This window comes from Gorilla gorilla, chromosome 17 (assembly GCF_029281585.2).
Source record: "Gorilla gorilla gorilla isolate KB3781 chromosome 17, NHGRI_mGorGor1-v2.1_pri, whole genome shotgun sequence".
NCBI lineage: Eukaryota > Metazoa > Chordata > Mammalia > Primates > Hominidae > Gorilla > Gorilla gorilla.
The window spans coordinates 51,407,670-51,479,457 of record NC_073241.2 but is presented as its reverse complement, the minus strand read 5'-3'; the positions used below and the strand labels follow the sequence as shown (position 1 = coordinate 51,479,457).

At 44.8% G+C, this 71,788-nt stretch overlaps 1 protein-coding gene, 1 long non-coding RNA gene and 1 other non-coding gene across 4 annotated transcripts; 2 read left to right on the top strand and 1 right to left on the bottom strand.

Annotated features, from left to right (window-relative positions):
• Nucleotides 1-23,480: 23,480 nt before the first annotated feature.
• GATA6 (GATA binding protein 6) lies at nucleotides 23,481-56,033 on the bottom strand. Of its 2 annotated transcripts, none has more exons than XM_004059233.5 (7): nucleotides 55,930-56,033; nucleotides 53,340-54,508; nucleotides 48,516-48,682; nucleotides 43,971-44,096; nucleotides 42,699-42,786; nucleotides 42,500-42,603; nucleotides 23,481-24,887 (listed from the first exon to the last, which is right to left on the bottom strand). In XM_004059233.5, the coding sequence occupies exons 2-7, from the start codon at nucleotides 54,469-54,471 to the stop codon at nucleotides 24,720-24,722; spliced, it is 1,785 nt and encodes a 594-aa protein (XP_004059281.2). In that variant the 5' UTR covers nucleotides 54,472-54,508; nucleotides 55,930-56,033; the 3' UTR covers nucleotides 23,481-24,719. The 2 variants fall into 2 exon arrangements, with proteins under 2 accessions (XP_004059281.2, XP_018869856.2); XM_019014311.4 differs by lacking the exon at nucleotides 55,930-56,033 and adding an exon at nucleotides 55,258-55,477.
• On the top strand, nucleotides 45,416-45,517 carry LOC115931539 (U6 spliceosomal RNA). Its single transcript, XR_004068009.1, has one exon. It is a non-coding gene; the product is annotated as a U6 spliceosomal RNA (small nuclear RNA).
• LOC129528218 (uncharacterized) lies at nucleotides 48,921-52,321 on the top strand. Its single transcript, XR_008673444.2, has 3 exons — nucleotides 48,921-49,163; nucleotides 50,004-50,169; nucleotides 51,271-52,321. It is a non-coding gene; the product is annotated as an uncharacterized lncRNA (long non-coding RNA).
• Nucleotides 56,034-71,788: the final 15,755 nt, after the last annotated feature.

The window sequence follows — 71,788 nt, the reverse complement described above, 5'->3', positions numbered from 1 at the left end:
TTTTTTACATTTTCTTCAGACCTTTTTTTTCACCTCATTGCTGTCAGTGTGCCTTTTCAAACTTTTTTAGCATTCTTTTTATATCCACTTTTTCCACTTAAAATGTCTCTAAGGCTGTGGTAGTTTCATTAGTGGAGACATCCTTCCTGTGTAAATCCAAGTATCTCAGAAGGCAAGAGGATGGGAGAAGTTGTCTTCCTTTTTAAACACCCACCAATAGTCTAGACTGCTTTCACATGGAAGGGGTGCTAATTAGTAATTTTTCACATTTGCTAATGAATAAGTCACCTCGGGGAAAATTGCTAGAGGTGTAGAACACAGGTCACTTGTGGGGCCCAGAAGTGAGTTATTGGCTTGGAATGGAAGCTGTGAAAGTTGAAGACGCTAAACAGCTACTTGGACCATTTGCCTCAAATTCTGATCACCCATCTTGTCAGCAAAGGCCACAGCTCACTGAGGTTACTGTGGTTTCACCAGGTTTCCTCACTATTTGGAAAAGACCTGAGCTTGCCATTGCTAAGCTAAGTTGAACTATTTCACTTGGCCTAATTTTTCTGGTTATTTTATTTCTTAAAACTTAGCACCAGCTGAGCTTGGTTGCTCACGCCTATAATCCTAGCAACTTGAGAGACTAAAGCTGGCAGATAACTTGAGGCCAGGAGTTCAAGATCAGCCTGAGTGACACAGCAAGACCTCATCTCTTAAAAAAAAAAAAAAAAAAAAACAATTAGCCGGCTGTGGTGGTGTGCACCTGTAATCCCAGCTGCTCTGGAGGCTGTAGTGAGCCTAGAAAGTCAAGACTGCAGACGGCAGTGAGTAATGATCACACCATTGCACTCCAGCCTAGGCAACACACCCAAAATCTAAAAAATAAGTAAAATGAAAAACTTAGCACTTATTTTTATTATGGATAAAAACAAGAAGGTGCTTGGCAGAAACAGCACAGCCCAGAGGAAAAAATGGCCCTATTGGTTTCCACCACCCTGATCCCGAATCCCCTGTGACACACAGGGTTAGTGTTCTCTCTTTATGGCTAACAAGTTTTGCTGACCTAGTAGTATTTAGGCAGGACAAGTAAGGCCTCAGGCTTAGGAAGCCAGATGCCTGGGGATTTGTAAGGGAGAGCCCTGGGAGCCTTCCCACGTTGCCCACCTGCACAGAGCTGTGTGCCCTTAAGCAAGTCACTTCACTCACTGAATCCTTCTTTCTGCATTAACTGGAGGATGATTGACACCCAGCCTGTCTTCCTAATACCATCACCCATCCATTGACCAGACACTGTCTTTAGAATCAAATGAGATAGCAGAAAAGGTTTTTTTTAAAGCCTTTGACCTATGCTACAGAATAGTATTAAATAAACCAAACACACACACACACACACACACACACACTTAAGAGGGAGTGGAGGGCGTTTCAGGCATATTAACTGCCCCAGGGACTGACAATGAGGACATAAAGTCCCTATAAGCCAAGGTCCAGGGCTGTCCTGTGTTAGCAGAGCCCTTGAAAGAGCTACCACAGATCCCAACCATCTATTTAAGAACAAAGGGGAAAACGCAACCCAGAAAACCAGAGAGAAGAGAAAAAATAAATAAATAAGAAACCAGGAGTACTGGTGCTTCTGAGGGCAGGTGGAAAGCACAGCCTTAGCCCTGGGGCTTTGATGACATCAGCACTGGCCAGAAAGGAGCTCAGCACATCTCCCTGCCCCTCCCACGGGTTCCAACCCCACAGTTGCTCACCGCCAGCAGGGCCGGCACCTGAGTCACCCACTTGTCAACGCCCTGGGTTTCCCTTGGACTCCTCGCCCGCCGGGGCTGCCAGATGATGAGATCATAGCACTTGACAAAACCCTCTCTTTCAAAAGCACTTTTATCCAAATGATTTTTTTAAAAAAGAATTTAACAGGCATTATCTTACTAGCTGTCCCATCTTCGGCAAGGCCCACGGCCTGAATACATTAAGGTGTATTCAGGTTTGAATACACCTTATTTTTTAGGGCAGTCTTAGGTTCATAGCAAAATTGGGCAGAAAGTACGGAGCTCTCACAGACCCCTTGTTCCCCCAGCACGCACAGCCCCACCCACTATCCGCATCCCCACATCCTGCACCAGAGTGCTACGTTGGTTACAATCCAAAGTCCATAGTCCATGTTAGGGCTCACGCTTGGTGTTGTACATCCTATGACATATTCAGTTTTCAAGGAGAGAAACAGGCAACAAGGGTTCAGAAATGCACACCCTCTCAGTAGAGCAAGGACTCCACCCTCCCCAACCAGGACAGCCTTCTCTCCATCCTTAGTGTGATGCTTTCCTTCTTCAGCCATAAAGCAAGGGAACACTTGATAAGTATTAATGCATAGGGAAAGTTTTTTCTAAAATTTTTTCTAAAGCAGAATCATCTAAACTAGTGCTTCTCAAACTTTTACTTGAATACAAATCCCTCGAGAGTCTTGCTAAATCCAGATTTGGCTTGAAATGGGTCTGGGACAGAGCCTGAGCTGCTCCAACAAGCTCCCAGGGGATGCCCATGCTGCAGGTGATCAGACCATATTTTGAGGAGCAAGGCTCTGTTTTAAAGGAGTGGCCACAGGGAGTGGGAGCTTTCAAGTGAGTGGATTGGGCCAAATCATACCTCTGCCAATGGCTGGATCTAAAACAATGTGATGATCAAACCTACCTTGCAGGACTCAAGAGGACAATGAATGCAAAGTTCAGTTCCGAGCTGGCACTCAATGACCTGAGCGTAACTACTGTTACTCTCCTTTTTGTTACTATTAGTATTATTATTATTAAGGCAGAGTCTCACTCTGTTGCCCAGGCTGGAGTGCAGTGGTATGATCTTGGCTCACTGCAGCCTTCACCTCCCAGGTTCCAGCAATTCTCCTGCCTCAGCCTCCCCAGTGGCTGGGATTACAGGCATGTGCCACCACGCCCAGCTAATTTTTGTATTTTTAGTAGAGATGGGGTTTTGCCATGTTGGCCAGGCTGGTCTTGAACTCCTGACCTCAAGTGATCCACCCACCTTGGCCTCCCAAAGTGCTGGGATTACAGGCATGAGCCACCACACCTGGCCTGCTACTATTATTATTATCGCTCTTCTTCACTCTTCTTCTTCTTGTTTTTGTACTTGCCCAGGTGAGAGTACAGTGGCACAATCAAGGCTCACTGAAGTCTCAACCTGCCAGGCTCAAGTGATCCTCCCACTTCAACCTCCTGAAGAGCTGGGACTACAGGTGTGTGCCACCATGTCTGGCTAGTTTTTTTAAATTTTATGTGGAGACAGGATCTCCCTATATTGCCCACTCTAGTCTCAAACTCCTGACCTTAAGTGATCCTCCCACCTCAGCCTCCCAAAGTCCTGGGATTACAGGTGTGACCACCATACCCAGCTTCATTATTCTTATAGCCGATTTTGATCAGTTTTCCTTTATCCTTCTTTGTCTCAAAAAGCATATTATCAACTTTTGGATAATTTTACATTAAATTTTACATTAATTTTACATAATCTTACAAAGAACACCTCATAAAACCAGATTAGCTTGTAAGGTCTAGGCTGTGAAATTAAAAAAAAAAATAAATTAGCATATGAGTTCACTGAATCATGTAGACCAAAATTTTAAATACATCCAAAATCTTTTCTTTTACTCTGCTTTTGAGGAAAATCAAAAGACAGGGTTCTCCCCCTGCCTCTGATCTCCTCCCTCAAGGCCCTGATCTGTACTTCAGCCTTTCCTGTCTGGCCTCACGTGCATTCACTTCAATAACATCATGTTAGATCTGGACAGAACCTTCAGAGCTCCCAGCCCATCTTCCTCATTTTAATAAGATAATTGAGGCCCAGGAAGATTAGACTATTTGCCCAAAGTGATAGTTATGTTTTTTGGAGCCAGGAAAAGTTATGTTTATATCATGTTCTTTAAGAAAGGTTTGCACATAATAAAAGACAACCTTCATATACATGGGGGAGTGTGAGGGGAAGAATGATGTACAACCGCACACCCCTAAATCACGTGCAGATAGAAAGACAACCCTCTAGATTAGTGGTTTCCAGGATGTGGGATTTCACAAGCCAGAAAAAAGGAAAGAACTCTTAGTTGAAGATTTTACCAACTTCTGGCTTTGTCAAGAGAGAAATATTTTTTGTAATTACAATTCACTAGACCATCATCCCATAAAAGAAAACCTAATAGCAAAAAGAGAGAGACAGTGAATGGGCACAATCCCAGAATAAAAGGCATTCTTATAATTGTAGCTTTATGAGAAGCTGAATTGTATCTCCTTATTTTTCTTATTTTGTTACAAACCAAGCAATCAGAAGTGATCCCTTGTTCTTAACCTACTTTGCATTACATGTGCCTTTGAGAATCTGATGAAAGCAATGAAATTTTCCCCAGAAAAATGTGCAGACCTATATACATACAAAATATTATCTCACACCAATCAGAATGGTTATTATTAAAAAGTCAAAAAATAACAGACACTGGTGAGGTTGCAGAGAAAAGGAAACACTTACACACTGTTGGTGGGAGGTAAATTAGTTCAACCATTGTGGAAAACAGTATGGCAATTCCTGAAAGAGCAAAAAACAGAACTACCATTCAACCCAGTAATCCCATTACTGGGTATATACCCAGAGGAATATAAACCATTCTACCATAAAGACATATGCATGCATATGTTCACTGCAGCACTATTCACAATAGCAAAGACATGGAATCAACCTAAATGCCCATCAATGACAGATTGGATAAAGGAAGTGTGGTACATATACACCATGGAATGCTATGCAGCCATAAAGAAGAACAAAATTATGTCCTTTGCAGGGACATGGATGGAGTTGGAGGCCATTATCCTTAGCAAAATAATGTAGGAAGAGAAAATCAAATACTGCATGTTCTGACTTGCAAGTGGAAGCTAAATGATGAGAACACATGAACATAAACAGGGGAACAGCAGACAATGGGGCCTCTTTGAGGGTGGAGGGTGGGAGGGGGGAGAGGAGCAGAAAAAATAACTATTGGGTACTAGGCCTAGTACCCAAGTGACAAAATAGTCTATGCAATGAACCCCTGTGACATGAGTTTACCTATAGAACAAACCTGCACTGTACCCCTGAACCTAAAATAAAACTTTAAAAATGGAATGTAATAAAAATTTTACAACTAAGTCCACACATTGGCAGGCCCAAGGTCAAGATCACCTGCTGTTAGCTGATGACCTAGTCTCTCCCTGACTAGTGACTTCATCCTCTGGTCATCCTTAATTGTTCTGAGGTCCTGTGCAAGCTAGAAAAGACTCAGAATCTAGCTGAGCAACAGAGCAAGGCCCCATCTCTACAAAAAAAAAAAAAAAAAAACAAGTTAAAAATAAGAAAAATAAGCTAGGCATGGTGGCATGAACCTGTGTCTCAACTACTCTGCAGGCTGCGATGAGGAAAGATCACTTGAATCCAGGAGTTTCAGGCTTCAGTGAGCTATGATTGTGCCACTGTACTCCAGCCTGGGCAACAAAGCAGGACCCTGTCTCTAGGCGGGAAAAAATAAGAAGACTCAGAAGAAGGTCCCACATTCAGGACCTGAAGCTCTCGGGATTAGTCTTCTGTAAAGTGGCATGAATCTTCATAAACGAGAATAACAAGGAGCTTCTTCTCCTTTGCCCAGATCTTGACCATAGTGATACTGCCAAATCCAAAAAGATCCCCCAAAGCCCCAAGCCCAGAAGCTCATCTGGGTTCAAGACCAAAAAGCTCCACCTGGTGGTGTCAGATCATGGGAATTCTGGGCAATAAGCCTGGGAAGAGGGAGGGCTGCTCTGAAACCTGGCCAAGGGAGACGGTTCATCGGATCTCACACGGTTCCTCTCCAGGCCCCGCCAAAGAGACAGGAAAAGGTAGCCGAGATGAAAGTTGGCTCAGGTCCAGCTTAGCGAGCGATGATGTAAAAATGGGGTGGAAGGTACCTAAAAATCCTGGTCCAAAAAAAGGCTGGACCTCATCATCCAGAAAATGATGAGTTGGCAGGTACACACAAACCATGATATATGTGCATGAAACATCATCACAGTTTGCTTCTGAGTAACAAGCAAAGATGTAAGATGCTTCTTGACTTTCAGCTGCCGGCAGACACTCAGGACAGCTCAGCAAGGCTTCTCAGCAGCATCTGTCTTAAGACAATCTCAGCCAGGAGAGGCTGTAATCCCAGCATTTTGGGAGGCCGAGGCGGGCAGATCGCTTGAGCTCAGGAGTTTGAGACCAACCTGGGCAACATGGCAAAACCCCATCTCCACAAAAAAATACCAAAAAAAAAAATTAGCCGGGGTGGTGGTGCATGCCTGTAGTCCCAACCACTTGGCGGGCTGAAGTGGGAAGATCACTTGAGCCCAGGAAGTCGAGGCCGCAGGGAGCCAAGATCACACCACTGCACCCCAGCCTGGGTGACAAAGTGAGACCATCTCAGGGGGGGGGAAAAAAAAAAGACAATAAAGACAATCTCCATCTACGCCTACCTGCACCATCCAGCTACCCACCCCAGCTGTGGTTCCCAAGGTCATCATGCAGAACACAGGAAATCATTCTACAATATCCCTCTGGAAGAGGGATATTGGCCTCTCTGGAAGAGAGGCCAGAGAAAGAAGAAGGAAGATCTTCCTTGCCTTCAGTGCCTGTATATTAAAAGGAAGAAAATCAAATTTGCAACCTACCTATCCCTTCCTCACTCCCACCCCATAAAATACTGTAGAGTAGTTTATAGTATACCTTACTGTATATCTTAGCTGTGTTGCAAATGGATGCAGTTGCTCTTTCCTTAAGTCTGTACCGATGCCTGGCTCTAATATCTATAGCATTTAGGAAGAATGGGGTAGGCTAAACAGATGTTATTAATAGGAACAGGTCTCCCTGGGTGCATTAACAACCCTTTTTTTGCAGACAAAAGCTGAGGAAAATCCTTAATGGTTTCAGGGCTGGGAAAAGGCAAATGATAGGGTGTCAGGGAAGTAGGGAATCCTTCAAGTCATTAAAACCAATTCTTCTCTCAAGAATGCCAAAAAAGGTGCTAATTTGTCATATTTAAATGTAGATGAATGGTAAATTCAGACATTTGGCAGTGGATTAGATAGCCATAGGTACCTGAAAATGGCCCCTTCAGCCCCACAGGGGTTTTAAGATCCTGATAGTGCTCTATTTCTTTAACTGGGTGGTGAGGACCTGAGGATTTGTGTTCTTTTTGAGACAGGGTCTCACTCTATTGCCCAGGCTGGAGTGCAGTGGCACAATCATGGCACACAGCAGCCTTGAACTCCTGGGCTCAAGCGATTCTCCCACCTCAGCCTCCCAAGTAGCAGGGACTACAGGCGTATGCCACCATGCCCAGCTAATTTTTGTGTTTTTTGTGGAGACAAGTTTTTGCCATGTTGGTCAGGCTGCATTATTATTCCTTAAACTGTACATATGTAAGATAAATCTTCTGCTTTTTTGTATGTCTCATTAAAATAAAAATATTTAATTTTAAAAGTCTCCATTCCCATTGCCAACTCTACTCCAAGTTAGTAGGAGGAGACTTCTGGGTCGGATTTGAAAGTGTCACTCTTTTAGCCAGGCACAGTGGCTCACGCCTGTAATCCCAGCACTTTTGGAGGCAGAGGCGGGTGGATCACGATGTCAAGAGATAGAGACCATCCTGGCCAACATGGTGAAACCCTGTCTCTACTAAAAATACAAAAATTAGCCAGGCGTAGTGGCGCCCACCTGTAATCCCAGCTACTCTGGAGGCTGAGGCAGGAGAATCGCTTGAACCTGGGAGGCAGAGGTTGCACTGAGCCGAGATCATGCCACTGCACTCCAGCCTGGGACAGAGCGAGATTCCGTCTCAAACAAAAAAAAGTGCCTCTTCTTGTCTCTGTCCCTTTAGGTCTCTTCCTCTGTGTTTCTTTCCTTTGTTTGGCTTCCTGTTTCCTGACCCTGCTGGAATGTGAGCAGCAAACCTCCAAGAACACAATCTGTGAACAGCTCTCGCCTGCCACAGAACTTAGGCCCGCCTCAGCCTCCGTGTGTTCAGGAGTGAGGCTGGCCAGAGACTCCCTTCCCTCCATGGCCCGAATGGAGGGACAGACAAGATGAACAGAACAGAGCCATCCCTCCCTGGGACCCACCACCAGAGAGGTCTGGGTCGCAGACACAAAGCTGTTTGACTCCCTTTCAAGAGCCCAAGGACAGTCAACAAATGACAATCTCTTCCAGCCCTGCCCAGCACTAAAAGGGGTGACAGGGAGCAGGTTCTCCAGAAATAACCTGCTCGAGTTCTCTGTAGTGCTTGCTCTTTTTTTTTTTTTTTTTTTTTTTTTTTTTTTTTTTTTTTTTGAGACAGAGCCTCGCTCTGTTGCCCAGGCTGGAGTGCAGTGGCACGATCTCGGCTCAGTGCAACCTCTGCCTCCCAGGTTCAAGCGATTTCCGGCTAATTTTTGTATTTTTAGTAGAGACAGGGTTTCACCATGTTGGCCAGGCTGGTCTTGAACTCCTGACCTGAAGTGATCCGCCCGCCTCGGCCTCCCAAAGTGCTAGGATTACAGGCATGAGCCACAACGTGCAGCCCGCTCTTTTTCATTCTCTCTTCTCTCAACACAAATCTCAGCAATCAGTTCTAAAAGCTGCTTGGGCTTGACAGGTAAGGAAGGATCCAGTGCAGGGAAAAGGCCCCGAGTAAGGCAAAAAACAAACTCACCTTCCACTCTGGAAAAGAAGAGCAGGAACCCAAGACCCCCAGCCCTTGGTTAAAATCAGCCCTGCTGGAAACAGCTTTGTTGAGTCCACGCGAAAGTGGAGCTGAGACAAGTGGCTGTGAGCTCAGCTGGTGTGGAGGAATCCACTCAGAGGAGATGAGGCTAAGGTCACGCATGCCACCAAGTGCCAACTGCAGGTATTTGGGGAGTATCAATTAAAATAGCATGTAGAGGCCAGGCACGGTGGCTTATATCTGTAATCTCAGCATTTTGGGAGGCTGAGGTGGGAGGGTCCCTTGAGTCCAGGAGTTTGAGACCAGCCTGGGCTACATAGCAAGATCCCGTCTCTACAAAAAAATTAAAAATTAGCTGGGCATCATGGTGCACATCTGTAGTCCCAGCTACTTGGGAGGCTGAGATGGGAGGATGGTTTGCAGCAGGCAGGTCAAGGCTGCAGTGAGCCTTAATCACATCACTGCACTCCAGCCTGGATGACAGAGCAAGACCACTGTTTCACAAAGTAATAATAATAAAACAAAGAGGGGCACACGTACTCAGGACCTCCTGAGGCTATGTCATAGGCAAAAAAGTAAATAGATAAAAAGAAAAAAGAACGTAGATGGTAGTAAAGTAACCTCCAGCCAGCCACAATTGAAGGAAAGAATAAGTTAGAGAACCCATCTTCTTTGAAATGCAAAGTAGTTTAAAGGAACTGGTTAATGGTGATTAACAGCCATTGAGGGTTTGAATGAAACCCAGTGAAATGACAGAGTGAGTACTTTCTGCTCCAGCACAAATGATGTTGTAAAAAGGATGGTCAGACCCTCCCTTGGGCTTACCGCTGCTGGAGGGCAGGTGTGGGTCAGTCTCACCTCCTGAGCAACACAGCCACCTCCTCTGCTGTCTTCTCCTCTTTATTTATTCATTCATTCAAATCAGAGACGGGGTCTCTCTCTGATGCCCAGACTAGCCTTGAACTCCTGGGCTCAAACAGTCCTCCTGCCTTAGCCTCTTTGGGGTTATAGACGTGAGCCACCACACTTGGCTTGCATTTTTTTTGTTTGTTTTGTTGTGGTGGTGGTGGTGTTTTTTTTGTTTGTTGTTGTTTGTTTGTTTGTTCGTTTTGTTTTGAGACAGAGTCTCTCTCTGTTGCCAAGGTTGGAGTGCAATGGCACCATCTCGGCTCACGGCAACCTCCGCCTCCTGGGTTCAAGCAATTCTCCTGCCTCAGCTTCCCGAGTAGCTGGGATTACAGGAGCCTGCCACCACGCCTGGCTAGCTTTTTGTATTTTTAGTAGAGACAGGGTTTCACCATGCTGGCCAGTCTGGTCTTGAACTTTCAACCTCAGGCAATCCGCCCGCCTCTGCCTCCCGAAGTGTTGGGATTACAGGCATGAGCCACCACGACCGGCCTGCTTTTTTTTAATTAAAAAATATTTAATTGACAAATAAAGATTGACTAATTCAAGACGTACCACATGATGATTTGATGTACGTATACGTGGTATGATCATGGCCACAATCAAATCAGTGCCTCCGCCAGCACCCACGCTGCCGCACGCTATCTTCCGCAGCTGGAAGAGCTTTTCTCAGCTACCAATAGAGGCCTATTTTGGTTACTTATTTAGAAGTTACCATTATTTCTATCATTAGTGGTATTCTAAGTCTTTTGAAATCAAGTAGCATTTCAATTAATTTTTTTTCAAGATCCAAGATTTGAGGGCTTGGAGAGACAGTGACAGGGATTAAAACCCCAGATTAACTCACTCAAAGATGTTGACTTCAACCCTAGTAAATTCATCTCCACTCTGACTCCTCCCAAAGTTGTTCTCAACCGAAGCTTCTATTTTTAATAACTTTCATTGGTAAGATACTTGAGGGGAAAAAAAAACACAATATTTCCTGTAATGATTCATCACTTCTTCCTGAAAGGGAAGAACTGTTGATTCCTAGAGTACAGGACTGTCTGTTTTAAAAGCAAAGCACTTCACAGCCTAACCCCGTTCTGTTGGATGGGACACACTCAGATGGTAATCACATCCATCTGATGTGATTAAAAAAAAAAAGCAGTAAGTTTCTTGACGTCTCTGGAAGAGAGCCTCTTGCCTCAAACTTCCTAGTGGCATTACAGTGCTCCAGGACTCCACACACAGTCCAAGGGAAGAGAACAAAAAATACCTCATTTTTATTTCAAGTTTACTCTATTAAGCCTTATGCTTGGCAGTTCACATACATGTCATTTAACAACTCTGGGAGATATCCCATTACTCCAATTCTACAGATAAATAAACTGAGTCTCAGAGAAATTAAGAATTATGACCACGGTTGCACAGCTGACAAGTAGAAAAGCCAGGATTTAAGTCCAGGTCTGTATTATTGCAAAGCCTTGGTTCTTTCCAATATACTCTGGAGTCCTCTAAACTACAAGATAGTTAATGGAGAGGGTGGGTCTACCTATCATCACCCAGGAGCTTCTGTAGTGCAAATGTCTTTTTAATGATATACAAATTTTTAAAATATGTTTTAATCCAAAAAAAACATGTATTGAGCACTTACTAGATGAATGACATCGCAGTGATTAAAAGAAAAAAAAGCATCTAGTCAATAAACACATGATGTCAATTTCTTTTCTTTTTTTTTTCTTTTTTTTTGAGATGGAGTCTCACTCTGTCTCCCAGGCCGGAGTGCAGTGGCGCAATCTCAGCTCACTGCAACCTCCGCCTCCTGGATTCAAGTGATTCTCCTGCCTTGTCCTCCCCAGTAGCTGGAACTACAGGCATGTGCTACCACGCCCAGCTAATTTTTGTATTTTAGTAGAGATGGGGTTTCACCATGTTGGCCAGGCTGGTCTCGAACTCCTGACCTCAGGTGATCCACATGCCTCAGCTTCCCAAAGTGCTGGGATTACAGGCGTGAACCACCACACCCAGCATTGTTAATTTTTTAAAGTTAATGTTGTTTGAAACTATAGAGCCATTTCCAAAAAAGTGAAGCAATCACAAGCTGTAAATTCCTAACAAGTCTCTGCAAAGCTAGTGGTAAAACAAAAGGAGCTGAGAAGCTGTTTAAAAGCAAGAAGGGAACTTAAGGTACATCAAGTCCAAATGTCCCTATTTATAGACAGTAAACTGAGGCCCAGAAGAGCCCATGACTTGCCCAGGGTCATACAGTTCAACCATGACAGAGCTGAGCCCAGAGCCAAGCCGGTGGGAGTGGTCAGCTCCAGGACTTCAGCAGAGGCACCTTCTACATAACTTCCCCAAGAACCCTCAGAGAGGCCTCCAGCAACAACATAGAATTCCCATCCTGAGGGAGTTCTAACAGAGATCCCTATGGCCCCCGGCAAGCTTCATCATCACAATGTCCTCTTCAATTAAGCTCTCTAACTTTGGACTGAGGCCCAGTTGCTAAGGATCAGTGGCCAAGCGTGTGGAGAGCGATAGTTAATTTTATGTGTCAGCTTAGCTAGGCTCTGGTGCCTAGTTGCTTGATCAAACACCACAGCTTGGTGCAGTGGCTCAAGCCTGTAATCCCAGCACTTTGGGAGGCTGAGGTGGGAGAATGGCTTGAAGAATTAGATACCAGTCTGGGCAACCTAACAAGACTGCGTCTCAAAACAAAACAAATTAGGCCGGACGTGGTGGCTCATGCCTGTAATCCCAGCACTTTGGGACGCTGAGGTGGGCAGATCACGTCAGGCCAGGAGTCCGAGACCAGTCTGATCAACATGGTGAAACCCCGTCTCTACTAAAAATAAAAAAAAATTAGCCAGGCGTGCTAGCGCACACCTGTAGTCCCAGCTACTTGGGAGGCTGAGGCAGGGGAATCACTTGAATCTGGGAGGCAGAGGTTGCAGTGAGCCGAGATCCCACCACTGCACTCCAGCCTGGGTGACAGAGCGAGACTCTGTCTCAACAACAACAACAAAAAAATTAGCTGAGCATGGCAGCACAGGCCTGTACTTAAGAGCTACTTAAGAGGCTGAAGCAGAAGATCCCTGAGCCCAGGAATTGAAGCTACATTGAATTACGACGGTACCACTGTACTCCGGCCTGAGCAACAGAGCAAGACCTCAACTTTAAACAAAAAAAAAATCAACCACCAGTCTGGATGTCACTGTGAAGGTATTTTTTAGATGGGACTAACACTGAAATCAGTGGACTTGAAGCAGATTGTCCTCCATCATGTATGTGGGCCTCACCCAATCAGTAGAAGGTCCTAAAAGAGTAAAGATTGAAGTTTACCCCAAAAGAAATTCTTTTCCCTGCCTGGCCAATATGGTGAAACCCCATGCAAAAATCACCCAGGCATGGTGGCAGGTACCTGTAATCCCAGCTACTCGGGAGGCTGAGGCAGGAGAATCACTTGAACCCAGGAGGTGGAGGTTACAGTGAGCCGAGATCAAGCCACTGCACTCCAACCTGGGTGATAGAGTGAGACTCAGTCTCAAAAAAAAGGGGAATTATTTTCAAGACTGCATCATAAAAACCCTGCCTACATTTCCAGACTCCTGCCCTGTGGAATTCAGACTCAAGACCAACATCAGTTCTCACCTGAGTCACCAGCTTACTGGCCTGCTCTACAGATTTCAGACTTGCCAGCCCTCACAATTACATGAGCCAACTCCTTAAAACAAATCTCTCTCTGTCTCTCTGTCTCTCTCTGTCTGTCTGTCTCTCTCTCTCTCTATATATATATATATATACATGCAAGGATATATATAAAATCAAAAATCCAATATATGGATTACATATGTATATATCCTATTGGTTCTGTTTCCCTGGAGAACCCTAACACGTGGAGCATGAATGAATGGTGTGACTCTAGGCTGAAAATGGGAAGTGGAAAGCAGATAAATTAGTGAGTGCCCATCTTGTGAAAGGCACTATGCTAGCATCATATTCCAGGGTACAAACTCTGTCCCTACCCTCAAAAAGCAGAAGTTGAATAAGGCTTCAAGGCTGAAGACTGGCATACGAGGCAGATTATGTCACCCTCCTTTTTGAGATAAGAGCATTGCAGCCTTGAGAGATTCCAGAACTTGTTCAAGCCTCAGAGCTGCTGTGTGGAGGCAAGATTCAAACCCCCATTTGCATGACTCTGAAGGCACAGTGTTTCCATTTCACCACAGCCCTGATTTATCTATGATGTCTCTGGAGTCAAAAGGGGGAGAAGGCTTCAGGTAAGATGGAGAGGGCCACAATGTCAAATGCTTCTAAGAGGTCAAGGAAAGAAGGTTGGATGGTGCTGGGGACAGGGGAGAAAAGCTCCATCTGCTGCCCCAATTCAAGATATAAACAACTGAAGGCTTCCCATGCTCAGTTCCAAAATAAAGGTATCTCTGACCCATTTAGAAAGAAAAGGAGGCACCTTCTGAAATTTCTCCTGGAAGGACTCAACTGGAAATCATGCCTAGTGATATCAAAGAGTCAGAAATTTGTTTTGGATACTCAAGTGATCGGCAAAATGTAAATGGAAGAATAGGGTAAACAAAGCTACAAAGAAGGAAGTCCTGGTAAAAGTACAAAGAATAATAAGAATATAAGAAACAATGGGCCGGGTGCAGTGGCTCACACCTGTAATCCCAACACTTTGGGAGGCCCAGGCGGGTGAATCACCTGAGGTCAGGAGTTCGAGACCAGCCTGGCCAATGTGATGAACCCCCATCTCTACTAAAAATACAAAAATTAGCCAGGCGTGGTAGCGCACGCCTATAGTCCCAGCTACTCGGGAGGCTGAGGCAAGAGAATCACTTGAACCCGGGAGGCGGAGGTTGCAGTGAGCCAAGATAGCGCCAACCTGGGTGACACAGTGAGACTCCATGGCAAAAAAGAGAAAAAAAAGAATATAAGAATGAATGAACAGAATGTTGAATTATAGAAATGTTAAATATTATTAAATCTATGCCAATGTATTCCACACAGACCAATTTGTATTTGGTATGCCATTATAAATTATAAGTAACATGCAACCAGTGTTCCCTGGATGATTTTCCATGGATAAGAAGCCCTGTGTTCTTGGTATATGGGTCCTCTGAATTAACTATAGTGGGTTCACAAAGTTTATTCAAATGGAGTCATCACTCTTTCCTGCCAGCCCAGCTACTGGTCATTGCCCAGCTGATTAGAGCCAGAGGTCTTCCCTCTGCCAGATTCAACAAGCGGGAGCATGAAGAATGCAGTCTCTTATTTACAAGCTGTGAAGCCTGCAAAAACTTTGCCGAGTGTATCTGTCCATTTGGTGATAACTGATCTCCAGTGGCTCAGAAAGGGCGGTTGTTTGGGTTAGCAAGTATAGGTGTCTGTCCTGATTTTCTGCTCTCGCAATGCTTCCATTTACTTCAGCAAATGTGGCGTGGTGATTCACTGGAGACCAATGGTCATGTGGGCTACTCCCTGGAGGGAACTCAGAGGTGGTGTTTGGAGACACATGCAATCTTTGAAAACCCATACTGGCCCAAGTCTCAGTATCTTGTTAATTCCTAAACCGATTAATGAAGCATTACTCAGAGTAAAAAGAAGTTATAGCCTCTGCCAAAGTCCAAGCTTTTGCTCACAGTATTTGGTTCTTGCATTTCCTTCAGTGACCTCTCAGCCTAGCCCACAGCACCAAGGTCATGGATCCCCGAGCCTGGAAACCTGAGCTCTATACTGACCAACCACAACCCACCTTTCTGAGACTCAGTTTCCTCAGCTGGACCTCAGTCAAGTCTCTTCCATCTCTAAAGTTATATGAATCGATGATTTAAGTGAATAAATGCAGTGTGAGGTACCTAGATTTCCTTAATCAGACAACACCATGAAAAGTGTTTCCACCAACATCTGAACCACCAGCAGTACAAATAGAAACTGCATATTCTCTCATAAAACACAAGAGAATCGACCGAAAAAAATATGAGAATTTTAAATGGTTCTGGGAAAGAGGCTTACTATACTCTTAATGAACATGACAATCCATTAGAATAAACTAACGTCAAAAAGTATTGAACACCTAAGAATAAACTTAACCAGAAACATGCACAAGATCTACAGGAAGAAAAGGTTAAAATGCTTATGAGGGACACAGAAAAAAAAGTTTTAACAAACAAAAAAGACATACCTCATCTTGGACAGGAAGACAACAAAATTAAGATATTAATTCTCCCTAAGCTAATCTAAAATTTTAATACTATTCCAATAAAAATACCAACAGGATTTTTTTGAAAAGGAACAAGCTAATTCTAAAGTTTATGTGGAAAAACAAGTAAGCAAGAATAGTGATCAAATTCTTATTTAAAAAATAAGATCAATGAAAAGGAGCTGGCCTTCTAAACAGTAAAATACATGCAAAGTATAGTCATGCACCACACAACGACATTTTGGTCAAAAATGGACTGCATATATATGAAGGTGGTCCCATAAAATGATAATACTGTATTTTTACTGTACATTATCTAAGTTTGGATATGTTTAGATACATAAATACTTATCATTGTGTTACAGTTGCATACAGTATTCAGTAGAGTCATATGCTGTACAAGTTTGTAGCCTAGGAGCCATAGGCTATATCATTATAGCCTAGATATGTGGTAGGCTAAACCATCTAAATTTATGTAACCACACTCTGTGATGTTCACACAATGATGAAATTGCCTGATGTACTTCTCAGAAAGTATTCTTGTCGTTAAGTGAGGCATGCTTATATAATAATCAAAAAAAAGTATGAGATTGACACATATATAAACATATCATTGGTACAAAATAGAAAACCCAGAAATAGACCCAAATGTATATGTAAATTTATATTAAATATATATCCACATAAGAATTTATAAAAGAGTACATATACATATGAGAATTTATATAATTTTGACTTCCTATTTTCAATCAGTGGGAAGGAAATGGAATTTTCAGGAAATGATGCTGCGACAATAAGGTTGCCATTTGGACAAATGTTGAATATATACTCTACATGTTACAACAACCAACAACAAAAGTTCCAGATTTAAAAAACAATGCAAACCTCAAAAACAAAACCATAAAAATACTAGAAGAAAACACGGGATTTTTAAAAAATCATCTTAATGGTGGGGAAGGCCTTCCTAATATTATACAAAACTCCAAAGTCATAAAAGAAAAGACCAATAAATTGAATTACTTTATAAAAGAAAAGATCATCATGACTTTTTAAAAAGTATAAACAAAGTAAAACAAAAAGCCAGAATATATGTATATATATTTCAAGTATATTTCAGACAAAGGGCTGCTTTCCTTAACATGCGAAGAACTTCTCAAATCAATGAGACTGATAACCCAATAGAAAAAATAAGTAAAGAAAATGGACAGAGATGGGCAAAAAGTTCACATAAAAGGAATTACACATGGCTCCTAATCATAGGAAAAGATGTTCGACTTCACTCACAGTAAGAGAAATGCAAAACAAAACTCAGAGAATCAAGACTGACAAGATCAGAATGTTTGACACCAGACTTGTGTGACAAAGAAAAAACACTCTTGTCCATTACTCGTGGGAGTACAAATTGGGGAAACCTCTGTGAGAGCAATTTGGCAATATCTATCAAAATGAAAAGTAGATACCCTTGAGTCAGTAATGCTACTTCCAGAAATTCATTTTACAGGTATATTTGCACCTGCGTGAAATGACACAGATAAGGGATATTAATTGCAGCATTACTCAAAAAAACCAAAGGCTGGAAACAAATGTACTTAAATATGGCACTGATTAAATAATGACCTACCCAGATATGCTAAGTGAAAAAAGCAAAATGCAAAGCAATGTGTATAGTGCGCTATCCTATATGTCAAAAAACTGGAATATATTGTGTGTCCCTAGTCAATGCATACAATCTATGCAAGAAATAAGAAGTTATGGTTAGGCGCGGTGGCTCACGCCTGTAATCCCAGCACTTCGGGAGGCCTAGCCGACAGATCACTTGCGGTCAGGAGTTCAAGACCAGCCTGACCAACATGGAGAAGCCCCATCTTTACTAAAAATACAAAAATTAGCTGGGTGTAGCGGTGCATGCTTGTAGTCCCAGCTACTGCGGAGGCCGAAGCAGGAGAATCACTTGAACCTGGCAGGTGGAGGTTGCAGTGAGCCAAAATCACGCCACTGCACTCCAGTGCGACTCTAGCAAAAAAAAAAAAAAAGGGGGGGGAAGGAAGGAAGGAAGGGAAAGAAAGGAAATGAAAGAAGAAGAAGGAGGAGGAGAAAAAGAAAAGAAAAAAGAAAGAAGGAAAGGAAAGGAAGAAAGAGAAAAAGAAGGAAGTAACATCTGGGAGAGGAACTGACTGACTGAGGTAGAGGGGTGAAAAGGACAATTTTTTTTAGTGCATTCTAACTTACAACTTTGTGATTTTGTACTAGCCAAGAAATTTTAATTAATGCAAAGGCCAAAATTGCAGCTTCCAAGACAAGACCTGCAGAATCCAGTTCTCTGGGGGAGTTATGGACTCTGCGATTTTCACAAGCCCTGTGTGTGATTCTCGTGCACATGGGAGTTGGAGAACCCCTGACACAGAGCATCCTTGGCACTGCACACTTATCAAAATAATAATAGCAACAATGATGTAAGCAGTAATGAACACTTACTTAAAAAGATAAAGCCCAAGACACCACTGCCAAGATCTTGTGCAAGTTTTCCTGAAAAAAATTCTCTGGCACAGCTAAGCACAGAGATTTTACACCACAACAAGGTATTCCTTGTTCCCTCTGGTGTTCAGTTTTAACCACTGTTCATCATTTCACCAGCTTTTTTACACTTTACAAAATGCTTTACCCTAATCTTTTGAGCTAGATAAGAGCATAATAAGCTGCACTTGAAGTTACAAGAAAAGGGGAAGGGACTCACTCCAAAAATAGAATGATACCTCTAAACTTTCCAGCTAACAACTAGGCACTCTCTTGTATGTTCTAAAGAAACAACTAACTGCGAGAAATATGCATGTTTACTCAGTTTCTTCAACCTAGGCATACCTATGTTGCAAATGATACTTGTGTATTTCTGAGATGCGAGGGGAGAAAGAAAAAGCATAGCCTCTGCTCTCAGACAGTGATGGCTTCCCTCTGTGTTCTTCTATTTCTTCACCTTTATTTTATTTTATTTTATTTTATTATTTTATTTTACTTTATTTTATTTTATTTTATTTTATTTTATTTTATTTTATTTTAATTTTATTTTTTGAGACAAGAGTCTTACTCTGTTGCCCAGGCTGGAGTCCAGTGGCACGATCTCGGCTCACTGCAACCTCTGTCTCCCAGGTTCAAGTGATTCTCCTGCCCCAGCCTCCCAAGTAGCTGGGATTACAGGCATGCACCATAATGCCCGGCTAACTTTTGTATTTTTAGTAGAGACGGGGTTTCACCATGTTGGCCAGGCTGGTCTTGAACTCCTGACCTCAGGTGATCCACCCGCCTAAGCCTCCCAAAATGCTGGGATTACAGATGTGGGCCGCCGTGCCCGCCCAATTTTTTTGCCTTTAAATCAAGATGAAAAGACAACATGATGTAGTGATTAGGAGCATGTGCTCTGGAGCCACACTGCAGGGGTTCAAATCCTAGCTCTGCCACAGTGCAAACTTGGGCAAGTGACTTAACTTCTCTGTGCCTCCGTAGACACATCCCTAAGATGGGAATAGTACCACCCCACTTACTTGGTATGAGGATTGGATAAATGGGTATATGTGAAGCATTTTGCATAGAAAATGGCACATAGTGCTATATAAATATGTGTTGTTCCTATCTCAGACCAGTCTTGGAGCATTAAAGAAACAGAATTCACAAAAGTAAGGGTAAAAACCCTGGAAGAGAGTGATGAGACAGAGAGGAAAACTGTGTAGTAGCTAAAGAGAAGACACAGAAGGCAAACAACAATGAAATGTTGATTGCTTCCAAGAAATAGAAAACCAACTATAAGATACTGAAGCAATGGGCCAAGCAAAGCAAAGCTGTTTTTTCCTTGTTCTGCGGACTGCTCCAATGCCAGACTTTTCCATTTTCCGGTCTGGATTCGTATCGCTGTCTCAGTTTCATATGGGGGACGCAGACCAAACAGGTTCAGCGTTAGGGAGCAGTGGCAGCTCTTACTAAGCCCCTGGGTTCATGAATATGACTGCAACTCTCACCCTCTATGGCCTAAGGTTATGGGAGGACTTGGCCTCCAGAGACCAGATCTGAGGTGGGGAGGAGACAGGAAGAGAGGAGATTGTAAATCTACCAGCCTCCTTACTCACAGAGGGTCCCTGCGAGCCCCTCAAACTCAGCCACAGACCTGCCATCACCTTGCATACAGTCTGCCCATGGGACTGTGGGATGTAAACGCAGATAGAAGGGAACTTCTAGACCCCAACTGCCAGATCTCGCCATTTTTTGGCTACTGAGATCCAGAGAGAGCAAACAACTTGCCCCAAAGCTATAGGATATGTAGATGATTATTTTGACAGACAGACCACTGATAACTGAAATATAAGCGCCTCTCCTCATTAAACATTCTTTAATCACTATAGTCATTTTTAAAATGTTTTCTTTAAAAAAAAAAAGCCACCAAGCAAAATAAGTATCTCTTGAGCCAAAATAGTGACATCAACTGTGTAATGGTCACTTCCCTGTGACAGCTACCAGGTGGCAAGAGCAGTGAAGCACCCGTCATCATGCTGGTTCCCTAGTGCAGACTTGGAATATGCTGGAGAATATTCGGAGGAGCATGGGTGCTTGCTCTGACATGAGTCTCAGAGGTGCAGACACGCACCTGCAACGTCCTAACTTTCCTTAGAAGCAATTTGGAACTATCAACCACAATATATTTATCCAAAGTCCCTATAAACTAAGACTTTCTGGCATCCTTTATCTTGAAGTTGAACCAACTGAAAACACCCTTTGACTCCTCTTCTGCCTGTCCTACTGATGTCTATCACCTTCTCCTGCCTGATCCCAGCCCCACCAGAAGGTCATAAGCGAAGTGGCCTTCTCAGAATGCAGCTGCTGAAGGCTCAGCCACACAGAATCCATCCAGGAGCCTCAGGCAACCAGACCTGTAGGTACCACATTTTTTCCCACAGACCCTGTTCTGAAAGATTTGGTCTAGCAAGTTTATTAATACATTTCCCATTTAAAATAAAGTATATCTGACTGCCAATTAGAGCTCCCAAGCAACAGAAGATAACTAGTATTGCCACAATGACTTGCTAGTATTTCAACCTAGAAACAAAATGCATTTTAGCCAGGTGCAGTGGCTCACGCCTATAATACTAGCACTTTGGGAGGCTGAAGGGGAAGGATCACTTGAGCCCAGAAAGTTGAGGCTGCAAGTGAGCTATGATTGTGCCACTGCTCTCCAGCCTGGGTGACACAGCCAGACTTTGTCTCAAAGAAAGAAAGAAAAAAAGAAAGAAAGAAAGAAGAAAGAAAGAAAGAGAGAGAGAGGGAGGGGAGGGGAGGGGAGGGGAAGGGAAGGGAAGGGGAGAAAGAAAGAAGGAAAGAAAGAAAAAGAAAGAGAGAGAAAGAGAGAGGGAGGGAGGAAGAGAGAGCGAGAGAAAGAAAGAAAGAAAGAAAGAAAAGGAAGGAAGGAAGGGGAAGGGAAGGGAAGAAGGAAGGGAGGAAGGGAAGGGAAGGAAGGAAGGAAGGGAGAAAGAAAGAAAAATAAAAGAAAGAAAGAGAGAGAGAGGGAGGGAGGGAGAGAGAGAGAGAGAAAAAGAAAAAGAAAGAAAGAAAGAAAGAAAGAAAGAAAGAAAGAAAGAAAGAAAGAAAGAAAGAAAGAAAGCATCTTAATAAGCCAGCACTGCCTGATTCTGAAAATATTTGCTTCTGCCTGCCACCTTTCTCCCCACTACACTGTTCCAACCTGAACTCACCCTGGAATCTGGTACAGCACTGAAGACTCGCTGGGTTGCCCTCCCAGCAAAGCAGCCAATTTATCTGTGATCTGAAATTACATCAAATTTCCAAGGACTGTGAAAAACATTTCCCATGAGCAAGAAGTTAATTTATTTGCACTGGGAAATGAATGGTTCCCTTTGCTTTCCTGACCCTCCCATAAGCACCAGGAAACAACATTAAATGACCCTGAAGAGAGAACCCAGACAGAGCCTTCACTTATTTAAGATGGCCTCAAATCAGCCATGTGTGACAGAAGACATAAATTCTCCAGCCCACGATATACGGTCTGGGGATTCTTTAAGCTGAGGTGCAGCATCTATTTGAATGCATTCCCTTTTGAGAAATGATTGGGTCATGTTCGGTTGCACATGTCATACTTTGGGAGAGGAGTGCTGAAATTGTGTATTTGGAGCAAATTTAACAAACTTCTTTATGCAATCATAGGTAAGAAAGTAATCATTTAAAAACAGATAGTGGAGTTCATTGTGTTAGGACAGGCTACAAGAAGCCCCCTCTGTCTTCTGCCCACTGTAATTTGTTTCATAAAAACTAGAATTCTTTTTAGAAATGGAAGGAGCAATATTTGAGATTATCCCAGAAAAAGGGTCATTTGGAAGCCCCAAAAAGAAAAATTCATTTTCCAATCAAACCATATTAATTTTAACAACTCCCAACCCACCAAAAAGCACTCAAAGTAATGAGAACCACAAAAGGAGGGAGGAAAACAGACATCAGTTCGTGGGGATAATAATTTTCTTCTGTTGTCAGAACAGCCTTGTTCTATTATAAAACAATCAGCTCTTATGCATCCTCCCTCCATTTCTGCAACCCCCTGGATTAGAGGGAGTCTCTCATTTCACTCTTCTTGGCCTTGCTGAAGAAGCACAGGTGACCCACAGGACATCAGACTCTTACAGACCATAAACTTCTGATATTCCAGGTAGTCAGACATTATTCAAAGGATCTATGTTGCAAATCATGCCACTCTCTTTCAAAGTCAAGTTAGTACTTAATATGTGCCAGGTATTGTGCTAAGCACTTGGCATGGACTATCTCACTTAATCCTGTGATTTATATACTATTTGCCTTTATTTTATATTAGAAAGATGAGAGCTGGATAACTTGCCCAAGGTCACAGAGCTTATCCACGGCCAAGCAGGGACTTGAAGCCTAGTGATCTGCCTGCATACCCAACACTCTTAACCATTGTTCTGGCCCACCTTATGATATCAGGGTGCATGTGGGCCTTACTGAATTACCCAGAAACACACACACACACACTGGCTATGGACACTGTCCCTCTATTGAGTAGCATTCACCAGGACCAAGGAAGACATTCCTTCTCTTGAAAGATTCAGACTGAACCCCATAGAATGACTGTAATAAGTGCATGAAAAGAAGTAAAAAAATACTGTACACTCAGGGAGCCACAATTAAAGGCCATCATTCTGTATTGTGAAACAGCCTCCTGATTTCCTGAAATCTACTCAACAATGAAGAAAATACAAAGAGGCCGCTGGAATCATTTCTACCGATCTTCTGTTGGGGGTAACGTCGGCAACCTCAGGTGAGCTTTGAGACTTCAAGGCACGTTGCAAAAGGAAAAAACTGAAAGGAAATCGCTCTGTTCGTGGGCCAGAATATATTTCATTCACAAAGAAAAAAAATCTGAACTTTCTAGAATATTTTTAAGCATTGATCCCAAACAAAATGCTTATCATCTCAAATATAATACTGAGTCCTTCACACTTATAAAAACTGTCCCCAATGCACATGGAGAGTAGTAACTAACCCCATGTGTCAACTTCAAATAAGCCAAGGTATAAAAGGTACAAAACGGCTCCAAAAGGACTATGCTTTGAAAGGAAGGCCTTAAAGCATTTTGCAAACTTTACGTGCACTTGTTTTATATGAATATCTATAGTCACATACAGCATAAAAAGAAAGCTTTGAAAAGGGAAGGAACTCACTGTACAGAAGACAAAACAATACCCTTTTTATTTTTAAAACTCTGGTGAAATAGGTTTCCATAGGACATCCCATTCAAAAAAAAATTAATGTAAACCAACCTGCCTGTGGGTTAGTCACACTATACAGACTTCATCAGAGTGTTTACAGATACCTAGAGTATTTACAAATGCTATCCGTTAGGTAGTAAAGTGTTGTTGCAATTTTTCCAGCACATATTCCACAGTAAAATAAAGGGGGTATATTGGTGTTCTTGTATAAAAATTCTTAACAAATAGAGAAAGTCAATTTTCCTGAGAGAAGATTTGTTCTTGAAATATTTTTCTTTAACAATTGGAAATATAAAATGGGATGTAGTTGTAAAAGAAGCATAAGAATGTCTAAGTTAACATTTTTCTTTTAAATTATTTTAAGTACCATTAAGTTAAAATGTTTACATTCATTATAAAAAATGCTGTTAAATCTTATGCAAATGATTTAACACTGATTGCTGCAACGCAAATTGCACTTTTTAAAAAAATTATTGTATACATGGAAGAAAAATATCTTGTTTGCTACCCTGTTTACAAATTCTGACTGACTTCAGATCAGCCACACAATATGAACTTTGAGAAACGTCAGTCACAGTGTATGTTAAAGTTACAATGCAGTCTTGCAAACTGAGTAATATTTTTGATAAGAGACCTCATGAACCGACTCAGCCTCCAGAGATGTGTACCAAATGGCCTCAAGTGATCTTCTCCATGAACGCACATGAAATCTGGATGTGGAAAAGGTATGAAGAAATTCTGGAACAACCAAAATTGATCAGAAGAAGCACATGATTTTGGACAAAATGCAAAATCTTTTTTAAAAAATCTCTCTCAATATTCCTTAGCAGGCAAGGCCCGGGTCCTAGTCCTGGCTTCTGGAAGTGGAGCAGGGTCCGCCCTGGAGGCGGGCTGGCTGGAGTGGCCCAAGCGCCCAGTTGCACTGGCCCTTCCCTTCCATCTTCTCTCACTCTTTCAGCAAGCCTCTTGGGAAAAACATCTCTTTCAAAATAAAGGCACGAGAATCACGTTCTGTCAGCGCAGTCGCCACTGTCTGGACTGCTGCACAAAAGCAGACACGAGTGGAGTGAGGCCCGCGGCGGAGCCCTCCCTGCCTCCTGGCGGCGTGGGCTCAGGCCAGGGCCAGGGCGCACCAGGAATCCTGTCGCACGGAGGACGTGACTTCGGCCGGCGAGGCCAGACTGACGCCTATGTAGAGCCCATCTTGACCCGAATACTTGAGCTCGCTGTTCTCGGGATTGGTGCTCTCTCCCGCACCAGTCATCACCGGGGCACCCGCCTGGCAGAAGAGGGGGACACAGAGGAGAGACGAGAAGGTGAGAAGCGGTTACAATCCTGGTAGTGAAATACATGGGAGCTAATGAAAGGGTCTGTGCAGCCAGGGCCACAGCTGCTCCTGGGCAGACCCAGGGCAGGAGAAATGAGGCCGGCGTTACTATCCCCTGCCCCCAGCAAGTGGGGGCCTTTCCCTGCATTGCACACAGTGCCACTGACCTGACCCTGGCCACTTAAGCCTTGGAAACTTTAGAACTCAGGGCAGGAGCCACTGGCAAGATGCAAAGCTGAACAAAAGGAAGGGGAACTGAAGAAATCCTATTTGTAAAAAGTGCCAAGCTCTAAGATCTCTGACTGTGAAACAAACCTCACTCTGTGGGTGAATAGGCATTAATGATGCACACACAACCTGATCATTTCCAAAGAGAAAATGCAGAGCGCACGCGTGCATGCGCACACACGCACACACACACACACACACCTCTAACAATGCTTATCCAGTGATGGCAAAGTCTTTTTAGACTTTTTAGAAAAGCTGCAAAGTTCAACACTCCCTGATCAGTGAAATTTTTGAGCATTGACTTCATGGAAAATAAACCTATGCATATACAGGTTTTAAAATCTACCTCACTTACCTTAATTATTTACAAGAACAGTCCATGTCTGAAGCAGACCACGTTATAAAGAAAATGCTAACATCCTCTATCTGCCATGATCATGGCAATGATTTCTTTCTTTTTTTTTTTTTTTTTTTTTTTGAAACAGAGTCTCACTGTCTCCCAGGCTGGAGTACAGTGGCACCATCTCAGCTCAGTGCAACCTCCATCTCCTGGGTTCAAGTGATTCTCCTGCCTCAGCCTCCCAAGTAGCTGGGATTACAGGCATGCACCACCACACCTGGCTACTTTTTGTATTTTTAGCAGAGACGGGGTTTCACCATGTTGGCCAGGCTGGTCTCGAACTCCTGACCTCAGGTGATCTGCCTGCCTGGGCCTCCCAGAGTGCTGGGATTACAGGCGTGAGCCACTGTGCCTGGCCACAATGATTTCTTGAAGCACAAGTTCACCTTTGCCCTGTTCCACCCATTCCTCCCATTCACATGAAAAAGGCCAAATAGGAAACATCATATAATTTAGTAAAATCAAACCAAAATAACTAAAATCTGTTTAGACAACAGTTTGAATAAAGTTGCTTTTGAGAAGCTTTTTGAAAAATTTCGCCATAATCATGTACTTTTTAAAATCACCTTTTTCCTTCTAAAAGTTCAGGAGCTCTTATTCCTTCCAAGCTTTCAGGGCTCCAGTCTATAAATTACCAGATACTTGTTATTTGACAGAGGTAGGACATTGTGTACTTTTCAAAGAATTTCTTTTTTACATACATAATCCCATTAAATCCTTAAAACAGCATTTCTCTGGCACCAGACACAGGCGGAACAGAAAGGAAGTGTACCGAGCCTCCACGGCCTGCAAGTGAATGAGGTCCAACTCTACTCGTTTTCCAACAAGATCTGGTTTGCTCCCAACCCTCACCATAAGGGCATGAGGCTGGGAGGCAGGACTTCAGGCGAGCAAGCCCTCTGAGTCTAAGCACCCAAACTGCCTTCCTCCCAACCAGACAGACCAAACCCAACCCCTCCACAGGTAACCACTCCTTCCCTTTCCCAGCAGAAATGAGGTTTTATGAAAATCCACCAACAACACTGGCCCCACACCCAAACTTTTGTTTACATAACACAAATGTAAAGACTTAAACTGAGGGTTTTAGGTGCATTAAAAAGCAAATTTCACAAAATCAGTGAGATGTCTAAAGCTTCAGATGGATTCTTGTGGCAATTCTGAAAAAGCTAAAATAATCCTGTCCAACAAACTGAATGCCATAAACTTGGTTATACTTATAAACATAGTGATTAACTTTAGCCCTTAATTCCAGAGACTCCACCAGAAGCAAATCCAGTGTGGATCCAGATTTAAACCTCAAAGAAATAAGCAAAAGGATGATATTCAATTACAAAAGAATTATTTATTTAGAAAGGAACTATTAGAGTGAGCTTCCTTATAATGATACATGTCACATCCAACTTTGCATTGATTTTCTTATTCGAAAACAGGCACATCAGCATATGCCTCTGACTAAATCTGACTTCACCGCAACAAGTGCTTTTTTCTGAAATGGAGAGGGTTCCTGAACTGGCCCAGGAAATAGCCCATCTCAAATGGCAGGGAAGTGCCAAGACAGCAGAGGGATCTGTCACCACCACCACAGCCAGCAACAAGAAGCATAAGCAGGCCGGGCACGGTGGCTCGTGCCTTTAATCCCAACACTTTGGGAAGCCGAGGAGGGAGGATTACTTAAGCCCAGGAATTTGAGACCAGCCTGGGCAACATAGGGAGACCCCGTCTCTACAAAAAATACAAAAGTTAGCTGGGCATGTAGTCCCAGCTATTTGAGGAGCCGAGGTGGAAGGATTGCTTGAGTCTAGGTGATGAAGGCTGCAGTGAGCTACGATTGCGTCACTGCACTCCAGCCTAAGGGACAGAGCAAGACCCTGTCTCTAAAAAGTAAAAATTAAAAAAAAGAAAGAAAGAAAAAGAAAGAGAAGAAAAAAAGAAATATTGGCAAAGCAACAACTGACAGCCAGACACTAGATCAGGAGCCTGAAAGATAGTCAACTGCCCCAGGAGCTCCCAGGCTTTGTGGGGAGCCAGGATCCATACACGTTAGAAAGTCGACTGTTGGCTGCTTATCATGAACAACAAATGAGTGGCTGAGACAGGAAGGTAGACCAAGAGTCAGAAAAGGAATAGCAGAGGGCAAGGACTCCTGGGCAAGGAACCAAAGGCAGCCCACACAGCAGTATGAGAAGGAGGGGAAGCAGCTTGGACTCTCAAGTCCTGTCCTGATTCAGTCCCCTGCTGAGTGCAGTCCCCCCTGAGCCTCCTCTGTGCCTGGGTCCTCACATTTCCCACCTCAGGGATGGTTGCGACAATTAAATGAGCTAATGTTTGTAAAAGCGAAGGCAAGGTGCCTTGCCATGTTAAACATTCCGTAAAGGGAAGCTATTGTTATTGGCGAGAGAAGGATGTTCAAAATGGGAGGCAGGACGGATGAAGAGAGGTGGTCACCTGGCCTGTTCAGAAGAAAAGCCAGCTGAAAAACAGAAGGATGAAGCAAAAGAGTGAACAGACCATGTGGGAGAGGTAAACCAGAAGCCTGACATGCAGCTTTGTGTGCCTCAGTTTCCACACCTACAAAGTGGGATAAAAAGAGGCACCTATGTCATAAGATTATTGCAAGAATTAAATTGGCTAGGCCAGGCGCGGTGGCCCACGCCTGCAATCCCAGCACTTTGAGAGGCCGAGGCAGGTGGATCACCTTAGGTCAGGAGTTTGAGACCAGCCTGACCAACATGGTGAAACCTCATCTCTACTGACACAAAAAAATTAGCCGAGCAAGGTGGAGCATGCTTGTAATCCCAGCTACTCAGAAGGCTGAGGCAGGTTGCAGTGAGCCGAGGTTGCACCATTGCACTCCAGTCTGGGCAACAAAAGTGAAACTCCATCTCAAAAAAAAAAAAAAAGAAGAATTGGCTAATATATGTAAAGCCCTTGTAACAGTGTCTGAGAACAGTAAAGATTATGTCAGTATAAGCTACTCTTGTTATCTAATTATTATTGTTAAGGTTAAGAGGCTTGGATCTAATTTATTCTCCTCATTCTATCCTTCAGCCCAAGCAAGTTACCCCATCACCAGGCAGGGGCAGAAGCAGTGGGAACACAGTTGGAGCTCAAAGAGAACCACCTCCAGAATGACCCTATTCAAACTGTCACTGACAGTTCTTCGCAAAAATAAATCAAAGTGTTCTGTAGCCATTCAAAAGTCTCATGACTCTTTCTCTTTTTTACTTTTTTTTTTTTTTTTGAGATAGGGTCTTGCTCTGTCATCCAGGCTGGAGTGCACTGGGTGTGATCTCGGCTCACTGCAACCTCCACCTCCTGGGCTGAAGAGATCCTCCCATCTCAGCCTCTCGAATAACTGGGACCACAAGCATGTGCCACCATGCCCAGCTAATTTTTGTATTTTTTGTAAAGATGGGGTTTCACCATGTTGCCTAGGCTGTTCTCAAACTCCTGAGCTCAAGAGATCCACCTGCCTCAGCCTCCCAAAGTGCTGGGATCACAGGCATGAGCTACCACACCTGGTGACTCATTGACTCTTTTTCAACAACCCACATTAAAGAAACGTTAACACCCTGAATGTTATTCTTACACCTGAATAACAATCCCAAAAGCAATTGGCGAAAATAACCTGTCTTTTTTTCAGACAAAATGTTAAGCTATTTGGCAGGCCAAGAGTCCTGCTATCAAAGGGCAGACAGACCTCAAATTCCACGAGTGATGCACTCCTAAAAATAAATCTGCTCGTTTGCAATTAAAAGCAATAGCTGAGCCTGTCAGAAAAAAAATGGGGCAAGTATTTGTGCCCAATGCTTGGTAGCCTTATTTTATGTGTAGATATAATAATATTTAAACATGAAATACTGCAAAGAAAGGCTGATGTTACTTACATGGTAACACCAGTCCCCTCACTCATGGCTGGCGGAGCTAAATTCTGGTACACCCACCTTACAGAAGGCAGTTAGCTGCAATGTCAAGAGCCATCCAGAAGTTTAGACCCTACTTCGCCCTGTAATTTCACTTCTGGAAATGTATTATAAGGAAATAATTCAAAAGAAGGGAAAGGCTCCGCAAAGGAAGCCAACCGTTGCAAGGTTACTTCTAATAGTAGAAACTATAGAAACAATCTGATGTCTAATAATATGGGAACGGTTTAGAAAAGCAGGGCACATCCGCTCAATGAACTATTATGCAATTATTAAAAATAATAAGATCATGGAGCAAAATGGAAAAAATCCTGTAATACCACGTTAAGTGAAAAACAGCAAGATATGAATTACACGTCATAACTGCAATTTATCCATGCACATGTGTAAGTATTACAAAGGTCCCCTGGGAGGAGGGGAGAAACAGGGGACTAGCTGAGAGGGCCAAGTCTATTAGCCATCTATACCTTTCTTTGAATATTTTTCTTTGAATACTTAAATTGAATTGCATAGTAAATCTATTTAGGTTGTTGCCAAAGTAATTGCAGTTTTTGGCATTGAAAGTAATGACAAAACCCACAATTACTTTTGCACCAACCTAATAACTTTGGGGATGAATAGAAGACATGAGTACCAGAAACACAAGGCACTTGAGGGACAAGCCAACCTTCATGGGATCAGAAAGTGGCTTGAAAAAATAGGAGGGAACCAGAGTCGGGGCACTAACAGGAGGGCGGGTCAGAAGGGCCCCCATCCGCCCCTGAAATCATCTCCCTGCCACCTGGCACAGGCCACGGCCTGGCCAGCCACGCACATGTGAATCTCACAGTTCTATACAAGTTAAAACAATCAACACGTCAGCTCCATGCATCAGCGTAACTTCAGCTCTCAAAACCGATATTCTCTCACTCTGTCGCCCAGGCTGGAGTGCAGTGGTGATATCTCGGCTCACTACAACCTCCGCCTCCCAAGTTCAAGTGAGTCTCCTGCCTCAGTCTCCAGAGTAGCTGGGATTACAGGCGCCCACCACTACACTCGGCTAACTTTTGTATTTTTAGTAGAGTTAGGGTTTCACCATATTGGCCAGGCTGATCTCGAACTCCTGACCTCAAGTGATCCGCTTGCTTCGACCTCCCAAAGTACTGGGATTACAGGCATGAGCCACCGTGCCTGGCCTCTAAACCAATATTCTAAAAGTAGAAGGCGTTCAGAGTTGGCACAGCTACTCTTCTTAGGAAGCCTGGCTTTGTCCTGTTATTGTTCATCTTTTAAGTCCCTTTCCCTCACTGATGATAGTCAAGAGATGCCTACTGAGAATCAATACGATGTGTGTGTGTTGGGAGGGGGGGCGGAGGGGGGAAATCAGAGAAAAATATACTATGATCCTGGACCTAATACACACACATACAAACACACGTATAAATTTCAATTGGTTAATATATTTTCCCACAAATAATTCAACCCTTCAAAGGACTTCAGATTGCAGACATCACAACCCTGCAAAAGCAGGCACTTCACTAACCTAGACCAACCTAAACAAACGTTCCTGAACAAAAGGGAGGGAGAGCTCCGGAATGCCCACAGCTCAACCATCCTCCCTCCTTTCGGCAGCCAGCACAGGCCAGGCGGAGGTCCCTGCTCTCTCCCTGATCAAAGTGCAAGGAGGGTGGAGCAGAAATCGGCTCTGTGTTTCCATTCAAGGCTTATCTGCCCTCCACCCTCCCACAGACAACTGAAAATGGAGGCACTTCCTGTTGAAAGAATGTGTTATCAGGGCCAGACCCAGCCTGGGCTTAGCACTGAAAGCTGGCCGGGTTAGGTGGGAGACAGGCAGAGCAGCTGGGCTGGAAAACTCCCTCTTAAAGGAGTAAATGACTTCAGGGAGAGCTTGGGCTGCTACAGACTGGGACATGGAAAATATCCGCTAGCCTGAGAAGTAGCCACAGTTCATCTTTAGATCACCTGGAATTTTTTTTTCTTTTTTTTTTTTTTTCCTGTGAGGAGCCTTCACTCATTTTTGGACACATATCCGAAAAGTCAGATTTCTGATTGGATCAACTCATGGAGACAAATGCCCAGCAGTGTCTCTGTTTTCCTTCATTTCGCACATCCCATAATGGGGAGGGCAAGAGACAGCTTCTGATGGGAAGGCAACACAGCCGAGAAAAGGAAACCCTGAAAGGGCGTAGCCTTTTCCAAAGAAAAACATGGGTTCTTCGGCTTGTGGATTACATGCATAAATTTCCTTTGAGGAAGAAAACCAGAGAGGAGTGTACGGGGCATGCTCTATCTTCCTTGCTGGAATCTCTCTTCATGCAGTTTCGGTCTGAAGAAAGAAAACACTGCGCCCCAGGCAGGCTGAAGGACGACTGTGTGATCCTTCCCAGAGCAGAAGACTTTGATGGTGATCACATGCCTCCTTCACTGCAAGGCAGACTGTCGGCTCCCCCAGCCTCTGATCCGTCCTTCCTACACATCTGAGTGAGACTGTGCTTACGGCTTTTTCTTGTGTGAGGGGAAGCCAGCCGTCCCTCACTGCCAAAGCTCTTCTCTGCTTTTGTAACCTCTAGGTTAGACTCCTGTGGTGCTTTATAGCTGCCTTCCTCCAAAGAGGAATTAAAAACTTTGTATAAATTCCAACAAAGGGGAAATGCTTTCCTGCAAATCGTAACTTCCACTATATAAACTACGATCATTTCAGTTTGGCTGGAGGTAACAGAGGACCAGACACAAAGTGACAGTAATAGTTTAGAAGTGACACATGAAAGACACATGAACACACACAAATTCTGTCTCCACCAGGACATGTGAAAACCAATCACAATGAAACTCTCAAATTCTTAACAGCTTAATAAAACAAAAGAACATGGACACCTTTTCTCTAGAGAGAGAGTCACCGTCACCTCAACTGATGACCTAACTATTCAGCAGAATAGTTTTGTATATTTAATTCGGCAAACAAATTCCTTACTGGAAATTTCACCGGCTGCTCCCCCACTCTGCCCCAACCCATACCCCTCTCGCCCCTTCTAGGCCTGAGTAGGCAAGGTTATAGCCACACCAAGGGATGCTGCCCTTTTCAAGAAGACAAAAGCAATTCTATGCACATAATCTATTCTGGACAAAAGAGCAAATTGCTTTATGTATCTGTGCACACTCAACAGCAAGCATGTTGTGGTGAAGAAAGGCGCCAAACTTTATAAGTACTCTGGGATTATCACCAAAATACTGATGTATAAATATAAATTGCAAGGGAGAGGGTTTGTCCCACAACTTGAAGTCAATGAGGACCCTAAAGAAAAAGCTTATCTTCTAAATGAATCAGAATGAATTACACTATTCTAATCTTCAAATTAAGTGGGACAGAATCCTGAGGCAACATTTAAAACCTGGTGAATTATGATCTTAATTTTTATAACAAAACTGACTTTTCAGGAGATGGATGAGCATCTTAATCTCTCCATCTTAATTACAGAAAACATACCAAGAAGCATTTACAATGCACTTAAACCACAAAAAGCATTAGAAAAGTACTAAGTATCAGAAGGAATAAAAAATTTGCTATCAGTGAAATACAAATCTCTAAAATGTGGTTACTTTCTTAACAATAACTCTACATCTCTAAATTTCCCCATTAAGAAAGTGAAGATCTTATTCTAATATCTTGGGATGAAAAAAAATGCCACGCAAATAAAGCTGATTACTATTAACTTCCAAGACCCGTATTTAAGTAGTGCTATTCTTCTTAAACTTCAAAGAGGTCTCCAGGCATCTCCCACTCACTCTACACAATACTCCTAAGGACCAGATGGTAGGAATTACTTTTCCCCTTTAGTAGAAGGAGGAAAACAGAGGCTTTACAGAACCTTGGCAGCTTGCTATACTCACACAGACAGAGCTGGAGCTAGCGCCTGGCTGCTGGAATCTGTTTCCTCCCAGCTGCTAATCCGTGAACCCCCAGAATAAACTTTTGACCATATTCAGGCTTCACCACGAATCAAGCAACTAAATTTAATGAGAACTTTAAATGTAAAATACTTGTGTTTAATAAAATAAAAATATGGTTCTGCAGCATGTGGCCCAGCTCTGGTGAAACCGTGCCAGGCCAACAACCAAAACAGGCAGCACACCATCAAGTCGGATCATGATTTAAGCATCGTCAGATGTTGACTTGGAACCGTTTACTCGTAAGACCCCAACAGGACATTAGAATCAATGCCTAGTTATGTATTTGTTCAAATCATTCTTAAAATATGAGGTCAATAAAATAATGTCTTTGTGCTCAGTCTCACAAATTCTGAGTACTGGGCCTTTAAAAAAGCCTGATGTGATGGGTAGCTGAGTGGTGAATTGTCACATTGCCAACACCTGTCTATGGAGATGCTTTTTTAAATTATTAAAATTTCAGAGAAAATTAACAGGTAGGTCTAAACATGAACAGAACTAACAGATTGTACTTAATTCATATCCACTGGATCTTCATACTGCTAGTAACTCTTCTGGCAGACACCCATGAAATGCATAATAAATTACTTTTGTTCCAGTAAAGGAATTCGTTTTCTTCGAAGATTCATTTAGCAATAACCTTTCAGAGCAATCTAAGCCAGATTTCTTAAATTTGGCCATGTTTTCCCGTAACATTATTTCATGTTTTCTGACAATTTTGTATATTCTTATAGAGGCATTGGGGGGCGGGTGGGAGAAAACTGCAAAGAATCTGTAATTTGCAAAGAAAAGCTGTGTTCTGGGATGAGGCTATAAGAAATGGTGAATAACTTCTGCCCACACTTATTCTTTATCCAGTATTCTGGCTATCAGATAGTGATAATGAGTCACTTATTAAATAAACCACAATTCTGTGATAAATTATGTGGACATATGTTACAAACTATTTAAAGCTTTACTGTTTCCTAATGTACAAAGCCATTGGATATTGATGTAGCACACAATGCATTTTTAAACTACTTCTTACCATCCTCCCTGTCATACACACACACACACACACACACACACACACACACACACACACACGAGATTTAAAAAAAAAAAAAAAGGAAGTCTAGAAAAAGCCTTGAGATCAGAATGAAAGTATGCAAATCCGCATGCTTGAACATTCCCTGCCGGGGTGACGTGTGACTTTCACGCGAAGGCCAATGTGGTCAGACAAGAACGTGAGTTATTAGAAGGGGCTGTGAACGTAGAAAGAAAGGGAGCCTGGCACATAGGGAGCATGAAGATAAAATGCCAACAAAATATTTATGTTCATGGCTTGTAGCATGTGGCAAGTGGGATATTAATAACTGTGATGATTGGTCAACTCCCTGGGAGTGGTAACAGCCCTGGACTGGGAGGCAGGAGACGTCGGTTCCAGTCCCGGCTTCAACACTGGCTTGTTTTGTGACCTTAAGGAGTCACTCCGGATCTTGGTTTATAAATGAGGCAATAATAATACCTAACCACATAACTCTCTCACAGACCCTTTGGGAGATTAATGATTTTTTAACCCCTTTGCTACTCATTTAGAAAAGAGTGTGTTGGACGATAGACTCTGAAAAAAAAAAACAGGCACTTCACTATTAAGAAATGCTTTTTCAGTAATTTCTTCATAAACATTCATTGAAGACAATTTTAACATTCTGAAAAGTTCCAAAACTTAGCATTTGTTTGTGTATGGATTTAAATCGCAGCATTAGAAGGATTTCAGTATGGCAATCTTGTGTTTCTCTTAAAAGAACCTTGTTATAACCACATTAGATATGTCAACAAAAGTAATTTTTACTACTTTTTTTTTAACTTAATGTTACCCAACTGCCATATTCTTAGTACCATTACACATTTGATTTCTAAGTATAACATTGATAAGAAAATTTGCATTAACTGTCTTAAATACATTCTTGGTCAAGAGCAAATAACTTCTCTCACACTGTTTTCCCACCTGTTTCAGTGGGAGGATATGTGATGCTAAAATTATTAATCAAATTAGTCAAATTTCTTTAAGAAAACATTCTTTCTTCTCTCTGAAGATTTCAAAGAAATGAACTAATATCGCATATTAATCTAACACGCTGTAGTGGCAACAACACTGACCGCATCAGCCAGACCTTCGGCCAACGTGAAACCACGCGTCTCAATTTGACACGTGACCTTGGAACTGTTCTTTACCTTCTGCGTCTCACTTAGAAGGAGGAGCAAAAAATAAAATGTATCTAAAGCACCTGGCACATAAAAGGTACCTGATAGAAACTAATTTCCTGCCTCCCTATGTTCACTATCTTATAAGTGAGCGAGTCTTAGGAAAGGGAAAAACTTCCTCAAAGCAAGATCACTATGAGAAAATCGAAGACCAATCCAACACTGTTTGGCTCTCGAGTCCTCTAGAAGCTCTGTGGCATATTCAAGTTAAAAATGAAGCAGTAATTTTCTGCTCCAGCCCCAGCAGGCTCTTGCATCAGAGCTCGCCTTCATACGTTCCTCTGAGCAACTTAACAGTATAAGCACAACGTAAGTCCTTCACAAATGTTCCTTTCAGCTCTTTCACAGGAACTATAATTTTGTGACCAACCATAGTGCACAGTAAATAAAAAAAAAATTCCATTACTTGAAGAAAAAGACAGTGGAGTGTAAATCTGCTAATAAAGAATCCCCCTGCACTGGAAAATGCATAGTAAGCTACAGGACCTACTAAGGTGTTTTTCTATTTCCACCACAGGATGCAAATATTATATATGAAATAAAATCTATGAAAACAACTTAAAATATTTACCTGCCTAAGCTTTCTTCAGAGGCCTTATGGAGCACATCAAATAATCTTAACTTGAGTCAGTCTAGATCACTGCTGTTGGCCACAAGCACTTATGGGTGCTTAACTCCTTCAAACGACCACGCAGCTCAGGAGTGACTACAGTAGGGAAATAGGTCTAGCTAAGCACACAGTGTCCCAGAAGCACACAGGGGATGGGAATGATGACGCCTATTTACTAGCAAGAAACAGACCAAAAGAGTGGTTAAGGCCCACCCATCTAGGCCCAGATGCAGCCGGCGAGGAACCTAAGTCTCTATCTCTCAGTCTATTGTCCACCTCTCTTCGTGGAAGTTGTATATCACCAGCAATGCCCCACAAAGGTGAGGAAACACATTTCCTATCCCTAATACACCATGTCTAATATGTTTCCATTAGAAGAGGTAGCCAGGCAGCCACTCCAACCATCCTGCCCCCAGAATCCCTGGAGGCAGAGAAATTACAGTGCAGGCCTAAAGAAGGTCAGCGCATAGAATCAGCTGGCAGATGTTTTTCCTTCCTAATTGTGAGGAGGAAACTCTGTTTGTAAACTTGACAAGCAGGAGCATGCTACATTTGTTTACATCAATTATCAAAATACAGAACGCTCCAGTAAGAAGGTCCTAATTGTTGGACTCCAGTGTACAGACAGAAAACACATTTGTCACCGAAGCAGGATTTAAATAAAGTCCATCGTTGATTTGAAATATTTTCAAGTATCTACTTTCCACCCGTTCTACCAGCCTCACTTCCTGCCTTTGGCTTCTTACCCCCTACACTCCAGTCACAATGAACTAACTATTTCCCTTCAGCTCCAAAGATTCCTATGCCTTCTTCTTTCCTGGATACCTCTATCCCAATTTTTCCCCTGCAAAAATCCTAACTAATTTTAATTTCCTCTACTCTGCGGAGCCATCTCCAACTCTAGTTATCACTCCTTTAAAGCACGTCCAAATCTGACCAGTAGTAAGATCTACATCTATACCTGTCTCTCTCCACCCACCCCTACCACCTCCATGTTTTAAACAATTCCAGATGTTGCACTTTGTTTTACTCAAATGGAACAAAGACCAGTAAAGCAAGGGCTGGTCATATACATTTCTGTCTCCATTTAACTTCAACACTTTATGTTTAATGATGATTTCAATATTATATTGGTAGTTTTAATATTAACTTAAATAGGGTTTACATTTTTTTCATTTTTTTTTTTAAATAGAAATAGACACAGGTATCTTGCTATGTTGCCCAGGCTGATCTCAAACTCCTGGTCTCAAGTGATCCTCCAGCCTCAGTCTCCCAAAGAACTGGGATTACAGGCGTGAGCCACTGCACCTCGCCTAATTTTTAAAGTAACTATTTATAGAAACTATTTTTAGGCAGGCAAAATATGTTCAGTGACTCCTTGTTCTCAGACATCGTCTTATTGCTAATTTCTTTTTTTCTGTAGCTGCCATTTTCAGATATTATTGCTAATTTCATCTCCAAGTTAATCCCTCCTATTACAAAAGAAATTAAGAAAAAACCTTTTTATCTATAAAATTTGGGGATTGAGCTATAAAGTATCCTCCAGTTTTACAAATTTTGAGTTATAGGAGGAGAAATAGGAGGAGTAGGACCATTTGTGGACTACTTATTAAATCTTATTGCAGAAACAGAACATTACCATGTTTCTCTCCTAAATAACCACCAAAAAAAAACTATAAAATACAATTCAGTCAATAAACGGAATTCAAGAAAAAAAAGATTTCAGTATTCTTACAATCCATAGAGAATAAAAGCCAAAGAAAATTTTTTTTTTTTTTTTTTTTTCCTGAGACGGAGTTTTGCTCGTTGCCTAGGCTGGGGTGCAATGGTGCAATCTCAGCTCACTGCGACCTGCAACTCCCGGGTTCAAGAGATTCTCTTGCCTCAGCCTCCAGAGTAGCTGGGATTACAGGCATGCGCCACCGTGCCTGGCTAAGTTTGTATTTTTAATACAGACAGGGTTTCTCCATGTTGGTCAGGCTGGTCTCGAACTCCTGACCTCAGGTGATCAACCCGCCTCAGCCTCCCAAAGTGCTGGGATTAAAGGGGCGAGCCACCGCGCCCAGCCCAAAGAAAATCTGATATCTATTTAGATCAACTAAATATACATTTTTTAGTAAATCTGCATGGATAAGAAAATTCTTAGCCAGAAAGAAAGACTATTTTTGCCACAGAAAGTAACCATCTATCAAAAATTTAAGTTTAACATACATTTTTAATAAAAATAATTTCAAAAGAAAAAATAGGCAATATTTTAAGCAGGGCTGTATGACCGTGAGTCCTCCTGATCTCAGACAGAAACACACTGCCCTCCCTGTGCCTCCAGCACATGCACAGCCTATAACCAAGAGAAACTGAGTCATAAGGTGGCAAGGTCATCGACTTGCTGACTCTTATCTGAAGGAATGTCTCCTTTTTGCCCAGACACAGGTCTCATGAAAGCACTGATTAACAAGTATATAAAGCTAAGACATGAGGCTTCAGAAAAGCACAAAAATTTTCGTGACATTAGGACAACTTATCCTGGAAGAATGCCGTGCACTAGGAATTATGCCCACACCTTCATTCCTGCTAGGGGAGTGGAGCCCTGGAGCCCCCTCTCCCAGAAGCAGACAACCACGATAGACCCCTTCCACAATACTCAGCTCCTGTGGCTCCTTTCGCCCTGGCCAAGAGAGCTCAGGACTCTGTGTCATGCTAAGGTCCTGGTGCCATCACTTAAATGGCCACGTGAAAGGCAGGTCAGAACCCTGTTCCTGTCATGTCCCAGGACTTAAAATAAGCCTGCCGGGAATGCCTACCGGTGATCTCCTACAACTGATTTTTCAATGGGGAATTAAAGTAAACAGCATGTTTCATGTGGGCCTCTGGAACAGTTTTTTACTTCCTTGCTATAACTCACAATCATTAAAGAAAGGCAGTGATATTGCTACTTACATCTCTAAATGGAGGGATATGTGGCCCCCAGTTCCATCTTCTGCTGGGAGTGCGCCTGAGATCGCCCTTTGCTTTGTAGTTCCGTGGCCCCATCAAACGAGGGTCACCCTGCACTACTAATTTCTACCAGTCAGTCACAGGGAGCACTGGAGATCCACTGGGTGGACGCATTACCTTAGGAGGCTTAAACTCCAAGCCAACCTCGGTGCTGTGTATGTAATACATATACTTTGTAAACACCAGATACAACCTTGCTATGTGGATCTGATATTTTCTTCACCCACAGCATTTCACAAAATCCTACAGGCAATCAGTCACAAAGCCAGCTGCCCTCTAACATTATGCACTGTGACCAAAATGGGAAAATGACACACCTTTGTCAACAAAGCCACCTTTTAAAAATGCTTCTACCAGCTGCTCACAGATGGCTCCTCCAGCAGACTCTTCACAGCTACTCGGCTGCCACATGGGCCATGCCATACACATGAAGGCTCAGCCCACCCAGAGAGGACATCAAAAAGTGCTAAGGGATCCACAGTTATACGCGGGCACGCCATGAAAACAACCTGGGGAAACCACTCAAGCCTACTACAGGTATTCTTACAGGGGGACAGCTTCCAAAGGCAGCCAGCAGACGAGTAGCTGTTTCCCCACAATGGCCACAGCAGGTAGAGGCTTTTGGAGACATCCATGAAACAAAACCCTGCAAGCCCAGGCACCAGCCGTGTGCCCTCGGAACAAGGCCAAGAGTCAGTCCCTGGGGAACTGGGGAGGTCGGTAGGCAGGCCAGCAACCCTACCCCCTGCCCTGGTAATTGCAGTCAGCGTTTCTGCAGTGCAGCCCAGAGGCTGGAGAGCTCAGAGAGATGCCCCCTGGCTGCAGCTCACACCAGCCACTCCCAGCTTCTCAGTCCCCGTGGAGGCTGCCTAGACTACCGCAGGGATGGAAGCTTGCAGCTGAAGACCTGGTGTGAAACTAGTACTCTCCAACCCCATCCTTAACATCCTTGTTGCTTTGCCTCCTGGCCTCTGGTGGGGAACTGATCTTTCCTCTGAAGGGCATTGACCAGCAAGCCACCTCCATCTGCTCTGTCCCTGGTGAGAGTTCCTGGGACAATAAGCCTAGGACCAGAGATGGAACTCCCAAGGCCCTTCTTCTAGCCAGACCATGGCCCTTTTCACTGCCTTTTCACTCCTTTCCCTGGACGGCAACTGATAGGACTTGCTAATAGCAAATTTTGAAATTTTACGTCACAAAATCACAAGACTCCACCCACAATGGTTCCAAGTCCCCGAAGCCCATTGTTGGGTATATATCGACTTCAGTGCAATTTATCATTCAAATTAGTCTTTTTGCCACATTTAAGCTGGATTGTACCACCAACAAAAGTGACTTGGAGCTGGCAGCAGTCCTCATTTCAGCTAGGAGAGAGGCGGCTCCCTCCCTGCTTTAGAAAACCAAATTGTTTTGCCTCTAGCTACATAATTGCTCCTGAGGACTACGGCATAATAAAGGATATTTTTAGGCCAGGCACGGTGACTCATGCCTGTAATCCTAGCACTTTGGGAGGCTGAGGTAGGTGGATCACTTGAGGACAGGAGTTCGAGACCACCCTGGCCAACATGGTGAAACCCCGTCACTACTAACAATACAAAAAAAAATTAGCCAGGTGAGTTGGTGTATGCCTGTAATTCTAGCTTCTCGGGAGGCTGAAGTGGGAGGATTGCTTGAATCCGGGAAGTGGAGGTTGCAGTGAGCCGAGATTGCACCACTGCACACTCCAGCCTCGGTGACAGCAAGACTCAGCCTCAAAAAAAAAAAATTATTTTTAAATAATCTTTTCAGTTCCCAAGAAACATGTTCTATTTACCACTTTCAATCCTCAGTTACATCTAACCTGCCTGTAAAATACAACACCATAGCATGGAGTCCACCTTTATAAAGCCTAGAAACATTCTTTACCATGAGTCTGCAAAAAAAAAAAACAACTAAAAGGCTTCTTCCCTTGTGAAACTCTGAAAAGACGTTTTGTTTCATTACAGAAAAGGCTCAAAAGAATTTGGGTAGGAGGACAAAGAAAAATATCAAATATAATTTTAAGCACAGTTTAAACATTTTGTTTTAAATATTTAATTTTTGTTTGTTAAAGCCAGTAAAAATACAGTGGAAAGAAACCAGGTCTGTGGTTCCCAAACACCTCCGGGGCAGTAGTTCCAATTTCACCTGGGGCACTTGTTCAAAAACAGATATCCAAGTCCCACACCCAGGGACTCTGACTTGGAAAATCCAGGGTGGGGCCCAGGAATCTGTAGTATTTTAAAGTACCCCAAATAATTTCAGGAGAAAACTAAATGTAGAAAACAATTACTAAGTAAATAGGCATTTAAATGCTGGTGTTTAGTCCTAATCTTGTCTCAGTGTAGTCCCAAGGGTCACAAGGACACATTTTAAAGTCCTGCTTGCCGCAGGCCCTGCCTTGGAGCTCACTGAGGTCTGAGGGAAGGCCCAGTATTTTTTAGAAGGGCATTCCAGGTAAATTTGGGAAACACTAGGGTGGGAAAATGCTCTTTACTAGAGGCAAACTGAGTTTTGGTCACAGCTTTACAAGAAACTAAGTCTGTGATCCTCACGAAGACCCAGGCATCTCCTGTCCACAGTGGCACAAATCACTCCTAGGTTTTGTCGTAGCTGAAATAAACGCCAGTACAATTAAGGTACATTAGAAGAAGGCAAGCTCTCCCAGCAAGAACACAATTGGGCAAAGGAAATAGTGAATACAGCAGCACATAACACTTTATGATGAGCTTTGCTTTGGGTGGATGATAAAAAAGGAAGAAAGGCTGGAATTGATAGGATAAACAAAAGCTACTTAACTGTTATGGGCACTGTAATCTATGAAACCACTGGCCTCATAGTTCTTATGATCTACATTGGAAATACATAAATATACACACATAATATATATAGCAACTCTGATAAAAACCTGGAAATAAAACAATTTAAAACACTTTAAACCAAAACTTCTTGCTTTTACTTGGGTTAATTTAACCATAAAAAAATGATACCGATCTTAATTAAGAGGTTTGTAAAGTACTTAAGTTTGTCATTTTGTTGACATTTAAATGTAATTTCCTCTAAAAACTATTCTTAGGTATCAACTAACTAAACTGAACTGTTGGTTTAGATTATTGTACTACCAGATAAGATAAAATTTGAGATAATTTACTAGAGAGCAGCCCAGTAATTTAGGAGTCTATGCTGTTTTAACACTTACCCCTGAGGCTGTAGGTTGTGTTGTGGGGGAAGTATTTTTGCTGCAATCATCTGAGTTAGAAGAGGTGGAAGTTGGAGTCATGGGAATGGAATTACTGCTATTACCTGCAACAGTCAAAATAAACCTTATAAATATACATATGCTCTACTGTTAAGGTTGGCAAATACTTTACAGTCAAACGTCATTTTAGTATATTTACCAGAGCAAGTCTTTGATTTATTTATGTTCTTAGGTTTTCGTTTCCTGGTTTGAATTCCCTCTTTTTTCATAGCAAGTGGTCTGGGCACCTAAAAAATTTTCACATAGGCCATAAATTTAATATTACATTGAAGAAAAACCAAAGACCCAACATTGGCACTAAAAGCTCTCATTTAAAAGAATTTGGCGGCTGGGTGCAGTGGCTCACGCCTCTAATCCCAGCACTTTCAGAGGCCGAGGCAGGCGGATCACCTGAGGTCAGGAGTTCGAAACCAGCCTGGCCAACATGAGGAAACCCCATCTCTACTAAATATACAAAAATTAGCCAGACTTGTTGGCGCATGCCTGTAATCCCAGCTACTTGGGAGGCTGAGGCAGGAGAATTGCTTGAACCCAGGAGGTGGAGGTTGCAGTGAGCCGAGATAGCACCACTGCACTCCAGCCTGGGCAACAAGAGTTAGACTCCATCTCAAAACAAGAAAAAGAAAAAAAAAAAAAAAGAACTTGGCATAAATTTCAATCCAATTTTTATACACACTCAAAAGATCCCAAGTGCACAAAGACTACACTTTCCTCATCAAATGCAGAGATTCCTTCAGAAAGAATGAGATGATTTGCCAAGGAGAATTTAATTCCTTCAACTTAACGTTTATTGTTTGAAATGAGTAGCTATTCATTGAAGAAGTATTATTTCAAAGAGATCATGTATTTCCTTCCTCCTACAGATGCAAGGTTATTTTTCTTTTTAAGATTGAGTTGTTTATTATATTTTGTGCAATCCTTTAAAATGAACTATGAAATATTTCAAACTATAACTATTAAATGCATTACTCCTTTGCACAAATGTCTGATTACATTCAAAATTTTTAAGAGATATAGACTAGTGATTGTGCATTTTTGATTGATTTCCTTAATTGTGCATTTTTAAAAAGGGTTACTACCATATTACCAATTCTAAAATACACACTTTTCACATTTTCACATTTCTAAAACTGGAATGTGTCTTAAGTGAACCTTTGCGATAGTTCAACTGGTGGCATTTTTTGTTTCCTACTGGTGCATAAGGTAATATTTCATATTATAATTAAAAGCACCTTCAATTCAATAAATATATTCAGTATGTACACTGAATATATTAAACATATTCAGTAATAAATTATATGCATTCAAATTTTTCACTTGAGTATCTTTCATTTGCTGATTCTTTGTAACTGATATCACCTACAAACCAGATACTAAATGTATATACAAGTGAGCAGAATACATGGCATACCCCATGGAGTTTCATGTAGAGTCCACAAGCATTGCACACGGGTTCACCCTCGGCGTTTCTGCGCCATAAGGTGGTAGTTGTGGTGTGACAGTTGGCACAGGACAATCCAAGCCGCCGTGATGAAGGCTAGAAACAGTACAAGAACATAAGTGGGAAAATATAAGTGACATATATATATATTACATACATACATTAAGGTATTTTGTCCCTGTCATCAACAAGTATGTATCTGTTTTATTATAAATGAAATGGTCCTTGAGAAAAAAAATTGCAGTGTACTTAGACTGACTTTTCTGGACCAAGAAATTTGAGGTTTCCATAGTGTGCTGGACCTTATAGATTTGATTTACTCCTCCAGCTAGCCTGTCTCCGTGAATTCAAGAATACCCGGGAGCAGTCATATAGTTGGCCAATAACTTCATGCAAAGCTTTTACCAGCATCATAACAAGGAGAGTTTCACCCATGGTTTCTTCTCCAATTTAGAGTTTCCCAGATACTACTGGTATCTTTTTTAGGGGAATTAAAAGATTTTCTAAAAGTTGGCCAAATAGAGTTAATACTCAAAACACACCAGAAGTAACAACACAAGTAGACATTAACATGAAAGTGCCCCACCTCCCCGCTGCCCACCAAATAGAGTTATACTCAAAACACACCAGAAGTAACAACACAAGTAGACATTAACATGAAAGTGCCCCACCTCCCCGCCGCCCGCCCCCCACCGTGGACAGCAATTGGCCGTGCACTATAGTCACAGGTCTAAGATTTGGGTCGTGAAATGCAATCACAAGCCACTTGCTAATGTGCTAAATGGCTCTGGGAAGTCTCCACTTCCCCTGAAAACCGGAGATCACCAGGTCTATTTCTCAGATATATGTAAAGGAGTAAACCAGAAACTTTGAAAGTACGTTAATGGAAACTTTGAAAGTACATTATTAGAAATGGATTTCAGAAGAGGGGTAAAAGTTTTTTTTAAAAAAAAAGAAATATATTTGAATACATTCCATAATTACCATCACGATTGCCTGCTGCCTGCATTTTTGTTTTATCTATTTTACAAAGGATACGAGCAAATTTTATGGCATAATCTTAATGCTGCCATTGTCTTAGATGCAGTGATACTAATATATTTGCCCTATCAGTATTATTCTCAACTTTCATTCATGCAAAGGGTTAATTGGTATTACCAGGAAAGGTAAAAGGCCATCTGTCTGCCACTGTCACTCCCATTTCCATGTTTTCTTTATGCCCATAACAGCCTTAAAGGGAATTTATTACCTCTAGATTACTACATGTTAATTATAATAAGCTAATATAACTTCTTGCCCAGAATGGCAAAATATAAAACTTGTTTTTAAGTTGCCAAGCTTAAATTTCCTTTCAAATGCTGTAAATTACTTTAAAAATTGTGACATAGCTTCAGTTAAAAAAAAAAAAAATGGATGCTTGCTTCAGCAACACATATACTAAAATTGGAAGGATACAGAGATTAGCATGGCCCCAGCGCAAGAATGACACCCAAATTCGTGAAGCCTTTCATAGTTAAAAAAAAAAATCAGAGAAAGATTCAGGACCAAACCAAGTTGAAAATTACAAAATTTGGGAAGTTAAGATCAATTGTAAAGAATGAAGAAGAGAAATGTAAATTGAGTATGTATCGAATATTCACAGATTACAGGACAGAGACTTCCAAAACCTTTGCTGGGAAATTTAAAAGATGAAATTAAAATCTGCATTTATGGTTTACATCCTGTTGCATTACTTAGCATCACTCTACAGAGAAGTTATAAACAGAGACACTGGCAAACCTTTCAGCACTACAACATTTCTAGGAAGTCAGTGCTAAGAATCAATTTGCCTTTAGTTGAAATGAGTATGCTTGGCTCACAGGAGAGCTACTTGGGAAACTGCTTTGCTAAAATGATGACAACATATTAACAAAACTTTACACATCCAGGCTTTTCTTTTTTCTTTCTTTGTGGTTAAAAGAAAATAATTTTTTAGGAAAGGATTCCTTTCTCTTCATAAATGTGAAATCAGTAAACAAGGGACAGGAAGGTTCACTTTATAAACCAGCCATTTATGACAGTTTCCAGTGGAATTTGGAGCCAATGTGAAGCAAACTTGTTATCAGAATTTGCCATTATAACAAAGGACTTTATGACTGTCAACTGCAGATCATAAGTGAAGCCAGTCCTCATAAACATGTGAAATGCAGGTGAATGGGTTATAAAAGTTCCTTGTAACAAGTGATCTCAGTCATATTCCTCACTGACAAGGAATTCAAGTTACACCATAAATCTCTTATTTTGCAATGTATTGCAAGTTCAAATTCACAGTGATTGGTTCTATAGTGCTGGCTAAACAAACTTGAGTTCAACATTCTGCTTCTGAGAACTAAGCCAGATCCATCAAAACCATAAATAAGAAGCCCACAAGGAGACCTAATTGATAGTGACACACCCTTCAATTGGTATCATTTATAACCCATTTACAAAGCATATTTGCTGACCTTGGTTATGGCCAAGACACCTGCTAAGCACAAAGCTAACGATTCAGAAATGCTAAAAACTGTTCTTTTTTTTCCTTCTAAGTTATTTTTACTGGTACATGCACAAAACAAATAGCACTATCTAAATGTTACTAGATCAAATTTATAATGCAACTGGAACCTAAATGACTACTATTCCACCAAATTTTTGCTCAATCTCTAGAAAATGTTACCTTTGAAAGTTCAGTTAGTACTCAGCTCAATGTGCCTTTCCAGAAAAATAAATCGGTTTCATTGTTCATGTGTTGTCTATTATATGAAAACAAGGAACTTCTGTGGGATATTTTCCAGTTACTACTTTTTCTTCTTTAATATGATGCATTTAAGAAAAAATGAAACCCACAGTCACACACTGCAGTTAAGGGTACCCTTTAAAGAAAATTTTAAGCTGTGGGAGGTTGTAAGGAGTTTAAGGCACATACACTCATTAAATTAACCTCGGCCACTTTATTTTAAATGCATTAAAACAAAACCAACCATAAAACTAATTGCTTCTCTTTAAGGTGTCAGACTTACATTGTGATGCAATTTCACTCTAATCTATTTAACACAAACAACATGTGTAGCATTTGTTCCTGCTAATTAGAGTATAACAAATAAATTACTGGGATACTTAAGACGTCTGGCATCTAACTGTAACATATTTAGCTTTAAAGGGTTATTAGATTATGAGTACTTCGCTAAACAAATGTTAACCTTAGAGTGGGACTGGTGAAAGCTTTCCTTTATTTTCTCTAACCATTACAGCGGTAAATACTCTCTCCGGCTAGGAAGCACCCATAACAATGACAATACGAGATTAATCCCTGAAATCAGGATTCCCTTACTTTAAAACATGGTGGCCGGGCGCGGTGGCTCACGCCTGTAATCCTAGCACTTCGGGAGGCCGAGGCGGGCGGGATCACATGAGATCGGGAGTTCGAGACCAGCCTGACCTACATGGAGAAACCCTGTCTCTACTAAAAATACAAAAAAATGAGCCAGGCGTGGTGGCGCATGCCTGTAATCCCAGCTACTCGGGAGGCTGAGGCAGGAGAATCGCTTGAACCCTGGAGGCGGAGGCTGCGGTGAGCCGAGATCGCGCCATTGCACTCCAGCCTGGGCAACAAGAGTGAAACTCCGTCTCAAAAAAAAAAAAAAAACAAAAAAAAAAAAACAAAAAAAAAAAAACAGTAAAACGTGTGCGAATTGGGGAAAATGCTCAACTTAAGAACATACAAACCACACTTTTACTCAAGTTCTACAAAGTTCTCTGATTTTGAAATAACAAAAGTTAGAGCAAATAAATTTTCACCAGGCTCAAGGGCAATCCAAGATATGGTATTTGGGGATACACCTGAGGATAAGAGGTAGAAGTGACCAAGAAGGTGGAAAGGACAAAGTAAACGGCACCCAAAAGAATGTGGCTGTGAGGAGGCGTGAGTGGGTGGATTTCTGGCATATTCTATTTGGGGGACGAATGGTATAAGTGAGCGCGGTTTTTCAAGCATAAAATCTAAACCACACACAGTGAAAAAAGTCTTCCTTCGCCCGGCCTAGGTAGGTCTACTGTTTTTCTCCTCGGGTTACCATCACCAATTTCTTGCCTATCTTACCAGAATTATTACGGTGCTTTGGCAAGTACACCTAGAGATATATAGATTATTTTTTCTTTTTTTGCTTAAAACATGGTAACATTTCGCACCTTCCTTTTTTGTTTGTTTTTGTTTTTGTCATTTACGGACGTCATCCCCTGCGCGTAAACATGGGGAAAGGCTATCTTGGCTTCCCAGACGCCAGTTCCGGGGTAACCTCTACTTGGGCGCCAGCGGGTGGGCGTTGGAACAGCTGGGACAGGATGGTACCGCTGGGTCCCCGCTAGGGTGGGACCGCAACGGCCGCACCTGTCCCCTGGGAGGGGGACGCCCAAGGCAGGCCGAGCCAGGGCGGGGCCGGCCGGGCCAGGAGAGCCCGGGGCCAGCCGCGAGCCAGGGGCAGGGCGGGTCACACTCACCACGCGCTTCTGCGGCTTGATGAGGGGCCGGCTGAGGCCGTTCATCTTGCTGTAGAGCCCGCAGGCGTTGCACAGGTAGTGGCCGGTGCCGTCCCGCCGCCACAGCGGCGTCTGGATGGAGCCGCAGTTCACGCACTCGCGGCTCTCGGACAGGTCCTCCAGCAGGTCTGCGGCGACAGCGGGGCGTGAGGGCGGGAGAGGCCGCGCCGGACCCGTCCCTCCCCGCGTCACCCCGGGGACCCCGGCCCCCAGCCCCGGTGCCCGGCTTCCCTGCCCGTGCCCTTCCCGGCTGCGCTTTTCTCCTTGGCCGCAAAGCCAGGAGCAGGGTTATTTCGTCACTATTGCTCCACTGACCATTTGTCCAATACTTCTGCACACCCGGAGCGCCCCAGTAGAGACTCCGGGAAAGAGACAGTGCTGGAAGCAGAGGACGTCAGAGTCCGAGATGAGCGGTGGGGAGGTCGGCTTGAGTCCCCTGACCCTACTCTCAGGCTGTCCCGGAGCTTTTAAAGACTGAAATCCATCATCATTACAGTACGTCGTTGCCAAACCCGAGCAAGCCACACAGCAATACTGACCACTGAGCCCCGCTGCAACCCACAAATATCCGGGGACACAGTGAGGCTGCCTCATTAACTTTTATCTCAAGTAATTTTAAAAAGTATTTTCTACATCTGCCACCCGTCCATATGTGCCTCTTCTCCAATTAAAGATACACAAGTGAAATTAAAAGTACTATTCTTAGGCACCTACGTTAGTTAGAAACTAGAAATGAGAAGATTACTCTCATCTTTTCAGGGGAAAAATGCACTAACATTAAGCACAGAGTTTTATTTTCATGCCACAAAGATCAAATGCTAAAATCCCGATTTAGAAGTGGGTCCAACTGCTTCTATCTGCAAAATTTTTATAAAAGGTTGATACCTTACTGATTGAGAAAATTACCAAGACCTTCCCAGTGATCATTTTGAGTTATGCAATCTATTTAAAATGTGTTTATTTTACATAATTTTATTATTATTATTCTTTGGTTAGTTTTCAGAATTCACAATAACCTAAACCTGCTAATAAAAACAAATCCTAATTAAGAGTAAATGTAACATTTATTACTTCTCAAGAAGGTTAAATACGGAAGAATAAATGTCTCTAAAAATGAGAAAGGTACTTACTGTAAGTATAGACCAAAAAAAAGTATAGACCACCATTTAAGGTTCTTTAGATTATAGAAGGTTTAAATGTCCTAGTTTTGCATTATTGAAGAAGCATTCCTGAATCACTTTTTAAAGTAAATAAACATTACACTTCAGAGTTTTAGCTTAAGATTATGTGCTAGTGAACCTTTTTGTTCTTTCTCATCCCCTTGCAGTTTATTGCTTGTGTCTACTATCAACTGTGTGGTAACGATATTTAAATATGACTTTAGCATAAAAACTTTAATTCCATTAATACTATTTACAAAACAAGTCTCTTTTCTCATTTCTTATTAAGTTTTAAAGAAACTGGCATCCTACACAACCCGAGTTCAAAGTTGTCATGGGGATACTGCAACTTATAACACATCACAAAGATTTATTCTTCTCCGCCCTAAAAGCCACTATTGACTATGGTAATCAGTAAAATGCTCAGGACTTCAAGGACACTGAAGTTAAACAAGGTATTTGTCTTTGTTGTTGACTTTAAAATGTTACCTATCAGAGCCCCTCTGGATACAGGAGTGGGGCATTCCCTGGAAAACCCAGTCCTACGACTGGGAACAATAAGAATCCTATTAGAAGACAGTGTGAACTCCCCAGGTAGAACTATTTAGTCATCTGAAAACCCAAAGACAAAATTTAATTAAAAGTCCACTTTGGATAAATACAACCTAGGAAGCTTGCTTATTTTTAGTTGAATAAAATCTCTCTCATTCCCTCCCTACCTCTTTCCCAAACCCACCAGGCAGCTATAATCCTGTAAGTGACTAAAAAGGAAAAAAAAAAAATGCTGTCTTTATAAAAGCTATAAGATATAAAAGCTGGGGGCTTGCTCACCAAGTTCCCCCTTTTCAACTCACCATTTCTCTCCTAACATGGCTGTTTGCGGCGCCCTTGGGGAGTGATAGATTCAGGGGAGAAGGGCACCACCACCTGTCTTTCTGTGTGGTACCAAGACACAGGGACTAGGTTCTGCAGGCGCTTAGGAGGGTGTAGGACCCAGGAAATAAAGGAGTGTGAGGACTCTGAGCTCACCCCAGAGTAAGCTCACCCCATCTACCCAGTCAGCGAGAGGTGCATAGTGTGGGTTTCCAGAAGCCTCCAAATTGTGCGGGTTGATCAAGTTCAGCACTCAGGTTTTAGCTCTGGTGTTTAAAGTGTCTGCCTCCAAAAACGGTTTGTTTAAAAAAATATATATAAGAAACAGGAAATCTAGCTAGGAAGCTGGCCTTGGAATACCTGTGAGGACAAGCAAAGTTAGGGTCACTCACTCCTCCCCTTCACCCCAATACTGGCTTGGTCCCAGTCACTTCCTGATTTCCTAACAGACTCTATGCAAAAGCTGGGTGTTCCCAAATCCCTTCCCATTTTTTTAAACATACTTAAAAAAAAATACTTAAAAAAATAACAAATCTTCTGGGTCTACAGAAAATTTCTCTAACTGTGGTGTGCCCAGAAGATGAAAAAATTAGGAAAAGTGTAGGCTAAATTTAAAACAAAAAGAAACATATTAACTTGCCCACAACTGCCCCATACTGCCTCTAAAAGGATTTCTCATACAGGACCAGTTACTGTAAACATCAAGACTCTCTCAGCCATATGAAATGCTGGAAGATTGGAGGAAAGGAACCTGGAGATCAGGCTAAGGTGTGTCAAGAAATAGGCAGAGCTGCAGGCGCTGGCTCAATCTGCAGATACTACCCCTCACCCAACTCACAACACCCTTGCACATTCCCTACGGAACTCCCCGACTGACAAAAGAAGCTTCACACCCAACCATTACCTCCTTAGAGATTCCCAGCCTCTCCATCTCTCTGCTCCTGGGAGCCAAACATGGGTCCCTATGCAGAGGTAAGGATGGGAGCCCTGACTCTCAAGTCCCAAGCCAACAGTGCAAATCTCAACAGGGTCCCCCGATCCCATTCCACACACACATGGGAAAAATGGTCTCCAGGGCCAGCTTTGCAGCAGAAGCAAAAAGAGGGAATTTCGCTGGGCGCGGTGGCTCACGCCTATAATCCCAGTACTTTGGGAGGCTGAGGCGAGTGGATCGCCTGAAGTCAAGAGTTCAAAAACAGCCTGACCAACGTGGCAAAAACTACTAAAAATACAAAAATTAGCTAGGTGTGGCGGCGCGCGCCTGTAATCCCAGCTACACGGGAGGCTGAGGCAGGAGAATCGCTTGAACCCGGGAGACAGAGATTACAGTGAGCCACTGCACTCCAGACTGGGCGACAGAGCAAAACTAAAAAAAGAGGGAATTTTGAGACCAAGTCTTGCAGCGCTTGGAAGAAGACAGAAAGAACTCAGGCTATCAGAGAGCTGTTCAAATTGGTTCCCTCTCTTTCAGACCACTTGCATTTCCAGCGTGTCTTTTGCGGACAAGGTTGGGAATGTCCCATTTTATCCTAAGGAATCCTGGCCCCTAGGGCTGACTTGCTGTCCTAAAGGTAGCATCGAGGCTCCCACGAGAAGCACAGACCTGGGATACACAAGACACCGGGGTAGGACTGTTTGGAGTAATGTGCCTTCCTCCACTCTGCCACCTCTGTGACTCAAGGGGCCTCCCCCACACCTCCCCTCAAACAAACAACAATAAAAAAAGATGTTGTTTCCTTAGAAAGATTATCAAACAGGTGAAATATAAGGTAAGATAAGCCAGTTGAAAGCACCAAGGACGCAGAATGTTGCATCTGAGAAAAACAGCCTAACAGGGCTCACACACTCCTGTGCTGGAGTAAACAAAACACTTTTCAAAACGAGGTATTTCCAGGTATTTTTGACAATAGCGTTTTCACGGTTTACCCCCTAATGGCTCCCAGACACAGGAAAAAAATGAGTCAAATTGGAAACTGAAAAATTGGCGGGCTAAACTTCGAAGGGAGAATAGGTGCCCCAGCTCCAGGATCCCTGAGTTGCAGCCTGGCCATGTGAGCAGCAGCCCCAGACCAAGGCCCAGGTGATGCCAAGCCCAAGGGCCTATCCACCAGCTCTCCTTCACCATGAAGTCACAAGTCTGACCACTCTAGGTGCCCTCTCTTCTTTCCCTCTCTCCCTTGTGGGAGAGGAGACGCCAACTAGCTTCCCTAGGAACATCTAGGTTCTTCTGTTGTGCTCTTCTAAATACCCTTCTCTAGGAAAACACAAACACGCACCCTTTGGAGAGTTAAACTGGGTGAGCCTGCATGTGCTTGTGTGTCTGTTTGGGGGTGGATCAAGTGCCCGCCACTCTCCCAAACTTACTCCCATCGTGGAATTTCTTCCACTCACCCAAAGTAGGGTCTGCGATGGGGCTCAAGCGCTGTTAGTTCCCTCCCAGCCTCGTTTTTCCCCAATAGCAGATGCCATTCACTACTCATCAAGGCCCTGAGCTTCCCCAAGGCAGGAAGGTACAGATGTGCATTTAGTCTCATCCGTGGAAAGGAACTTGGCACAACAGAATCGCCTCAGCGCTACCGGACTCTGGGTTACCCAGCCACAGGCCTGCAAATCCTTCCTGGGACCAGGCCGACCTCCGCGCACCCGGACGAGAAAGTCCTGAAAACAGGGCCCGAGTGGAGCGGCTGCTCCACGTGCCCCGTGCGCCCCAGCGCTTTGGACCTGCACCCCGAACCTGAGGCGTGACCCTTACCTGCACTGGGGCCCCGGGGCACCGGGAGCGGGGCTCCGGCGCGGCTCTGCAGGCTGTGCAGCACCGGGGTCTCGAAGGGTCCGGCCGGCCAGGCAGGCGTCAGTGGCGCCCCCACGTAGGGCGAGTAGGGGCTCGGATGGTGGTGGTGGTGGTGGTGGTGGTGGTACGTCCCGTTCAGCGGCCGCGCGGCCGACAGCGAGCTGTACTGGGGCTCGCGGCCGCCCATGGCCGCCAGGCTACTGCCGCCGCCGCTCACGCCTCCCGCGCCCCCACTGCCCGCCGCCGCGTAGCCTCCCGGCTCCCGCGCGGCGCCGTTGGCCATGGGCGGGCTGGGAGAGTAGGGGAAGCGCGCCGAGACGTGCGCCGCGGCCGAGCCAGCGCCGCCAGGCCCCGCGGCCCCGCCGCCAGCCGCGCCGCCTCCGCCGCCGTATGGAGGGCTGTCGGCCGAGGCCTGAGGCCAGCCGGGGTGCGCGCCCGCGCCGCCCGCGTGGTTGGCTGGCCCACTGCCCGACCCCTGCAGGTGGTACGGTAGGCCGGGCAGCATGGAACCCACGCGGGTGGTGGGCACATAGACCGGGGAGCTGGCCGCCGCCGCGGCTGCTGCCGCCGCGGCCGCAGAGTGCACGAAGCCGCCGGGCGCGCCGTCGTAGGCGGCCGGACCCTGGCTGGAGAGAGCGGCGAGGGTCTGGTACATCTCCTCCGGCTGCTCGGGTGCGAAGGGGCTCAGCTTGGCGCCGCGGCTGGACCACAGCAGCTTGCTGGCGGTCGCGGCTTGGTCGAGGTCAGTGAACAGCAGCAAGTCCTCCCAGCTCGACAGGTTGCCCCCGGGGCCCGCGACCCCAGGCGCCGAAGGTCCGTGGGGAGCCCCGAAGGGATGCGAAGCGTAGGAACTGAGCAGCAGCGAGCGGGCCGGGAGTCCGGCCGCCGCCTCCGTGTCGAGCTGAGGCGTCCCGCAGTTGCTGGCGCCGCCGGGGCCCCGCTCTCCGCCCCGGGAGCAGGAGGAGGACGAGGAAGAGATGGGGGAAGGCGGCGTGGAGGGCTCCCGCGCTGGAAAGGCTCTGGAGTCGCTGGCGTCCGCACCCGCGGCCCCGAAGCGCTTCGGCAAGCACCAGCCGCCGTCAGTCAAGGCCATCCACGGTCCGGCGCCGCTCCAAGCTGACGTCTAGCTCCTGATGGGGTGGGGGAGACGGGTATGGTAGGAGATAGACGGGTTACAAAGAGCGTAGGCTGCACACTACCTCGCCTCCACTCCTTTTTCTAGTTCAAATGGGATCTGCCTTCTCAAAGATCCCATTTGAGACTTCTCAAATATCCTATTTCTGCCCCGGGCGTGGGGATCAATAAGGGAGGGGAATGGAGCCTCCGCAGCCGCCACAGGGCCCTGGAAGGGCTGGGATACCAGCCCTCCCTCAAAGGCACCGCTCCGGTCCCCGCGTCCTCCCCGCCCACCCCCTCGGCCGCATCCTTTCTCCGTGCGCGCGCCAGATCCTAGGGGTGATCTGCAGAAGCTGGCTGAGGCTTTCCTTCCGCCCTACAGTGTCTCCCCCGGGCTGATGACACACAAAAGAATTTAAGTAGCTGTGCGTGTCGGCACCGCCGCATCCCGCCTCTCTGCGGATGCCCCTCTCCCGAAATGCCTCGGGGTGAGGGTTCCCCACGGGAAAAACCCTTCGCGTAAGGAAGGCAACCTGTCCCCGAAAGCGAAACCGCCGCGTTCTCCTAGATTGGCTCTCCCAGAGCTTCCCGGACTGCGCTGACCAGCCCGAACGCGAGCCCCAGAGAGAAATGCAACTCGGCCCAGGGAAAGTGGGACGCCAGGGCGGGGGCAGCAGTCTGGGTCCTTCCCAGCAGAGGCAATGCGGGGAGCTTGTGGGGCGGGAATCGCCAGCCCCACCGGCGTCCCCGCGGCGCCGCACACCTTAGACACGGCCCGCGCCTGCAGCCACCAGCGTGCGCGCTCACGCCGGCCGGGCCACCCGGCCCACCCCGCGGTCATCTCCAGCAGCAGAAACGCCGGACCGTTCCGGAATCGGACGTAGCGGGGTGGAGCGGAGAGCAGAGAAAAGGAGGGGGAACGCAAGGGGCTGGGGGGGGGGCGTGAGACCGCCCCAGAGCCGAGGCGACCCCAAATGGGAGAGCAGGAAGAATGACAGGGAGACTCGGAGGGAGTGGGGGAGGGAGGTGAAATGCAGCCGGGCTGGCCTCCTCCAGGCTGCTCTTCCAAATCGCCTCGGCTCATCGGAGATTACCACACTAAAATTAATGCCCACACACAGACCTGGCTAGATAGCAAGAAAGAAGTTTCTCTGCCTGCCTAACTACCGGCTCCCGCCCCTTTGCGCCGAGATAACTCGGAGATAAGACTGCGCGCAGATAAGCGCTTCGAGGAGAGGAAAAGAGACTAGAAGTTGGTCCGCGGTGTCCCGGGAGCCTGGGAGCCGCCTCAGCCCGCCCGGAGGGGAGGAGGGAAACACCCTCGGAGCCGACCGCGGCCTGGAGAGGGCCGGAGAGCCGGAGGCCAGGGGCCCGCGACGAGTAGGGGTAGAGGAGAGGAAAGCGGGGAGATCGCGCGAGGAGGAAGCAGCCGAACCTCGGGCGGGCGCTGCGCATGGAGAACGGCCGCGGCGGAGGGTGCTCCCAGGCGCGGAGAGAGGCCGAGGGCGCCAGCGGGCGAGCGCGAGTCCGGGGTCTGCGCCGCGCTGCTGGTGAATAAAAAGGAGAGAGGAGGCGCCTCTTACTGCTCTGCCGGAAAACTGCAGCCTGGGCTCCTGATTGGACTCACCGAGCCCTAAACAAACAGCGCTCGCCGAAGGGTGCCAGGCTGTGGGTCGGAACTGCGCTCAGCGAGCAGCTGGGCGCTGGAGGTGAAGAGGAGGAGGAGGGATCGAGGGGAGGAGAGAAAAGAGGGTGGGGAGGGGACGGCGAGGGGGGAGGGGAGCGCGCCGCCCAGGCAGACAATGAGAGCCGCGCTGCCTGCGGGCGTGGGCTGAGCCGCGAGCCCTGTCCCCGGAGTGGGGGCGAGTCCACCCGGGGGGCACCGAGCCCAGGGACCCCGGGGGAGGGGCGGAGGCCACAGAACGCCTGACCTGGCTAGCGACCCGCACCCATCCAGCGGCGGTGCACCCTCCCGCTCCCGCAGTCGCACACACACCCACACGAGGGAGGAGGAGGGAGCCTTGGCACGGGAGGAGTTGGCAGTGCACAGCCCCGCGCCGCCGCCGCGGCGGGAGGGGCGCTCCAGACCTTGGGTCAGCACGCTCCCAGAAGGAAGGGGGAACGTGCCCTGCGCCCCCCCGCCCCCCAACCCCCGCCTAGCCCCTTCACAGCAAATGCGCTTTTTGCCCTGAAGTTGTGTGAGACCGACCTTAAACTTTCTCCGACCCTATCTCGGGATGCTACGGCTCAGGTCGTGGTGGTTTCGGGAACCTCAAGACAACATTCCCCAGCTGACCTTTGGGAACTTTAACTCGGGTCGTCACGTACGGAAAGGTAGTCTATGGGGTACGCAGAATGGAAAAGGGCTTCCACATCAGTCGTGTCCGAGGACGCTCTCCAACTTTTGATGTCCCGTTTGCTCTGATATTTCCCTGGAGAGTTTCAGGTAAGTCACAGATAAGTCACTGCGAAGAGGGGGTGTCACCTTCCCTGGACCCAGTGCTAAATGCTGCTTCCCCACCCCCACGTTCATATACACACCCCCTCTTCGCTCCCTCCAAACAGTTATCACAACTCTGTACAAACTGATACGGTCCCTAGCGGGCAAAAGGGACTGGAAATGAACGTCGCGGGGTTATCAGCGCCGATCTGTCAGCGGCAACTCGCGCGGCCGCAGGCTCGTCCGCTGCAGGAGCCGTGATATATGTCTCGCTCCCTTTCGCTTACAGAAAGGATTTCTTCCGACAGACGTGACCCCAGAAGGCTGCCGAGGGAGACTTTAGGACAAGAGGAGTTGTTTTCGTGAGAATGAATTTTTATACTTTACCCCGACCCCACCCCCACCCCCCGCCCAGGTAAATCCAAGTAAATGATTTTCTGAAGGTCGGTCTCCCAGAAAGCGTTTAGGCTCTGGTTTTTTGTTTTGTTTTTATTTTCGTGTTTTCCCAGTTAGGGAAGGGAGAGGAGCCTGTGCAGAGTTGAACTGGGGTGGAGAGGTGCCTTGTAAAGTATGGTTTCCAGAGATGGTGAGACCTCGTAGCTAAGCGTTGTTTCCTCTGCACGTAACTGTGAGTTGTGAACTTGTGGCTCCTGGGGGAGCGGGACAGGGCCTGGCAGTGCGGGGGAGGGGGCGAGGAATTCAGGAAGTTGGCGAGAATTCTTCATTTTTCATTCTTCGTTGTAAATTGCTTCTAAACACTTCTGAATTTTAAATTGCTACCGAGAAGGTCCAGAAACCGTTCTCATCCAATTTAGTCACTTTTATTACATTCCACTTTGCCTCCCCCAATCACTGCGGCGGCTCCCAGTTTCAGCGTGGCCGCATTTGGAAAAGGCTGAAGGTAGAAAACTCTGGAATGGAGAGGCTGGCGACTGGAGCAGGATCCGGGGGCTTTAAATTTTAACCTGAGTGCGATCGAATGCGCGACTCCCAGAAGAGATAGCCAGGCGTCCGCCCGGCCGCTCAACCCCCGCCAGGACTCGGAATGCCTTGCTTTTGGTTCTTTTCGTGAGTTCCGACCAAATGTTTAAGTGGACTGGGTTTTGCAGAAGCTCATTTGTAAGCACTGACGGAAATGGGTTGTGGGCATTTGATTTCCTTTGATTCCAACGTTTTGAAATAATGTTTCTCAGATTTGCTATTCAAAGCAATTTTCTAAAAACTCATATCTTATTTGCTAAAAATAAACTCTTTGGCTCAGTTTGTGTCCAGGCTGTGTACGGCCTCCAACCCTGAGCCCCGAAGAGATCGAGCCCTGGCGCGAGCCTGATCTCTGTCCTGTGTGTTTCTTTGTATTTGCAAGTACAAGGATGTCTGCGTGGATATCCCTGGACACTCGATACCCCCCGGGGACCTGCTTTTCCCGCAGCTCCGCAGACGCGGCGGGAGGGCGCACTGGCCCCGGCGCTGCTGGGACAGAGGTGAGCAGCGGGGTGGACATTGACCGATTCGACAACGTTCGGGCTCTAAGGGCTCGGGAAGGGACCCGGCATTTTACCCTCCAGATTCCCAATCTATTTTTAAAAATAATGTTCAAAACATATGGGAAAAATAAGTGATTGCTCCTTTTCATGGTCACAGATTGTATTTATTTTTTCAGACTGGTTTTCCAACCTAACGAGGGAATGGGTAGTGAATGTTGTTGTTGTTGTTGTTGTTTATGTTGGTTAATTTCGAAATAAAACTGTTTAACTCGTACAGTTGATTCAGACAGAAAACCAGGCTGCCTGACGTCTCCAATGTGCCTTTTCCCCAATGCATCTTTGGCGCTAGGGACCGCTCTGGGGAAGACAAGCATGTTTTCAAAGCCACTCCCATGAGCCCCAGACCCGCGCGTGGAGCTTCCTGGGCGCGCCCTAGCTGGTCTGGAAGGCCGGCAAATTAGGAAGTTCGGAGGGAAGAGGTGCACCCCAAACTAGGGAGAAACCCAAGAGCTGGGGAGAAGGCCCCCACTAGTGTCCAAAGTACGCGGACAGCTCTTAAAAGTTATTGTTTTCTTCGTGGGTATATATATTTTTTCTTTTCCTTCCTTTCCTTTTTTTTTTCTTTCACCCTCGCATGTCTCCTCTTTCGGGATTTGCTAATCTTGAACGAAACTGTTCTCTCCGGACTGTTTAGACCCAATGAGCGGCCCCTCCTGGGCGAGTCGTCCCCCTTACCCTCACAGAGGGCTGGCTCCCGGGCGCGGCCTGTCCCCAGGGTTGATTTATTTCGGCCGCGCCACACCGCTATTCGCGATTCGAATCCACCCGGAACACTGCAGCCAATTGGGCAGGGGGCGGGGGCTTGGCTGCCAAACGGGAAGGGTGTTTGGGGACCCAGTCTTGCGCCGCTTCCGGAGGAGCGGCGCGACCCAGCAAGGACCCGCGTCCCCGTGCACCTCCACCCCCGCAAACTCACGCTCATTTTAAGATCCTGTCACAGAACTGGCTGCTTCAGCGATGTTTCATAAGGAAAAAGAATGCATTTCTGACTTAAAACATATTTTTAACTTAGATTTTTAACAGCCCAGATTTATGAGGCCTTCTCGCTTATACCATATTTCTTCCCGTCTCGGGGACGCTTTTACCCAAGGATCCGGGGTCACCTCAGAGCCCCCCACCCCTGCCAGCGTCTGGGGCCAGTGGTGGGCTCCGGGCGGCGTGTCCCCCACTCAGCGGCCGCACTGCACGGTAGGCCGTCGACCAGAGTCCTTGCGGTGATTTTCTTTAAGTTTAAATCTCGGGAAACCAAAAACACTCTTTAGAAACGTCAGGTGGTGGCGGCGGAAACTTGCAGGTCGCCCCCACCCCGAGCGCCGGCTCCCGCCGCCGGCCACTTCGGGGAAGGACCGTGCGGAGCCAGCGCCGGGGTCCCCGGGCGGTCGGAATCGAGGCCCGGCGCGTTGCGCAGGCCAGGCCCGGCCCGGAGGCCCCTTGCCCGGCGCAGCCCCCGGCCGACCCCCGTGCGCCGCCGGCGGCCGCCAGCACGGCGCGGAGGTGGGCTAGCGGCGGCGGCGCACGAAAGGTCACCGCGGTGGCATTCCTCTCCGCGCTGTTTACGTGACTTAATGTACTCGCTGCGCCGCGGGTAAGTTCGGGCTGCGATAAGGGGGCGGCCGGGGGAGGGTCGCCGTAAAAGCCCCTCGCCGGGCGCCTCCAGCCCTCCCCTCATCCATTAACCTTTTTACTTTCTTCTCCGCTCTCTCTCCAAGCCTGTTATCTAGGCCACCCAATGACCGACGAAAGATTTTCCCTCCCTGCTTCTCCCGTGGCCGCTTTAAACCAAATAAATTTAGCTATTAAGGGCCAAGATGTCTGACAAAAGATCGAAAGGTGTCTTTCCGTGATCGCTTAAAGAAGCGAAGGAGAAGCTTGCGGCTCTCAAATCCCGATAAAGAAATTCCGCGCCGGCGCCGGCCTCCCTCCCCGCGGCCTGGTTGCTCCCTGACGCCCTGAGACCCCGACTTCGGCGGCCGCAGACCTCGGACGGGCCCGGCGGGACCTGTGGCTGCCGCCTGGGGAAGGTGGAGGTCCCCGGGCTGCGGGGCCAGGGAGTGCCAGGCCCTAGGAGACGGGCGGACAAGGGGGTCCCCGGGAGCTCTGGAGCTCCAGGTGGGAGCTGGGTATCCTAAAACGGCCCCCCTGCACTTCGCGGAAAAACTAAGCCAAGCTCAGGGGGCCGAAATTACCACCCCGTTTTGATTATTTTCTGATACTAAATAATAAAGATAAAACCAATCTGCCCCCACCTACCATCCCACTCCCTGTAGGTCTGCTAAGGGGCAGTGTGCTGGTCCACGTCGCTGGTCCTGGGGCAGCGCTCCCTTTGAACCCCAGGCTGAAGGTGGTGGGTGGAACTGAGGCTGCCAGGGAAGGTGTGGACTCGCAGAGGAACCGCACGCAGGTGGGAGGCAGAGGTCCAATCATTCAGTCATCCCTCGGCTTGGGTTTGGTTTGAAGTGTGGTATTTATTATCATTATTAATTGCTACTGGCACCACTACATAAAGCCTAGGGCTGCCAGCTGGGCTGAGGCTCTGCCCTGGAGTGATCCCTTCCCTTTCACCAACGGGTGACGGCAGGGAAGATCCAGTTTCCTGATCCTGGATACTAAAAAGTGGGCTTGGGGAGTCAGTTGCGATGTTTTTGAAGTTTTTTCCTCCCCTTAAGTAAAAAGAGTCCATATTCCAGACCAGCATAAACCTTTTCTACCTTTTTGAAATAGGACAAGGAGGTGATGGGGTGGGGGTAAGTTTCAGATGAGACCCCTTGGCTTCCCTGCAGAGGGCTTTCCCAAGTCTTCTGCCTCCCCCAGTGTGTTCTCTGGCAGATGCTGGGAGCAGGACTCTCAATTCCAAAAGGCAGCCCAGGGTCTGCTGTCTGTCCCCTCACACTAGGCTGGGAAGTGGAAGATGCCTCTCTTTTTTTGTTATCCCTTCCAAATAAGGTGAATGCCAAAAATCATACGTCCTATCTAATCCTTACCCCACCAGCCTCTGGGGAGGGGAAAAATTAGAGCATCAGAGGAAAAGGGAACATTTCTGCTCCCAAGAAGGTGAAAGAGATGGAGAAATGTCCAACCCACTAGACAAGAAGGACCTAGGCTCTTCCTGGATTTTGCTGGTATCACAAGGTGTGCAGGCCATGCCAGTTCTAGGGCCACGGTCCAAATACCACTGTCCCTGGGCTGTCTCAGCTCAAAGACCTTCCTGACTGTTCAGTAGCTTTTTGGTTTTGTTTTTTCAAAACCAAAAAGTGTGGGACAGGGATTGCTAAAGGGAAGCAAGGAAAAGAAGAAATCAGCTTTTGGAGACTTGCTAAATTACAAATGCCCCACTTTGAGTCAATTAAAGGGGCAGAAAGTGCCCAAGAAACAAACAAAAAAACCCCAGAAATATGACCTCTCCATACAGCTATGTTGCAAATATGCAGAGAATTAGGACCAAAGGCTTGTCTACCAGGATGCAGTCCTCCAGTTCCCTGCCACTTGCCCAACGCATACTGAGTATGCACTGCACGAGGAAGAAAGAGAAGAGTTAGCTCCTAGTTTTGAAGTGTTTACAGTCTAGAAGGTTGGCACCTCTGTAAAGCCGGTTAGGCAAAATCCCACTTTCCAAGATGGAAGGAGGTGACTGAGTCTTTTTCCCTTCTCTAGAAAAGTCCAGATTGCCCTCTAGGCAACCCAGCGGGTTTGAAAAGAAAGGAGTGGCTCATACACTGAGAGAATTTCCAGAAGCCATTGGGCCTGCGCAGGACCCTGGGCCAGGCTGTCTGGGTTTCAATCCTGATGCCACCATTTACTACCTATGTGATCATGGCAAATAGCCCAACCTCTCTGTGCCACAGTTTCTTCATCTGCAAAATGGGGATAATAAAAGTACTCCCCTTACAAGATTGCTAAGAGGATGAAAAGATTTCTTACATGTAAACTGCTAATAGTACCTGGCACATAGTAAGTGCTATATAAATGTTATTACTAATATCTATTGTAATAGACTTTCATATACTACACCAAATTTCGATTTCTTGTTTGGCCCAACTGTCCCCAGGAGCAAGATTAATTCCCAGTAAATAACTTCTTTGAGCACTCATTCAGTTGGGACCTGTGATTCACCAGAGGTCTCAAGCCTTTTCTATGTACCAGCAGTGAGGACTTTATTTATTGCATTATGGTAGGAAAGGAGGTGAAGGGTGAGACAAACATAGATTCTTTACTTGTCTTTGGTTCCTTTGAAGAGGAGACATCCCTTGTTGTTCCCCTTGCAAATGCCAGCAACAGATCTTCTGCAATATCTTCTACAGGACAAAGACAGTAATCTTGAGGCTCCTCCTCTGCTCCAACAAAAGAATCCCTGTCCCAGCAGCATCCCTTCCTGGGAACCTCTTTCTGGCAGTAGACAGGAGTGAATTAACAGACCACTAAGAAGGGCAACCTTGAGGACTGGCATTAGATATTAGCGGGGGCGGGGGGTGGGGGAAGAACTAATTAAAGTGACCTGATCATCTAACTTCAGACTTCTCTTATGCCTTTTACTCTTCAATTTGGTTTTGTTATATATGCAGATTTATTATACTTTAATCATATTTTTTTGGAAGGAGGAAGAAAAGATCTCTGAGAAGCTAGGGAACACATTATTGATAGGGAAAAAATCTAGGCCATTCCAGTCATTTTTCAACTGATTTTCTGTTTTGTTTTGTTTTTTTTCTTATAGCACCCTATCTTCTAAAAGAAGATCTAAACCTTCATAATGAAAACTTTAAAAAGGAATTTATGGGATATAACAAAGAATACTCTTCTCTAGATAAAATGACAGGGAAATAGATTTGTTTTTCAGAAGGCAAAGTCTGGAGGGAACATAAAAGTCTTCCCGTCCCTGCAGCTTTTCTGCCCGGTTTGTGCCCAGAGCCTGTTTTTCTCTTGTCTTTGACAGTTCTGATCTTCTCTACATTTGATTTACTGAGTGCTGTCATTTCTCTGCTCTTTACTTTCACAATCACACATTCAAACCTGATAAAGTTCAAGACCCTGAATACTTGCAGCTCTCCCAGATTTACAGCCCTCCTGCCCCCCAGCCCAGCCAGCCGTCCTGAGGCTGATTGAATCCTCATGGACAGAAGCCTTTGGGGATCAGTGGAGAGCCAGAGGGTCCAAGAGGGCCAGGCCCAGGGGGAACATCAGTCCGTGTGTCAACTCTGTTATCCATAGCAAGCCTGGATAGGTCCCTTCCCCTTGAAAGCGATTGTCAACATCCTCTTGTTTCAGTTCTCACTTCTAGCCTGTAACCTGCCTGTGGGCAAGTACAGGAACTGTAACTCACAAAACAGAATTGGTGAGGATTCAAGAGGCTGAGATGGGAGTATCACTTGAGCCCAGGAGTTCGGGGCAGCAGTGAGCTATGATCACACCACTGCACCACTGCACTCCAGCCTGGGCAACAGAGCAAAGCCCACAGTCAAAAAATAAATAAAAAATAAAAAATAAAAAGACCAGGTGCGGTGGCTCATGCCTGTAATCCCAACACTTTGGTAGGCTGAGGCAGGCAGATCACCTGAGGTCAGGAGTTCGAGACCAGGCTGGCCAACATGGTGAAACCCTGTCTCTATAAAAACAGCAAAAATTAGCCAGGCATGGTGGCGTGTGCCTTTAGTCCCAGCTATTCGGGAGGCTGAGGTGGAAGAATCACTTGAACCCAGGAGGTGGAGGTTGCAGTGAGCCGAGATCACTGCACTCCAGCCTGTGTGACAGAGTGAGACCTTGTCTCAATTAAAAAAAAAAACAAAAAACAAAAAAAAAAAACAGAGAGAGAGAATTGGATGCAAAATTATGGTCAATGTGCATGCACAAGTGCTAGATTTTCCTGGACTACTAAACAGCCTTGTAATCAAGGGCAAGACACTTAACCTCTTCGTGTCTCAGTTGCTCCATACATAAAATGGTAAAAATATTACTTGCTACAAACATTAATCACGAACTAATGACTTGGGTCCCCTTTCCTGCATGTACGTCCATCGGGGCCCCAGAAAGACCACTAGCATGTGGCTGATCTGGCTCTTTGGTTTCTGTCAGGTTAAATACAAACTTACACATTAATCTAAATACTACACCAGTGGGCTAAACAAAAGGGATGATCCATTTCCAAAGGCTGAACAGTTAACTTAGAGTCAAATTTTCAAACCACTGAAATGTCTTCTGATAGAAGATGCTATCTAAATTGTTTATTCTTTGCCTGTGAATATAAGCCCACTCAACCATAGAACGCTGACCAAAAGCAATCACTGAGGATGGACGCCCTTATTCTCAATGATTACTCTAAAGGGACTTCATACTTACCAAATAAGCAATTCTTTTGTATGAGCTAATGTTTTCATTTATCTTGAACTATCAGAGTTTTCTGACTAAGGTACACATTTTAGGTGGCAGCAGTTTAAGTAGGTATTTTTTTTTTAATCACTATTCTAAGTGTATGGACTAAGAAAGGTATGATTCCCCTCCCCCCCTTTAATGTTCATGTCCTACAGAGAGCCAAATTGTCATAATACCTAAGGGGAAAATTGTATTAACCTATTAGGGAAGGAAGCAGAGTAGTTGCCTACCTTCTTCAGAAGGGATTTTTATTTTTCATCTATCCACTCAAGAGACACCCTTTAGAGTATATTACAATGTTGCTTTTTCCTGGCCATAATAATATTCACCCCTACAGAGGTGGATAAAGATAGAAACCTGACTTAATGGATATCAAATAACTTTTTCTGGCTACTCTTAAGCTAGATTACTGCCGTTTATAATACCACAAATTAAAGATATGCAATTATCCAACAAAAAATGTGTGACTATTATACCATTTTTAAAGATTGACTACCAGTGCCCAGCAAACTCTAGCCAAAAACCACAGTGTGGATCCACAAAGCTGTCAACCTTTACATTTCAGTCATCTTTCTGTCCAGAGCTCAGCATGCTTTGGGCAGAAGTGCAAAAGGCTAGGTGCATAGGGAAAAGTCTATCCAGTGCAACTGCTGCAGCAGCTGGCTGCACCTCTGCACCTGGAGCTAGATTAAGCACCAGTTATGGAGGCATGGATTCAAATCCCAGATATGCATCTTGCTGTTTCTCTTTAGTTGTGTGATCTTGGGCATGTTCCTTAATATCTCTACTCCTGGTCAGGCACGGTGGCTCACGCCTGTAATGCCAGCACTTTCGGAGGCCAAGGCAGGTGGATCACCTGAGGTCAGGAGTTCGAGACCTCTGTGGCCAACATGATGAAACCCCGTCTGTACTAAAAATTCAAAAATTAGCCGGAGGAGGCTAATTCTTATCTCTCAGGAGGCTGAGACATAAGAATCACTTGAACCCAGGAGGTGTAGGTTGCAGTGAGCTGAGATTGCGCCACTGCACTCCAGCCTGGGCAACAGAGCAAGACCCTTCTCAAAAAAATATATATATATGATTTTCATGAAGATTAAATGAATTAATATTTATAAAATGCTTAGAAGAGTGTTTGGCTCACCATACAGGGTTTTTGAGATGTTTGATAAATAAGCAAAAACACAAACTTCTATTTCAGGCCACTTTTTAAGGGGAAGAGAGGAGGTACCAAGGCCTCAAAGAAGTGAGGTAGGAGGGTGATCAAAACTGAAAAGAAAAGACGAGAAAAAGCTTTCAAGAATATCAGACATTTCCTATAGGGAATTATTTGCAATCATCAACTCACCCTGTCTGTCCCTAGGTGATAGTGCAAGTAAGTTTGTGTTTGTTTTATTTGGTCAAACTCCTTGATCCTGCTGAGACAAACACTGTGGTGGGTACTAGGGATGCAAAGATGCTTGACAATGCCCTGCCCTCAAGCTGCTCCCAGATAAGCAGGAGAGACAGACAAGATTACAGAAAATCGTCACACCAGGTGGCAAGTGCCACTGTAGAGAGAAATCAGGGGACTGTTGGAGTACAACCAGGGAAGGCTTCCTGGAGCAGTCTTAGAACTCACCTGACTGAGTTTTGAGAAATGACTTAATCAGACAAGGTTTAGGAAGTGAGAAGCAGCAAAGATAATTAACTGGAGCCTTAGTGTGAAGTGCCAGCAAGAAAGCAGAGAGGTTGGCAGGATTCTAATGCAGCCAAAGATCTTTTAACTATAAAATTATACTAAAAATGTAGATGCAAAAATATGCCTTTTAGAACAAAAGATAAGGAGTGTCAATGAGAAAGAAATGAGCAAACCTCCAAGTGTATTCACTGGAAAATTGACCTCAAGGATGAAAACCTCTTCGGACAGAGAGATCACTGTTGCATGCTATGAGGGCCAAGTCATGACTGAATCTGCTAAAGTAAATTGTAATTAGATTTGGGGCATTAAAGTGGAACCCAAAATAATAAAATTAGGCTGGAACACTAGAATGTAAGCTCAACACAGCCGGGCACGGTGGCTCACGCCTGTAATCCCAGCACTCTGGGAGGCCGAGGCAGGCTGATCATGAGGTCAGGAGATCGAGACCATCCTGGCTAGCATGGTGAAACCCCATCTCTACTAAAAATACAAAAAATTAGCCGGGTGTGGTGACAGGCACCTGTGGTCCCAGCTACTCGGGAGGCTGAGGCAGGAGAATGGCGTGAACCCGGGAGGTGGAGGTTGCAGTGAGCCGAGATCGTGCCACTGCACTCCAGCCTGGGCGACAGAGCGAGACTCCGTCTCTAAAAAAGATAAAAATAAAAAAGAATGTAAGCTCAAGAAAACTGGAATTTTTGTCTGTTCTGTTCATCACAGTTTCCCCAGAGCCCAGAACAGAGCCTGGCCCATAGCAGGCATGTCATACCTATTTGTTGAATGAATGGTACATGAAAATATATAGCACACTCCCCATAACCTTGCCACTCACTTCTCTGATGTTGAGACATGATATCACCAGCCTCCTTGATATGCCATCAAATAGTAATTCCCACTCACCAGCATCACAACCTGTTGCCACATCCCAGGGCATTGTTGATGGCTTTCACTTACAATAATACCCTCACTGTCTTTGGGCCTGTGGCACACTCTCCCCAGGCCCTGGCAACCTTTTACTTAGACTGCTGTAGGTCTCTTGGGAAGCAGGTGCTTGAGGGCTGTCCCCTCACGTTGGAACTGTAAATGAATTCTCTAACTGGCATCAGACTTTCTACTTACTATTTAATAGTCTTCATTCTCTACTTTCAAAATCCTGGCACCTGCACCTCACTTGACCCTCCTTCCTGTCCCACCTATGGCTTCTCTTCTCCCTCAAGCCTTCTCTCACGCACTGCTCTAGGGCTGAATAGAAATTCAAGCTCCCAGCTGGGCACAATGGCTCACGTCTGTAATCCCAGCACTTTGGGAGGCCGAAGCAGGTGGATCCCCTGAGGTCAGGAGTTCAAGACCAGCCTGGCAAACATGGCGAAACCCTCTCTTGCTAAAAATGTAAAAATTAGCAGGGCGTGGTGACACATGCCTGTAATCCCAGCTACTCAGGAGGCTGAGGCAGGAGAATCGCTTGAACCCAGGGTTGGAGGTTGCAGTGAGCCGAGATCGCACTACTTCACTCCAGCCTGGGTGAAAGAGCAAAACTCCATCTCAAAAAAAAAAGAAAAAGAAATTCAACCTTCCTCCTTTCCTATTCCACCAGTCCCTGAGATTCTACCTCCTCCATGAGATCTCACCTGACAATTTAGAAGAGGAACAGTGGGTTTTGTTCCTACATAATCACCTCATGTCCCTGGCACCAATACTCATGAATAGTCCAGAACCAATTTAACTTCGACATACAAGAGGCCTCCCAGCTTTAAGTGCTAGTTATGTTTCTGAAGAGTTGTGGGCATGTAGCATTTTTGAAATCCAAATTATTCAAGGCCACCCTGAGTGAAGAAAAAAAATCAAATCACTTTCTGGTTGATTTACACTACAGCTTTTAATTCTTCATTTCAAACTAGTTATAAATTAGCAGTAACTTCCAATGTTTATAGTTTGCTTCTCTGTTCTCTATTGACTCTCCTTTAAGACTATAATTTTTTTTTTTTTTTTTTTTTGAGATGGGGTCTTGCTCTGTCACCCAGGCTGGAGTGCAATGGTGGGATCTCGGCTCAACGAAACCCCTGCCTCCCGGGTTCAAACGATTCTCACGCCTCAGTCTCCAGAGTAGCTGGGATTACAAGCATGCACCTCCCTGCCTGGCTAATTTTTTTTGTATTTTTAGTAGAAACGAGGTTTCACCATGTTGCGCAAGTTGGTCTTGAATTCCTGACCTCAGGTGATCCATCCGCCTTGGCCTCCCAAACTGCTGGGATTACAGGTGTGAGCCACTGTGCCAGGGCAAGCCTATAATGATTTTTAAATAAATAAGTTCATAGTTAATGCACTGGGAAGTATAGTTTTTACTTTCAGCTCTTTAAATTAATCACCTATATATTTTTATATATTTGTAGCAGAGGCTACTCTTTGCCCTCTAATATTTGCTCTCTTTTTTATTTTATTTTTTGGGATGGAGTCTCGCTCTGTCACAGACCTGAGTACTGTGGCATGATGTCAGCTCAGTGCAACCTCCGCCTCCTGGGTTCAAGCGATTCTTCTGCCTCAGCCTCCTGAGTAGCTGGGATTCAAGGTGCCCGCCACCACGCCCAGCTAATTTTTGTATTTTTAGTAGAGACAGGGTTTCACCATGTTGGCCATGGCTGGTCTCGAACTCCTGACCTTGTGATTCACCCGCCTCGGCCTCTCAAAGTGCTGGGATTACAGGCATGAGCCACCATGCCCGGCCCCTCCTTTCTTATACAGGAAAAGATGTTTTAGCTCTATCAATTGTTGCCCAGCTAAAAACTACATTTTTCAGATTTTTTTGCAATTAAGGGGGAGCTAAGAGACCAGGTTCTAGACAGTGGGATGTGAGATAGAATTGTAACTTCTGGGCCGGGTGTGGTGGCTCACGACTGCAATCCCAGCACTTTGGGAGGCCGAGCCCAGTGGATCACTTGAAGCCAGGAGTTCGATATAAGCCTGGCCAACATGAAGAAACCTGTCTCTACTAAAAATACAAAAATTAGCTGCGCATGGTTGCATGCACCTGTAATCCCAGCTACTCCAGAGGCTGAGGCACGAGAATCACTTGAAACTGGGAAGCGGAGATTGCAGTCAGCTGAAATCATACCACTGCACTCTAGCCTGGGTGACAGAGTAAGACTCTTGCCTCCAAATAAATAAATAAATAAATAAATAAATAAATAAATAAATAAATAACTTCTGGGTCATTCTCTTAAAAGCAAAGAAACATGCTTTTCCCCTAACCTTTGCTCAAACTACTGGCTAGAATTTAGATGTGATGGCAGGCACTGGATCAGCCACAATGAGACAGAAGCCACATATTGCACAAAGTTGCAGTAGAGGGTGTCAGTCTGTGACATCATAGAGCTTTAGAAAAAGATCACTTAGTCTCAGACTGTTCCATGAAAGATAAATAACTTTAACTTGTTTAAGTCACTGTAATTTTGGTATTTATCTCTGCAGCCAAAACATATACTTATAAATATGTACACTTATAAGGGTATATCTAATATATATGTGTGTGGGCTATAAGAATACTGAAACAAAACCCAGTGCGTGTATTATCCAGCTTAAGAAATAAAACATTATCAATATCGGCTAGGCATGGTGGCTCACGCCTACAATCCTAGCACTTTGAGAGGCCAAGGCAGGCAGATGGCTTGAGCTCGGGAGTTCAAGACCAGCCTGGGCAACATAGCAAGACCCCTTCTCTATTTCAGAAACTTTTAAAATAATAATAATAATTTTAAAAAGACATTATCAATATCTCCGAAGCCCTTGTGTTAACCTCTTTGTTCACTTCCCCCTTGCTATCTCCACAGCCAGCAGCAATCAATACTATGAAGGTTTTTGTAGATAGGTAGCTCAGATTTCTGATAGGCAGCACCTGGCACCGGGCCCTGTGCACATCAGCATTTAGCAAGAGTTAGTTCTGATGGAGACGGTAATATTACTGTGGTCTCTTGAGGTTTCAGGCTGCCCTTCAGTCCAGGGCTCAGAACCTCCCAGGCTCCCCAGGAGATACTCTTGCTGCTCCTGCACAGAATCCCTGGTGCCTTGCATTCCATTGCTGGGTGCCTCCTCCTGGATCTCTGCTGGCCAGAGTTTCCTTCACCCACACAGTGGGTGGTATGTCTGCCTTCACCAATGGCACTCCCCGCTGGCTCCCTGGGCAAAGCAAAAAATGAGAAACTGTATCATCCATTGTTGACAGTCTCTTCCTTGGAGTAACTGCATAGAAGAGTTTAAAATATCTATATATCCACAGATCCACAAAATTATCTACATATATCTATAGTCAGCTATTAGCTTACCAAGTTGTTAAGATGTAGAACATGATCAGTCAGTGTCTAGTGAGTGAATTCATGGTCCTATGATTGAGATTGAGGGAAGCTTTGAAGATTACTAATGTTAATAAGAGTTAATATTGGACTAGCACATGCCTCGTACCAGGCATTGTGCTGAGAGCTTTTGCGTTTTGTCTTCCTAACTCTATGAGGTAGGTACACATTTTACAGGGGAGGCACAGAGAGGCTAAGAAAATTCCCCAAGGTCACTCAGCTAGTTAAATGACAGAGATTAACTTCAAATACAAGCAACCTGGTTCTAGAGTCCAGGTACTGTCATATCTTTTATGCCTAAGACTTTCAAAGTCATGCTATGGATTCTTCTTTTTCGTCCAATCCATCTGTTAAATCTAGGATTTTCCTTGCAGCAATGAGAGGCTTTAGAGACCAATCTCTCAAAATAGGGACTAGGACAAGATCAATTTCCTCTTCTTGCCACCACTCAGAGAGCAGCTAGTATTAAAATTATTTATTGAAAGGACAACTTAAAATAATCTCTTTATAAATGTGATTCCCAGCCCCCAACATACTGGCCTCGTTCCAGTAAGTCCAACTCACAAGTCTGACTCTCAATTCAAAAGAGCCCCATTCATTCACTCTCTGACAAATTTATCAGCAATTTTGTAAAAACAAAAAATAATACCTAAGTGTATATATATACATTCATATGCACACATACATTTATATATATGTATACACATACGTACATGCATGCAGTTGATTGTTATTATTAATGATAGCTATGTGCTATAAAGTTACCACAAACACTCAACTGGTGGGTACTGAGCCATTGCCCCCAGGGGAAATAAAGGGTTAAGTTTCTATGAGCCTCTGGTCACAATGTTTTCATCAACCTTGTTTTATGTGTGTTTCTGTTTAAAGACACCTTATTTCATATGTAGTGTTGATTCATTAACATTGAATTC

Coding starts and splice junctions, on each gene's coding strand:
- GATA6 (XM_004059233.5), bottom strand. CDS start 54,471: ATGGCCTTGACTGACGGCGGCTGGTGCTTGCCGAAGCGCTTCGGGGCC. Junction 42,787..43,970: donor TCTACATGAAACTCCATGGG/GTATGCCATGTA, acceptor AAAATTTTTTAG/GTGCCCAGACCACTTGCTAT. Junction 42,604..42,698: donor TAAATCAAAGACTTGCTCTG/GTAAATATACTA, acceptor TGACTGTTGCAG/GTAATAGCAGTAATTCCATT.